The following is a 72,089-nucleotide window of genomic DNA, read 5'->3' as shown; positions in this document are numbered from 1 at the left end:
TTGGGTGGAAGTGGGGGTGAAGGTGTCTCATGAATACCACATATCTGGAGTAAGAGAAGCAGAACTGGTTGAATGAGGAAGTTGCAACAGATGCCTTAGGAATTCCCATGGGGAGCTCCGGAGCTAGTCTAGCCTTTAAGAATAGACCAAAATTGAGGAAAGAGACCTGAGCTTTTTAACATCTCATCAACGAGTCATTAGATTCAATGACACACATACACACGCACATACACACACACACAGGGAACATAACCTTGACTTAGGTACCTCGTGCTACAAAGTATGCAAGGTTAACACTGGGGAGTTGGATTTAAATGTATGTGTGTGTTTGTGCATGTGCGTGAGTGTATACACATACGTACACACACATACACATGTACATATGCATATATTTCTTTCTACTTCTAAGTGTTTTCTACAATAAAGATGTATATTAATAATTCGATAACTATGTGAAGTAAACTGTCCTAATGAGAGCACATTCCTAGTTTTTGACAACTACCTGATTTTCAACGTTAGTGTTTTTATAAAAATAGCTTTTCTTTCAAGCATTTGTAATATTACATCTGTTTTAGAAACAAATTTACCTGTGTTTACTAAATATAGATTTAATTTAATGTTAAACTTATATCTTTCTTTTTACTGACCCTTGTATAGTTTAATTTCCTTTTCTTTTTGATTTTTATTTCAACTATTATGGAAAATACCTTTGTTATTGTTTCAAAAAATAACATTTTCTGAGTATATTTAACTATCTGATATAGGTTAGTATATCTTTGCTCTATATTTATTGGCCTTTGAAACATCTTATATACACAGACTCAAAATTCTTTAAATTTTGATCCATTATTTTGGGGCATTTATTGTCACAGGGGATGGTTGAATCAGAGTAATTCCATATATTTTTGGATACTATTTTAATGTTTGTGTCTTTTTAAATCTTTATCATTGAAATTCAAACTTTTTTAGTTTTCAAAATTAATCTTGGTGTGGGACATCTCTCTTCAGTTTTGTCTGAAAAGTTTAAAGACAATCATATTTTTACTTCCTGAGAAACTTCTTCAACTTTGTCACTATTTATTATATCATACAATTTTATTTATCCTGAAATCCTAAGATCTCAACATCTGATATTATTCTTTTGCTTTCTGTATGTCTTATCTTTCTCATTATTTTAATCTTCATCACACTTTTTTTTCCTGCATTCTCAAGAGACTTCTCAGTCTGTTCTTTGCGTTATTGACTAGACTTCTTGTAGCTTTACATTGGCTTTCTTGACACAGGTAATATAATTTTATATTTTATGTACTCTTATTCAAATAAGTTTGATGCTCTGGCCTATTTTTCTAGGAGATTTTTAAAAGAAGAAAAATATTGTCCTCTCTTTTTAACCTCATTTTAATTTTTGGTTTTCTTATCCTGTTTCAACAAGGCAATGTAATTTTGCCTTCTATTGAAAATTCTAATTTTTCTTAAAGTCTATGTTGATTTTCTAAGAACACATATCCTTTTACTTTTTAGAATTTATTCTAAAAGTTTTTCTTTTTTTCACCCACATAAAGCCAATGATAGAAGTATACAGACTTGAAGCTTTCCAGAAGACAGGGTCTGAGGATTTACTGTTAAATCTTATATCTAAATATTTTAATTCTTATGGAACCCTGTCTCATTTTAACATCTGGAAGGCAATCTATATGTGTAGCTATCATATAAATTCATCTGGTGTGGCTTTACTAGACCAAGGTGGAAGTCTTACTTCCTACTGCTTTTTCTTCCTGTCATTCAGGAATACCACCACAACCACCAACAGTTTTCTGATTTTAATGTACCTTGATGGAATACTAAAATGAAGTATATTTCCTCCTTCTTTTTTGCAAGATGTGTTAATCTCTTTCATGAGACAAAGCACAAGTTGACCACCACACTCTCAAATTGATATCACAGCTTTCTTCATTTTGCCAATAATTGTCCATCTTTTCTCCATTTCTTTTTTTTAATGTATCATCATAAAAATTGGTGAAAAGTTGAAATTTAAGGATGTGTCAAAGGCTGCTAATTAGTTGCCATTTTAAATTAGGTTTAAATCAATTGCTTTTATGTCCATTGGCCTGAATCCCTTAGTTACAAGTATCTACCAGTTCTGGGAAGAAATTTACTCACAGGATAGGTAAAGGGAATGAGAAAGGTGATTTAGTGGGCAGAATACTAAAGTGGGAAGTAAGATAACGGATTTTTATTGTGGTGTTCACAGGTTGACTTTTCACAAGTCATCTCATTTTCATTCCTCAATTTCTTTATTTGCTTCACAGGTACGTTGAGCTCAATTTTTAAGTTGCATTCATTATAGCTGTATGAATGTAAGATTGTTTTCTTTTCTATTTGCAGTTAAGGAAAGTTCAGAAAGAAAGAAAGATATACTCATTTTAAGTGTTTGATCTTTTGCAAAGGCATGTTGTAAAGAAAACTCATGCATTGTTAATAGCTGCTATCGGTTGAAGGAGAGAATTGTAAGTGTTCTGTAATTCTAATCAAGTCTTCTAGATAGAATCATTTTATTAGCTATGATCATAATAAGTATAAATTTTGTTGAGAGGAACCATAAAAAACTTCATTTATTTCTTTAAATCTTTGTTCTATAGGATTAGATGTTTAGTTTATTAAAATAGCTGGATTAGTTCTTTTAAGAGGGAAATATTTATATGTGACTTTTTCTTTTAACCATATCTATAGCTTAGAGTCTCCTGTGACCATGATACCTACTGGTCCAGCATTCATACACTTTTATTATAGATGTGAATTGCAATAACACACAGTTATTGATTCACTTAATCATTCAAATATTCATTAAATTCACACTATATCCCAGCCCAGTATTAGCCAGCAAAGATTCAAAGATGAAAGGACCCAAACTCTGCTTTCAATAAGTCCAAATGGAGAAATAGAAGACAAATGAGATATATATTATTTCGCCTGGCAAATTCAATGTAGGTAGATAGAAAGGGTGGCAAATCTAGCTCTTTCTGTTTTTAATGATGTTACCTGCATCTTGAAGTGTGAGGAGGAACTGTAAAGATAAAGTGAATTGGTAGGGTGGGAGAAAGTCATTCAAAGTAAAGGGAGTAACACAGATGGGATATAGTATTGCATATTCTGAAACCCAGATAGTTTAGGACAGAACACAGGAAGAGTGGAAGGATAAGTCAGGACCTTGTGTACCATTTTAAGGAGTTAGAACTTAAGGAGTTAGAACTTCCTTTTAACAGAAATGGAGAATAACTGGATGCTTTCGATTGGAACAGTAGATTTTCCTGAAAACTAAGTCTGGTCATTCAAAACACTTTAATCTCATAGATCTAATTCTTGTATGCATCAAAAACTGTTACTAATCTGGGAGCCATGGATTTCTTAGCCTAGACTTATGCTTACTTTAACAGCAGTCTGTCTACCCAGCAGATATGTGGTTAGATGAACCTGTGTGGATACATCCATGTAATGCCAAGTTTTACCTAAAAAGATTATTTTCAGGCTTGATGAAGGTTGTGTGCAAAAAAAGGACATGTGTTGATTCCATAATCATCTCACTATATTGTGAGCTTCTCGAAGGCAAGAATTGTTTGACACATATTTTTCATCTCCAAAAACTACCACATTGCTTTGAACATGGTTATTTATAAATATTTGAATGTATGAATGACTAAGAAAACATAAAATAAAATAAGAATCATTTAGAAATCTATAGGAAATTCATTTCAGCAATTTGCTTTTAACCTATATTCTATTTCATATTCATTGGAAAGCCCTGTTCCTTCTGTTCGCACAGGATTTGTTTTTGTCACGTGGTTTGTCAATGCTGCTAATGAGCTGCTAATTAGCTGTCAATTCTTGTGCAGTTTAGAAGGACTGTTCAAAGGAATATGCCTCAATGATCTCGTCTATTTGTTTCACAAGTCCACAGTCCTATAGTACAGAAATTTTATACATAAAGTTATCACAGGCTCACTGAGTATGGCTGTGAACAGATTATGACTTCATTAAAAATTACTAATGTAGTGTCCTAGAAGTACAGACAGTCCCTGAGTTATGCTGGTGGGACTTCTTTGAATTTACAGTGATGCAAAAGCATTATGCATTTTGTAGAAATCATACTTCAAATTTTGAATTTTGATCCTTTGCTTGGCTAAGCGATATGCAGCACAATGCTCTTTCATGATGCTGGGCAGCGGCAGCGAGCTCTCAGCTGCCCGTTAGCAAGGTGATCACAACCAATACACTTATAACTGTTCTGTCTCCGTACAATCATTCTGTTTTTCATGTTCAGTACAATAGTCAATACATTACACGAGATATTCAACACCATCATAAAATAGGCTTTGTGTAGATGATTTTGCCCAACTAACTGTAGGCTGATGTAAGTGTTCTGAGCAAGTTGAAGGTAGGAGATACTAAGCTGTGATGTAGGTCAAAAAATTCATTTTTGACTTAGGATATTTTCAACAGGCAATGGGTTTATTGGTATGTAACGCCGTCGTAAAGCAAGGGAGATGTGTATTCTTTCTTTTTTATAAAGGCAGGATATTAGTGAAGAAGGTTATAGGTTAGCATAGCGTCACTTAATATAATGGGAAAAGTATACACATCTCCATATACAACCTTGGACCCACCACAGTCATGGGTTTGAATCTTATTTCTGCTATTTCTGCTACTTATTTCTGCTTACTCTGGTATTAGTTTAGTTGCTTCATATTTGTGATTTAATCTGTAAAATGGAAATAATTCTTGCTTCTGAGGTTTTTTGGTGATGATAAAATAGAAATAACATAGGCAAAGCATTAGCAGTGTCCTTGTATATGGAAGGTTCTTAAAAATATTGTTCTTTTTTTCTTCCCTTCCTATAACAGTCATACTATAGTTGCTTGAGTCATGTACTCAATTCCATGATTTATTCCATGTGTTGTTACATAAGCACGCCTTGTGTTTTTCTAATGATGATTCCCTCAAAGTTTAGGATATACCTATATAATCCCAGATTTTTTCTAAATCTATGGCTCTAATTTACCCACTTTCATGAAGCTCTGCTTTACAAAGGTGTCCACTTTTTGCGATCAAAGCGTGTGTCACACAAGTTATTTCTTTAATGCATGCTCCTTGTAATTAAATGATTTACTCTCCTACAGGCTTAAGTAAGTTTAAAATTTTGGGGGTGAGAGACCAAATTACTTAGAGTTTCTCTTCTTCCCACATGGCTTGGTAACTTTAAATTGCTTAAAGTTAGGTGATTATTTATTTAGAGTACTCATTATACTTAAAGTAGACTGAGGTAGAAATAGTAAAGATTGCAAAATACTCCATTTGCCACTCTGCATTTCCAAGCCCCCTTTCGTTTAGGCTAGACCGCTTGACTGTTTAGGGTAATGAACTTAAGGACTGAGTGTTGTGTCAGTTCTGGCTTGAGGCACTGACACCCAAGTTTGGTTTCGCAGTGTCTCCCTTCCCCTCTCTTTTTTTTTTAAGAAGATGTTGGGGGTAGGAGTTTATTAATTAATTAATTAATTTTTGGCTGTGTTGGGTCTTCGTTTCTGTGCGAGGGCTTTCTCTAGTTGCGGCGAGTGGGGGCCACTCTTCATCGCGGTGCGCGAGCCTCTCACTGTCGCGGCCTCTCTTGCTGCGGAGCACAAGCTCCAGACGCGCAGGCTCAGTAGTTGTGGCTCATGAGCCTAGTTGCTCTGCGGCCTGTGGGATCTTCCCAGACCAGGGCTCGAGCCCGTGCCCCCTGCATTAGCAGGCAGATTCTCAACCACTGCGCCACCAGGGAAGCCCCCTTCCCCTCTCTTGACAACCCAGATGGTATAACTACAGGGTGGCCGCAACTCAGTATGGTTCCCTTAGTGGCCACATGGAGCAAGTCTTCCATTCTCCTTGTTCTAAACCCTGCTAACCCTCAATGGACATGTACTATGAGTGATCCGGATTTAGTTATTATAATATACCACAGGATTTGTAGTGAGGATTAATTAGGGTCTAATTTACTGCTGTCATAATTTGGTCTATCCAAATGAATGCCTTCCTAAAACATACCTTTTCAGGAAAAAAAAAAGTACTCTCTACCCTTTCTGACAGATGTATTGGGGTAAAACACTAATAACCTAGTATTTGTTGAAAAATAAATATTTTGATAACTACATGAACAAATGAACAGACCTATGCCCCCAAATAATCTTTATGCTATTAATAGATAGAAAGTGAGAGGACTTTCTTTGGTCTGTGTTTTTAAATCTCCAGAAGAATTTTAGAATTTACTGTAGTATTTCCCACACTCAGCTCATCATAATCACTTGGGATATTTCTTAAAATGTATAGTATACTGGATCCTATGCCAGACCTAAATAAATACAATTTCCAGGGGAGATGCTAGAGAATATAGCTTAATGAAAAGCATCTCAGGTTAGTTATAGTAAGGAAAGTTTGAAAAATTGTGCTACTATGGGGTGGGAGGGTGAAGGTTGAGATTTGATGAATGAGTTGCTAAAACAAAAGCACTTTGTGCAACCTGTCTATAAAGATGATGCTGATGGTGGTATAAAAGGTCAAAGGAAACACTCCCCAATCAATAAATGCCTAAAGTCCTCGGTATAAAAAATATTGTGACACCACATTACAAGCAAATAGTTAATGTTTAAAGTTTCAAATGAACTTTCACACATATCCCCTCCTTTCATTATTTCTCCATGGTTAAATAATATTATCTTCAGTCTTTTGATGAGGAAACCTAGTCTCTGACACTGTTTTGCTTCAAGTTCACACAGCTGAAAGGTCTTTCTAATAAAGTCATGTTTTAATAGGAACCTAAAGATAAGGAGGCTTTGAGGTGATTTATGAATGGAGGCATATTGGGAACGAAGTTACCCCAACTGTCCAAATATCTACAGTGGTGATCTTGGAAATATTCAAGGCTATTTAGTCCTACTCCTTTTTCAAGTTTGGGCATTGTCTTTTTCCTGACCAGGGTTAAGAATTCTTCAGGTTGTGTTTGGGAGTTGCTAACATTTCCTGAAAGTGGTGTGTAGAGTAGTGAAGGATGTGAGCTGGAGGGACAGGCTATGTTCAATTTCTGATTCTATCCCTTGACAGCTGTGTGGCCTTGGGGTTGTTGCTTCAGCGCTCTGTACCTCAGTATCACACTGTAAAACAGTGATAATAAACTTATACCCTTAGGTTGTAGTGAGGATTAACTGGGTAATAAATGTAAACCACTCAGAAGAGTAACTGACATGTAGTAAATATTCAGTAAGTGTTGGTTCTTTCATGGTTGGGCACATTAGCAGGGTCTGGCAATCTCTGTTCCATCTGAAAGGGAAAAAAAGAGACCCAGTTAGGTTTCCTACCTTAAAAGTCTCAACTCTAATGCCTTGTTCATGGCAGTTGACTAAAGTCTGGTGAATCATGGTGAATCATGAAGGATGCACAGTAATCTTCAAACTTATGTGCATCAGAATCACCTGGAGGTCTTGCTAAAACACAGGTTGCTGGGCTCCACCCCCAGAATGTCTGATTCTCTAAGTCTGGGTGAGTTGATGTTGCTGTGATGTTCCACACTTTGAAGTGGAATGGACAATCAGATCAGATCATGGAAGGTCTTGAAAAGAAGCTTAAGGAATCTGGGCTTTCTATTGAGAATTTAGGTAATGACAGAAAGTAAAGAAATCAAATGAACACCACCGATATATCAGAATGTTCTTAAATGGTACAGATTTGATTTTGGTGTCCAGATTCTTAATAATATTTTCCAAGCTTCTCTGTTATCTTTTACCTTCTGAGACAACCATTGTCCTAATTTGTCATCTTTCTAGGACCCTGTATCACTATTGTATGATTTGGTATTTCTCTGTCCTTAGGACAATTATCTTAAGTTGTAGTGAGAATAAAAATCAGCTGAGAACGATGAACTTATGGTTATCAGGGGAAGGGTGGGGGGAAGGGATAGTTAGGGAGTTAGGGATTGACATGCACACACTGCTGTATTTAAAATGGAGGGACTTCCCTGGCGGTCCAGTGGTTAGGACTTTGCCTGCCAGTGCAGGGAGTGTGGGTTCCATCCCTGGTCGGGGAGCTACGATCCCACGTGCCTCACGGCCAGAAAGCCAAAACATAAAACAGAAGCAATATTGTAACAAATTCAATAAAGACTTTAAAAATGGTCCACATCAAAAAAAAATTTTTTTAATAAAATAAAATGGATAACAACAAGGACCTACTGCACAGGGAACTCTGCTCAATGTTATGTGGCGGCCTGGATGGGAGGGGAGTTTGGGAGAGAATGGATACATGTATATGTATGGCTGAGTCACTTTGCTGTGCACCTGAAACTGTCACAACATTGTTAATTGGCTATACTCCAATATAAAAAAGAAATTAGCTGAGCAGTTGTTAAATGCAGATCCCTCCTCCTCACAGGCATATCTGATGCACTAAGGTTTGACAGAGAGCCCAGGATTCTGCCTTTTCTCATGCACTCATTCTGCTTTGATTCAGGTGATTTGTGAATAACATGTGGGAAATGCTTTAGATTTTTGTTCAAGTTCCATCTGCTATTGAAGCAAAACAAACTGTTGCATTTTTTTCATTTTTAAAATGTAATTTTTATTTTTAGGTAACCTTTCAGTCTGATTTGTTGCATTTCATTAAAATATGCTTGGTCTACTTCTTTTTCCAATTTCAGCATTTGGTATAAGGAATTTATAGAAAAGTGGCTTGAAAGCAATTGAACCACAAGCTCAGCCAAATTAATTTAGGGAGAGTTTGGTAAACAGCCCTTGCTTTCCGTACTTAAGCGATCAATTTCCACACCTGCTTTTCCTTCCAGATGGAGTTAATTAACATTAAAATTATTGCCTATAGCAATAGGCAATAATTTGAGGCTTTTTAAAAATAATTCACAGCCCTCCAGCTGCAACCATATTCCTACATTTCTGAAAATTAAAACAACGACAAGGATCATCTCTATGAGAAGCAAATTTATCATTAAACTATTTGAAGATATGCATGTAAGATCTTGGAGGAAAGAAAACTAACATGTGTGAATGGACACTCTATACTAGACATGTTCTCCTGTAAGATCTCGCACAATCCTCACAGCTATCCCGTAAGTGGTCTGATGGGTCTGATTCTGCCACCCATTTTACATATAAAGAAGCTGAAGATCAGAAAAGTTGTGTAGCTTTTTGGATGTTCCACAATCATTAAGTGATAGAGCCAGAATGTAAACCCCTTTTTAACCAAATATCAAGTGCTTTCCGCTATACCGGTGTTGGTTTGCAAACTGACCCCTACCTACGGAGGGCATCGAGAGGCCAAAGAGGCAGAACATTCCAGATTGTCAGGTGGCGGTTTTAATAAGCAAGGGAACTTACATACAAGGCTTATCCTAGGCAGCCCCAAGAGGACTAGATCTCTGCACCTGCCAGACTCTTACAAGTTTATATGGAGGCCTTAACAGGGTTCACTTATGTATTCAGTCCAGATGGTTTCAACAGCACCTTACTCTCTCAATGCTGTGTCCTTGAAATGCCTCCCTGGCTATGTGAACAATGGGCGGAACACATATTCCAAGAATACAGGAGGGAGTGAGGAGCCTCTGACTGCCTGGGTCCAGCTCATGGGTCAACGTCCTCCCTGTGACCTCCTCCTACAACTAGTCTTGGCTTAGACTGAGGTGATGGTTGGCAATTTTAAAGAAATTCCTAGGGAGTGTGAGGTAAAATATGTGACTTTGGGATAGTTTATGCAGAGGTAAATATTACACTTTAAATATTACAAATTATGCATATACATGCATATAAAAGGTGTAGGAGGCCCCTGTGTAGTGTGATGACAATTGAATATTCCATAATCATAGTTTACTACCTGCATTGAGAACCTGCTGTGTGGCAGACACTGGGCTACAGGCTGAGGAGAGGTCACAGGCAAGAGAAAGGTAGAATGATCACTGCGATGGAGTTTAGGTACAATAATGAGATAGATAGAGGATACTGTAAAAGAAAGGGGGATTCAGTGAGAAATGGTTATTTTGGGGCTAAACAGTTGCCCCTAGTACTTTTCATGAAATCTTCATTTTAATGAGATGTTTTACTGTTAGAAATATTCTTTCCAAAATGCTGCTTTCCGACTAAGTTTGGGGCAGTTATTCAGGTTTTTCTTCTCCTACTGAATCTCATGGTAACAATCTTACTCATTTAAATGTAATAACCCAAGAAGTATAAAATGATGAAGATCTGAATGACTAATACAGTTGGGAATATTATTCATCATCATCTTTTCATGAAAGGTCCTTGGCATTCCTTAGAGAAATTCTGTACAGAATTGTTTGGTGACTGGAGCTATTGGGGGATATAGTTAAAATGCTGTTCTAAGGGAGACATATCATATATACAGAGAAATATATAGATACATGTATAGAAGTACAAAATACATGTATACATATAGCCCATTCTCACTATCAGCAGTTTTTATATTCTATAAAGTTACCACAAATATTAAACTAGCAAAAACTAAACTGTTACTCCTAGGAGAAACATAGGGTTAGGCTCCTGTGAACCTCTGGTCATATTTTTTTGTTTTTTTTTTTGTTTGTTTTTTTGCGGTACGCGGGCCTCTCACTGTTGTGGCCTCTCCCGTTGCGGAGCACAGGCTCCGGACACGCAGCTCAGTGGCCACGGCTCATGGGCCCAGCCGCTCCGCGGCATGTGGGATCCTCCCGGACTGGGGCACAAACCCGTGTCCCCTGCATCGGCAGGCGGACTCTCAACCTCTGCGCCACCAGGGAAGCCCACATTTTTTTTTTTTTTTTTGAATGATCAGTATATAACCGTCTTTGCTGTGTGAAGATATCTTATTGATTATATATTGTTGATTCCTTAACCTTGAACTCACAGTCAACAGCACTATAACTCAGTGCTGAACAAAACTTGTCTAACTCCTGTATTTTCTCCATAAGGCACATCACAGCCTTCTGGAGCTTAGAACGCTTGACAGCACAGTAGCACTGGGGGCCATTTTAAACAGTGACATCACCAATACAAAGCACAAACATGAGAAGAATGTGGCAGTAAATAGACCACGGAGAGAACACACTTGTTTTCAGTATGAGCTCAAACAAGAAAGCAGAGCATTGCCTTATTTGATCTCACCTGGAAATAGGCACGCCAGGTGACCCCAATTTTCTGCCACTCCACGCATATCAAATGACTGCAAAAGTGCCATAAGTATAGATTTTTGGGGTTACTGATATATTTTAGCTAGTACATAAATTTTTAAATACAGAATCCACAAATAATGAAGATAGACACACTCTATTCATATCACTTAAAATTTATTTAAAATATAGTAATATCCTCAGTGACAGCAATATACCCTCCCCAACATAGAATGTTTTATTTTTAAGGCATACTTTATTTGGAAAGAATTAGCTTAAAGCAGCTCATTTCCCCATTGGATTTACAATGAATAAGAAAGAGTGTTCTGACATAGTCAAGGATATTGCTCAAACCCATTGTCTTTGGCTTCTGATCCCATTTAAAGCTTTCTAGCACTTATCAATCTCTCCAAGGTACTCTGTAACTTAAAGAGGGGGGAGTTAAGTGACTCTCCAGAGGCTTAATGTAAAATTTGATATTTTGTGTTGAAGAATTTGACCTGTGTCTTAACTTCCAGTCTGCTCTCAGCACTAAATTATTCAAAAACTATAAAGCAAAAAGACGTGATTCAGTAGACAGATAGGTTTTTTTTGGGGGGGAGGTTGGGAAGTGTTATTTGTTTTACATTTTGTTCTAACCAAAATCCCAAGGAAATAGGCTAGGATTATTTAATGCCTGCCACATCACTGAGCTATTGCTATGCAAGGGAACATCCTCAAATTCAGTGACTGAAAACATGAACTATTCTCACTTACGTGTCTTTGGGTTGGTTGCGGTTCCTCTGAGCTTGGCTGGGCAATTCTGCTTCCAGCCGCAGGTAAAGGGTCAACGGAAGTGGCTCTGCCTACATAGCTCATCCTCTGGGCAATCCAGGGCTAGGATGGAGACAAGGCAAAAGCAGAAATACGGGGCTTCCCTGGTGGCGCAGTGGTTGAGAGTCTGCCTACCGATGCAGGGGACACGGGGTCGTGCCCCGGTCCAGGAAGATCCCACATGCCGCAGAGCGGCTGGGCCCGTGAACCATGGCCGCTGAGCCTGTGCGTGCGGAGCCTGTGCTCCGCAACGGGAGAGGCCACAACAGTGAGAAGCCTGCGTACCCCCCTCCAAAAAAATAAATAAAAGCAGAAATACCTGAAGCCTCTTACGGACTAGGCTTGGAATCATCATGCTGTCATCTCTACCTTTTTCTACAGCCAAAGTAAGTTACAGGGTTCAACCTGAACTCAGGAGTGGGAAAGTATAATCTTCCTCTTTAGAAGAAGTATCTGCAAAGTTAACAGAGCAAGGAATGTGGCTATAGGGTTGGGGGAGGAATGGAGTAATTGATTCAATTTACCACACCTGCTGTATGTTTGGCGCTGAGCTGATAACTGCTTCACACGCCTTAGCAGATGTAATACATTCTCTCTTTTCCCTCCTCCGCCTCTTTCTCTGTCCTTCTCTGATAAATATGTTTATTATCCCAATTATACAGTGGGGGTTAGAGGGTCGAAGTCAGTTGCTTAAAGTTAGTAAATGGAAGAGCTAGAATTCACAGGAAAGGTCACAAGACTTCAGACCTGAGCTCTTAACTACAGCACTGTTTTGTGGAAAAGGGGGATGCCTAGTATATAATAGAACCAGAAATCATCCCCAGACTTTTCTTCCTTCAGAACTGATGCTCTACCACACCATACAGCATCTTTTATATACAAAAGAAACCTTAACGGAACGAGCTCTTATACTAAAATAACTGATTTCTCTCCCCTCTTTCTCTCAAAACCCATATCTGATGTGTCATTTATTCTCAAATTTATAATATCTTTCAAATTAATAATCATTTCTCACTATTTCCATCACTGTTACCATGGTCCAAGCCAGCACCATCTTTCATCAGGATGACTGCAGTAACTTTACTCATTTCCCTGCTTACACCTTGCCTAAAACCTGGATCTAATATTCAAGAGAGCAGCCAAGGTGAACCTTTTAATAAGGATTAATTTTTAGACAAACCCCTGCTACAGCTCCCCATCATACTTATAGAAAAATTCAGGGCTTCCCTGGTGGCACAGTGGTTGAGAGTCCGCCTGCCGATGCAGGGGACACGGGTTCGTGCCCCGGTCCGGGAAGATCCCACATGCTGCGGAGTTGCTGGGCCCGTGAGCCATGGCCGCTGAGCCTGCGCCTCCGGAGTCTATGCTCCGCAATGGGAGAGGCCACAGCAGTGAGAGGCCCATGTACCGCAAAAAAAAAAAAAAAAATCAATCTCTTTCCAATGGACTGCAAGGCTCTCCCTAACAAGATCTCTCCACCCCTTTCCTGATTTGGCTCCATCTCCTACCATTTCCCCCTTCATTGATTCTACTCCAGTCACACTGATCACTTTGCCATTTCTCAAAAAAGTCAGGTAGGTTCCAGTCCTAAAGCCTAAGGCCTGGCTTTTGTACTGGATTTCTCTCCCGGAGTCAATCTTTATGGAAATAGCCATCTATTTACCTCCCTCATCTCTTTCAGTTGTTTGCTGAAATGTCAATGAGCCTTCCTTGACCCCCAATTTAAGACTGAAAACTCCCTCCTCCCTTACTTCATGTCAATTTCTACCCTACAACCCCCCAATCCCTTTATTCTACTATACTTTTTCCTTTCTGCTAACACTTTTAATCTTATAACAAATCATGTAATGTAAAGACATATTATCTACTACCCATCACCCATTGTTAGAATATAAACTCAAGGAGGTAAGTTCTTAGACTGTGCTGTTTACTATTGTATCCTAAATAGTAAGAAGTGTGTCTGTAACATAACTTGGTAAACGTTTGTTGAACCAATGAATGAACTGCTCACAGAGGCAGGGTTTCCATAATATATAAAGTTTGGAAAAAGACCAATGTGATTTTTGTAATGAATGTGGGATCTACAAATCACTACCTTTGTGACTTTGAGCAAATTAATTAAGAGCCCCAATTTTCTCTGAAATGATAAGCAGACTGTCAAGGTCTCATGAAACAACTTTCATTTTGACAGTTTCATGGTAATTGGAATTCCAGCATCTGGCCTCTGGAGTTTATCCAAGAACTGGGAGTTTACCAAAGGAGGGACAGTGTTATTTCTGACCATGTGGATTCCAACTACATATTCAAGATTCATTTATAGCTTCTCTTAAAATGGAGAACTGCCGTTTACAATGAGCCTTCTTCCTTGCCCCTTCCACCTGCAGCCAGTTATTCTTCCTTCAGGCCAAGCATGTAACACCATCACTTCTCTAATTGCAAGCAGTCACTGTAGCTGCTGGAGGAAGCGGGTGGGGTAAGTTGGCTTTTAGCTAGGTTTAAGGTAGCAGGGAAAGTCTGTTTTGCTGCTGCCATTGCTTGATTGGCATTACAGTTGGGCATGGGAGAGAGGAAGTGTATTAGTTTAGCTTAGCTACGGCTGCCATAACAAAGTACCACAGACCTGTTGCCTTAAACAACAGACATTTATTTTCTCTCAGTCCTGGGGCGAGCAGTCTGAGATCAAGGTGTTGACAGAGTTGATCTCTTCTGAGGCCTTGCACCTTGGCTTGTAGGTAGCTGTCTTTTCCCTGTGTCTTCACATAGTCTTTCTTCTGTGTGTGCTCATGTCTGTCTCTGAGTTCCTTTTTCTTATAAGGACACCAGTCATAATGGATGAGGGACAACTCTAATGGCTTCATTTAAACTTAATTACTTCTGTAAAGTCCCTATCTCCAAACACAGTCACATGCTGGGGAACTAGGTTAGGACTCCAATATAAGAATCCTGAGGGGACACATTTAGCCCATACCTGGGAGCCATATGAATGAAGACAACAAGAAATCCATTATTTATGTTTGTTCAAGATGCCGTCTCAATACTTCTTTGCTCTCATAAGTAGAGCCATTCTTTGAGTATAAAGGTAAAGTTACTAGGACAAGCGAGCCATGCAGAATGGAAAATACTCATTTGGAGTGTAAGTGGGTGGGTGGGTGTTCACTAAATATTGAAATATACTTTGAGGTATACAGAACCACTTTCAAAAATTCAAAAATGAATAAAGAATAGTTGTAACTGTGAAATAATGGCAAGATTTCTTTTTACTAACCCCTTTTCTGTCACAAATAGAATTGTTTCTCTCATATAATCTGTTTGCCAGTTTTGAGTTCATCCCATATTGCCAAAAAGAGTAAAATTAATATTTCACTGAATAGCTGAGTGTGTTGACAATTCAGTCTGTCCTCTTGCTTTTAACAGTATCACATACTGGATAACTAAGGATCAAGTAATTATACTGTCACAGGGAGCCTATCACTGCAGCCTTCCAGACTGACATCAGACCCTTCTCTAGAACACTTTCCAGACTCATCTTTTCAATGCATCTCCCAAGGATTGTAAAGCCAGCCTGATGAATCTCTCTGGCTAATTTCAATCTGTTATTCTTTCTCATTTAGTATTTGACCTCCTTGATCTCTAGGTCCCAGGAATCTTGTTATTACTTAGCATAATTTTTAAAGCATAAATAAAAATCAATTGTCTTCCTTCTTTTAAAAATATAATATTTTCTATTTACTATCACATTCTTAGGTATCTACCTTGTATGAACAATATGTTTTTGATATTTACTGTAAACATTCAAAACAATTACTCTGAGTCTCATATATCATCATTCTGGGGCTGAGAACTCCACAGGTTTTTATAGGGTCATTTTAAATCACATAGTTTATTCTGAAGCTAAGGGCTCTAATTATTCAGTCCCCATGATTCTCCATATTTCATTGTCTGCCACATGTGAGGATTGATATTTCTGAGTGGGAACTCTCAGTGGGTTGTTTTTCTTTCTTTTTTTTTTTTTTTGCCAGGAGTTAGTAAACCATGTCCTGGAACCAAATTTTTGTCAGCTGCCTGATTTTGTCAATAAAGTTTAATTGGAACACAGCCATACCTATTAATTTGCATACATAGAGTTGAGTAGTTGAAGAGAGACTGTAGGCTTACAAAGCCTAAAATATTTATTGTCTCTTTACAGAAGAAGTCTGTCAATCCCCATGTTATGAAAAAGGCTACAATAAATATGACAATCTCTATTTTTATTATACATGGTTAGACAACATCTAAGTGGGCATAGACTCTCACTGGAACTATTTTTATCCTTAATGCATTGTAATCCTAGTTGATGCCTTTAAAAAATTTCCTGAATTTACTTCTTTGCTGTAAACTTTTGAGATCAGTTTGTACAGATTTGTCTATCAATGGTCATTACTGTCATTGAAATGTATTTTGTCTAAAAAAATGCGTTTAACATGTAGTTGTGTTACTGTAGCTCTAACAGTATGACTTCTAAGTTTACTATGGAATACTCAGTTTTTATATGTTTACTTTCATATTTTAATTATGTTTTTATTCTTTCAGTGTCGATTTTGTTTGGAGTTGGGTGCTAAGATGTAAACTGACTGGTAAGTGACATCACGTTTCTTAATATGATGCATTTTTTTTTAATAGAAATAGATATTCTGGTACCCTGGCCCTCAAAGCTTTAAACCAAGAGCCATGATTTATGGGGATTGGAATATTCTGTTCTCTTCCTGTAGATGTGCAGATAAGGTATCTACAGAAATACTTTTTTTATTGTTTGTTTTTTCATCCCTCACTGAATAATATGAAATGCAAAACAGTTCAGTCTGAAAAGTGGCAAAAATAATTGAATTAATGATTTATAGAACATTTAATGTTTGTGTCATCATGACACAAATTATATTTTAAAGGGAAATGAGGGTTCATATGAATAACGGGAAAGAAGAAAAATAGGGAAACTAACTTGAGAGGAACTGTGGATTGTTAATTTCTATAAACAATGTAATTTGCATGGATTTTATATTTTTTAAACTTTTTAGCATTGCATGAAAAATATGGAATGTCTCTGAAATTCTTCTCATATGACTTAGAAATATGGAAATGGATGATCCATTTTTGCTCTAGAATATGAATGGGATGAAGTATTGTTTCTTTTATGCATCAAAGTAATAAACTCTTGTCAGAAAATGTTAGATTTTCAGATATTGTAGCGTGCACATTTAATAATCAAGTTTACAAGAACTTGCTAATTTTATCTGGGGTTCAATTTCAAACTGAGTATTTTTTGAGAGTTAATTTAATAATTTTAATGACAGATGGTATTTTCTGTTGTTACTCATGTAGCGTTCAAGTTGAAGTAACAATAATTGTGAAGCCACAGGTTTTATGATGAACTGGGGTAAATCTAGTTTCTTTCTTGGTAAATAATTCAGATGGTCTGTGGATCTACACTCCTTATGGATCTATGTAAGTTAGCTGAGAAGCAGTACAACAGGAAGAATTTTATTCTTGACTTAAGTGTATAATAAATCAGGTGGGTTTTTCAATGGGGAATTGTTGGTGTTTGCATCTCTGTATTACTTCATTGAATAATGTAAGATATCTTGTGAGAGTCATTGGAAATACAATTACATATAATTTTATTTATGATTTAGAAATTGGAATTTATATAACATCTATATATGGTATTTTTCTTTTGGACAGACAGCTTAACAATACATTTTTAATCATCTCTTTTGAGGATATAAGAGGAAATATTATTATAGGAGTCAAAATATAATACTGCTTATTCTATACCACCTAACCTGCTCGTTATCATTTTATAATAGTTGATTTGCTCCCATAGCATTTCTCTTTTACATATTTATTTTGTAAGTGAGACAGTGCTGTCTGATATGACCACAGGCAAATATGAAAATGTGGAATTACAACCCACATTATATGTATCAGTTGAGAACATGCTGAAATAAAAGCATTATGCATTTTTAAAAGTGGCCCATGAAAACCTAGAAAAATTAGAATGAATAAAAGGAGAATGCAAATAAATTAAATCAATAAATATAAAATATAGGAGTTGCAAAGTGAGAGACCACATTATTATGTACAAAGTGGAGTATTTTGATGTGAAAATGCTATCCATAAAGTAGGAGTTTAGGGTATCTGATGATATGTTTGGTTGTTTAGTATATTTTAATATTAATGTATTTAAATAAAATATATGATACGTGTTGATGCATCTTTCTTGAAAATGTGCCACATGAATTCGTCATCTTAACTAGGAACTATCTAATTGGCAGTTATATTAGAGGGAATCATAGTATAGGAGACTGCAGAAAAATGCTATAAAGGGTCTCTTGAAATTTAGTCTGGGAAGAACTAGTCATTAACTAGCCGTGTTGGTGAAGTTGAACAGCCATTTAATGGGTCCAAAGAAGCAGCCTTGGGTTTTGATTCCTTCACTTCTTACCTCTCAAAAGGACAACCATATTTAGTACTGGTATTTTCATATTTTATTTAACACCACAATAAAGCATTCATAAGGAATATATAAATCTATGTGTTAAATCAGGACAAAAATAATGGTTTATTTGTGGTACTGAACTCGAAACATGAGAAACTGACACATATAATTCAAATACTTCATATGGATGAAGGAGTATGTCTAACTTTTATAAGTAAGCATCTATTTCCCAAACAATTGTAACATGATGAATTCAGATGTGAAGAACGGTTGTATCAAAGTCTTACTTTCAAGTCTGAAATGACTCCCTCTTGCAATGTAAGAATTTCTAACTGGCTTGGATATTCTTTCTGATATATAAACCCTGATGAACAAGAAAATCATTTGTCTAAAGTAGTTTGTTAGCATTTCCCAAGCACACAACTCTTACTAAAATTTGTTTTCTTGATAATGTCACATATCAATTAAAAGTCCAAAAAGATATATGGATTCACTAAAATAATCAGCACTGTTTCAGGTTGACATTTGTCATTAAAAATTATGACTGAAAGCATAATTTAGATGTTGATACCTACTGTAAATGAGTAAAAGTTTACTTGTAAGTAAAATGTTGTAGCTATATAATGTCTCATGGCTGTAAGGTCTATGAGGGTAGAGACTCTGGTTTACTATTGAACAGAAAGTACTTGAACAGAAAGTACTTGGAATATAATGGACCTTAATAAATATCTTGATTTAATAAATTAATCAGTAATATTTTTGAGGGTAAGACTCTGGGTAAATAGAGAATTTTATTATTATTATTGTTTTAATTATAGTATGTGCAAAACAGCATCCTTGGATTTGGTAAGGGAACAGTATTGCCTATGATTAAAAGCAAGGACCCTGGATCTAGAATTTCCGGTTGATAATTCTGGCTTATACAAAGTATATAACCTGTGCATCTCTATGTTACATTTTCATCATCTCCAAGTACTGAATGAATGAATCCTTGTACTGTGCTTAAAGATGTTCCTATCACACAGTAAGCATTGTGTACTTATTAGTGATTATTATTACTGTTTTTATTGTGGCTGTTGTTAGAAGTCAGATGTCTTCTATGCTTCATGGGTTCATATTGTAGTAGGAAAAATACATAAACAAAACTAACTCTAATGCTATAAAGTATGATACATTTCAGAAACTTGAAATGGAAAGAATACGTAATGTATGAGAATTTGGAATTGTTTCATGCCTGGCCCTGAATGATGTCACATTATTGTGAAATTTCTTATGCATATGTCAGCATCAGAAAATAGCAAGGGCGGCATTCTGGGGAAGATGAACAGTGGAGAGTAGTTAAACTAAAGAGGTTTGAACAATCAACAAAACGGCCTTAACCCTAAATGGCTTTTAAATATTAATTAATTTACTAACTAAATATCCTGTTGTCAAAAAATAATCATTTTATGTCATTTCTTACTATCATTTACTCTTTAACTTGGCTTTCAAGGGCATTCAATGTCAAGGCCCAATACACCTCTCCAACCTTATCTTCCAGCATTCTTTACCTACCAGTCCAGTTTTATGTCCCAGCCATCATTTTTTCTCTTTTTTCCTGAACACCACTGTAGTTTTGTACATTTTACCTCTACCTCAAAGGCTCTTATAACTACTCCTGCACAGGACAAAATTCTAGCCTTCTATAAAATTCCTTTTTCCAAATGTTGTTTCCTTTATAAAGCTTTTCCTGACTTTCTGTGTAATTTCAAGTTTAGCAGACAGACCAAATACACACACATACACACCCCACAATGCAGAGTGGTAGATTAAATTCTCAATTTATTTAATCAAGGATAGAGAATCGTATGAGAAATGAGTTTGGCCACCCAGAACTGGAACAGATGCAGTCTATTTCAGTAGTATTCCCTTGGCTCCCAAATCCCTAAGGAGTGGGGGCTGGCATGCCTCTGCCAGTGATACTGTCCACATACAGTAGAGTCTTGTCTTGCTGATTGGAGAGGCTTAATTTCTTACTGGGCTATGGTCCTTACTTAATTGATGTTTTCATTACAATCCATGAAGAATTATACATACAATCGATATGCTTCCATTTAAGGGAAAAATTGATTCCTGCCCTTTGAACTAATCTCAGTGACAGTGAAGGGGTTTCATCAACTAGGGAAAGTGGGAATATGGTTCTGAGTAGCTGCATTGAGGATGCCAACACTGCAGAAAACTTTTTAAAAATGTCTCTACACAATACTAGATTTTTCATCTTCTAGCTCCCATAACATTTTCTTTCTACTATGAGCCAGGCTGTAGGCTGGGGACTGCAAACCAATAGATGAGATACAGTCTGGTCTTCATGGAGTCATGGTACAGTAGGCAACACAGAGCAATAGCCAGCTAATTTGATAAACTTGGCAGTAACCTAGGTGTCCTTTGTTAGGTGAAAGAATAACAAAACTGTGGTATACCTGGGCAATGGAATATTATTTACTGCTAAGATGAAATGAGCTGTCAAGCCATGAAAAGACATGGAGAGACCTTAAATGCACATTACTAAGTGAAAAAAGTCAATGTTGAAAGAATACATACTATATGATTTCAATATATAACATTGTGGAAAAGGCAAAACTATGGAGACAGTAAAAAGATCAGTGGTTGCCAGGGGTGGGGCAGGGGCAGGGTGCATAGGAAGAGCACAGAGGATTTTTAGGGGAATGAAAATACTCTGTCTGATACCATATGATGAATACATTTTTCCAAACCATAGAATGTTCAAGCAAGAGTGATCCCTAATGTAAACTGTGGACTTTGAGTGATTATGATGTGTCAGTGTAGGTTCATCAGTGGTAAAGTAAATATTCCACTCTGGTGGGGGATGTAGGTAATGTGAGAGTCTGTGCAGTGTGTGGGTAGAGGGTATAACGGCTATCTTTGCTTTTTCTCAATTTTGCTGTGAACCTAAAACCGCTCTAAAAAAAACCTAAGTCTTAAATAAAATAAAAAATAAAAGTATTTTTAAAAACAAAAACAAAGAAACCAGCTAATTTGAATGATAATCTGTGTCACCACAGGGGCAAGTACTGAGTACTATGAGAGTATGTAAATAGGACATCTAATTCATTGTAGAGAAATGAGAGGTACCTTGGAGAAGGTGACACTTGAGATGTTGATATGAGTTAACTAGGTAAAGAGGTTGGAAAGAACATTCCAATCAGATAGAATACCATTTTAAAGAGCCCTTAAATATGAGTACTATATATCCAGGGAACGGCATATAATTCAGCATTCTGGTCTCTGTCTAACTAAGGGGACGTCAATGGTACAGTGCATTTTTGCGCTTTAGGGTCCAACTCATAGTATCCCCTAGTTCTGCAATTTTTTTTTTGATGAATTACTTATTGTGGTCATATCACTGCATTGGGTGTTACATCTAAAAAATGAACGTCTTGATTCACTTACAATATTTTACTTAGACACATATGTGCCCTGAGTGTGTGTGTATGTGTGTATTAGAGGGATAGGTAGGTAGCTAAGGGAGAGAGAGAGAGAGAGAGAGAGAGAGAGAAAGAGAGATAGAGACAAAGATGTAGAGGCATTTAGGCATCTTCTAAGGCTTCAGATCACTAAAAATAATTTGGCCATGTGGTCATGTTTTTTTGTGTGTGTTTTCACAATCTGCACATGTTTCTGGAAAACTTTCCTTTGAGGAATGCCACTTTTATTAGTGACGTTTGAGTGATTATCTTAATTGACTTATAGCACATTGATTTATGTGAAATGCTTTTTTAGGCACTCGATAAATGCTTGTTGACTGACTGACTTTCACAAACATTTAAGATAAGAATGATGTATGTAGTGAAGTCATTTTGCCAACAGAAAACTAACTGGGTGCCAGGATTTGTATGCATTGTAAATCATAAGGACATGAAGGTCTAGCAACTGACCGGAAGAAGCACACAGATGCACTTTTCCAAGCAACAGATTCACTTTTCTACAGCTTATGGCTGAGAAAAAGGCTTCAGGCAGGACCAAACAGTTCTTGAGATTGACAATAGTGTAAATCCACACTATTTGATACATTGTTGTAGCATCATAAATGGTGCCATGAAATGGTATCTCCGTATCATAGACATAATAGATGAGAGCACACACTTTGGAATTAGACAGTCCTGGCTGGAGTTGACATTCACCTTCATAGTAACCATCTGTGTAACTTTGAGCATGTCTTTTAATTTTTATAAGAATTGGTTTGTATAGTAGGTTGAATAATGCCCAACGCTCCCTGACAAGATGTCCATATACTAATCCCTGAAACCTGTAAATACATTGCCTGAGATGCTAAAATGGACTTTGTAGTTGTGATTATGTTAAGGGTCTTCGGGAGGTTATTCTGCTTTATCTGGATGGGCCCAATGTAATTACAGGAGTCCTTATAAGAGGTCCAAGTCAGATATGGAGATGACATTACAGAAGCAGAGGTAGGAGTGATGCAGGACTGGGAGCCCAAGGGATGCAGGCAACCTCTAGAAGATGGAAAATGCAAGGAAACTCCTGTAGTTTAGTCATCTAAAAATAGGCATAATAGAGACCTCCCTAATAGGGTTATACTGTGATAGTTAACATAAAAGAGCATTAAGTAATATAGACTATAGGATTCAAAGAATGTAGAGACCAAGCATGCCTCCAGTGCTTGAGACTTTTCCTTGTTCACATAATTAAGCTTTTCAGTCTACACTTTAACTAAGCATTTTGCCTTGTAAATTGAACTTACTTATTTCATAATGTACAGAGTAATTTTACTTACCATTGGAAGAATAGTAGAACAACCAGGAATGGGGGGCGGGGAGAGAGAGAGAGAGAGAGAGAGAGAAGGTAGAAGGGAAGAGAGGAAAGAAGGTGGCATTTATCTGTCTCCCATCATACCCTGCTCTTGCCCCTATCATAGCATTTACCAGGGTTTAATTTTACTTCCTGTTTACTTGTCTGTATACCTCTTTAACTAGACTTTCAAGGGCCTTTAATGTCAAGGTCCAACCCACCTCTCCAATTTTATCTTCCAACATTCTCCATCTACCAGTACAATTTTATTTTATGTTCTAGCAAGTCAACATATTATGCTATTAAATTTCTCATACATTATTTTAAAAACAACCTTAAAAGAGGTGCCATTTTCCCCATTGTTAAACACAGATGTTGTGATTTACCTGAAAACCTAAATTTAATATGACTGTTGAAATGATAGTAAACCGACTCACAACAACCGAAAACCACAAGGCAGCACTAGCACTTGGCTGGACTCAAGGACTCAAACTGGGCATCAGGAACAGGTCTTACCCTCATCCCACCTCTGCCTTGCTCTCCTTTATATAATCTTTCTTTACAGGTTGGCTCTAACCACATGTTCACAGCTGCACTTTGAGGCTGATATCCTACCAGCCTGGCAACACCCATGGCAAGAAAACCACTCTTTTTTAATTGTTCTGGCCCAAGCCTTAAGCTGATGGGTCCATCATGCACAAATCTGAGGAGGAGGTGAATTACTTGATTGATTTGGACATGGGTCCATGCTCGAGCTGGAACATCAAGGAATGGTTGAAATGTATAAACCATTGATGATATGATTTTTCTTCATTTCAGAAATAAAATTTTTTGGTTGTGTAGAGGATGTATCAAGAGAGAATATGGCACACCAATAAGGAGATTTTTGCAATAGTAGGTAACAGAGGACAAGGGCTGTCTTCTAGACTCATTAAACAGAAATCAGTCATCAGGGATCCTGGAGAAAAATCCAGAATTTATTTCCTTACTTTATGGTTGAAACAGGACAGAAGAGGAGAAATGAATTGTTCAAGGTCACATACCCAATTCAGACATACAATCTTTGTTTCCTGCCTTGCAAATATGTCTTCTCTCCTTTATATATTATTAAGGAAACCAACACGTACCTGCTCAGTTTTTCTGGGGGGAAGCAGGTTTTCAGTTTTAAATGATTAGGACTTACCAAACCAGATTGGTTCCTTAAAGTCTAATTCACCATGGGTATCCATTTTTCTATGGGTAAAACCCCTTTGTCCCAGCCAAAGGCTCAGAATCACCTTTGGCTTGAGAGTGTTACTCACTTAGAAACTTTGAAACCAGCTTGAGATGATTTTATTTATTTTTGTCTAATATCCCACATTGCTTTTTTTTTTAACATCTTTATTGGAGTATAATTGATTTACAATGGTGTGTTAGTTTCTGCTTTATAACAAAGTGAATCAGTTATACATATACATATGTTCCCATATCTCTTCCCTCTTGCGTCTCCCTCCCTCCCACCCTCCCTATCCCACCCCTCTAGGTGGTCACAAAGCACCGAGCTGATCTCCCTGTGCTGTGTGGCTGCTTCCCACTAGCTATCTATTTTACATTTGGTAGTGTATATGTCCATACCACTCTCTCACTTTGTCACAGCTTACCCTTCCCCCTCCCCATATCCTCAAGTCCATTCTCTAGTAGGTCTGTGTCTTTATTCCCGTCTTACCCCTAGGTTTTTGATGACCTTTTTTTCCCCTTAGATTCCATATATATAATGTTAGCCTACGGTATTTGTTTTTCTCTTTCTGACTTACTTCACTCTGTATGACAGACTCTACGTCCATCCACCTCACTACAAATAACACAATTTCGTTTCTTTTTATGGCTGAGTAATATTCCATTATATATATATGCCACATCTTGTTTATGCATTCATCCGATGATGGACAGTTAGGTTGCTTCCATGTCCTGGCTATTGTAAATAGAGCTGCAATAAACATTTTGGTACATGACTCTTTTTGAATTATGGTTTTCTCAGCCCACATTGCTTTTGAAATTTTGGCTGAGTCCAAAGTCTAAACAATAATTCAAATTCATCCATGCAACAAATATTTCCTTAATATCTACTATGGCCGGAGACTGGGCAAGGTTAGGGAGACACTGTGACGGATAAGCTAGTTCAAGGACTCAAAGATTCTGAAGAGCTATACAGACAAGTAAACAGGAAGTAAAATTAAACCCTGGTAAATGCTATGATAGAGGCAAGAGCAGGGTACGATGGGAGACAGAGCAAGGACAGCTACTGGGTGTTGCTGGAAGGAAAGGTATAGAGTTGGTCAGCAAAGACAATGGGATAGTTTTTTGGTTATTTTTTTAAGTCAAGAAATAGGCCTAAAAGACATCAAGGAATTGGACAGATGATAGGAGGAGGAGCCATAAACAGAGACCTAGAATAGCAATATTCACAAAGGCATGTGATAAAAGGGAAGCTAAAGCAAGTTTGACATGTCTGAAGCATAAAGTGGCATTTGAAGGGTTTAGGGTAGATATAGTGGAGAGTGGAAAGACTGAAGAGATAAATAGGGGCCAGGAAGGAAGGATCTGGAAAAGCGTGGAAAGGAGTTTGTACTTTATTTGGGACATGCAAGGATTTGCATTGCAAAGGGGAACACAATCAAACTTCTGATTTTGAAAATAGGTCTCCGTCTATAAAGTAGTCACTGAATTTGGAGAAAGGTGAGCCTAAGAAAGGGAGTTCAAATAGTAGGCTCTCCAACCTAATTAAGTATGGTTATGAATCAAGACTAATAAATACAGGTATATTTTCTTTCAAAATTTGTAAGCAAGAATTAAAAATAAGATGATACTTGAAGGCACCCAGTTTGCATATTTTATCAGTTTGAAATTAAGTAATGGATAAAGATATTACTTAAATACCAAATATAGACATGCATACCATGAACCAGAATACATGCTAGGGTCTGGTGATACTTAAGATTTTTAAAGTTCCTGCTCTTACGTCATCCTAACAAGGGAATAACATTATGATAAAATTACTACTTCATAAGACTATAGAAGCATTTCTGATAGAATGATTAACTTATCCTGCATAGAAGGAATGGGAAAACTCCACAGAAAAGGCAATTGAGCTTCATCTTGAAATATTTTGTCTAGACGATAAAGAATACAAAAAGATGTTAGAACCAAAACATGAATAAGACATGAACTAAAACATGAAGTCATGAATAGTTTTTAATATCTAATGAACAGCAAATAAACAGGTATAGTAGTGAAGGTGCAAGGGTGCAAGAATGAGAGAGTGGTGCAGAAGAGATCCCAAACCACAGACTAAGGAGTTAAGATATTTTCTCTTAGACAATAGGAAGTTATCTATGTTTTAGCATGATAGTGACATGCTCAGATCTATATACTTGAGAGAAACAGTGCCAGGAATGAAGAAAGTGTATAATGTATGAAAGCGTAGCCAAAACAAGAGCCAAAGGCCATTGGTCAAGAGGTCTAAGTCAGTGGTTCCTAACTCTTTAAGGTGGAAGTCCATTCTAAATGTATTTTTTCCCCCCATATTCCCACTTGGTGGCAGCTGTACTTGCCCTCATGGAAACTACGTTAAGTTTCATGTGCACATATGCCTCCAGAGACCTCTTACAATAACTCTGGGGCTCCTCAGTGATTTGAAGAGTGATGACTTAGCACTGATAGAGTTTGATAGGTGTGCAACTGAATCAGGACAATAATAATGAAGATGCAGATTGAGAATTGTTCCAAGGGAAGAATTAGAGGACGTTGGAGCAGTAGCCTGGGTAAGAGATGGTGTGGCTTGCCTTAGGATGGTATTAGAGATGCACTGATAGAAGTCAAATTGGAAGTATATTTTGAAGGTAAAGCTGACAGAATGTTGATTGGAGTTGAGTCATAAACTTGAGAAATGAACAACTTGGTGAGTCGTGGGGTCTTATGTTATGTTAGGGATCACTGGGGTGTAGAATAGGAATCCAGAGTTGAGTATCACCATTACTCTCTATTTGCTTTCTCCTGTGTATGGTTAGTTTTATTGTCTGTCTTCCCACTATAAAACGAGTTTAATACAAACAAGGACATTGCCCTACTTCATATAAACAAGGACATTGCCCTACTTCTAACGATTTCCATACAGCGAGGCTCACAGCAGGTACTAAATATTTGTTGAATAAGTGGATTTACCAGAGCCTCTCTGCTTTTATGTTTTGTTATATGTTGGGTAATGTTAGGAGTGAAGTTTCTAGAAACAGACTGGGTTCAAAACTTAGTTTCAGTACTCACTAGCTATTTAACTCTGGGTTACTTCATCTTAGCCTCAGTTTCTTCATCAATAACAACAGCAACAGCAATAATGATAACAATAGACTAATGATAGTCCAACCTCATAAAATTCTGGTGGTTAAATAAATTAGTAAATAGAAAGCAATTAGAGTAGTGTCTGGTAAGTGGTTAAGTGTTCAGGGAATGCTACCTATTAAAAATCATTATTTGAAGAAAACCTCCAGGTAAAAATATGTTTGAAAGACTATCTCTGTGAAAGGATATTTTCTTGGTTAAATAATAATTACAAAGCACGCTGCACTTGAGACACTTTTATATACACTAATTATCCTTTTTAGATATTTGGGTACTGGCCTGGTTTAATAGCAAAAAGAAATAAACTGTAGCAGCAGTGGCAGGGTGCTAAATCTGGCTTCTGGGTTTTATGAGTGTGTAGAAGTGCAGGTACCAGTGGTGGGTTGGAGGCATAGAGGACAGATAGAGAAGTATGACTCAGAGGCCATCATTGGTGAGTTTTTAACAGTGTGATTGATTTAAAGGTAGTCCAAATTGAGTTTATGTCCATTTTTAATACCGTCTCCTATAGGAGTTTTCTATTTTGTTTTGTTCACAGCAATTTAATTGTTTCTGAGACTTTAAATCTTGTGAGAAGACTTGTGAGTCTTGTAGTGCTTGGACCCAGTGTCTCCAAGTGGAGAATTTATCCCTGGCTATCCATCCCACGCTACATACACTGTGCCATCCATCTCCATGAGTACCAGGAGAGGCTTCGGGGTCTTTGCCCCTCTGAGAAATTGTGTGACACACCTGCTATTCCTTAGAAAATGAAACTCTTGAGACAAATGTTTGATGTGCTTTCATCTTCTTTACAGTTCTCATTTCTCTAAATATGCATTGGTAGAGAAATCTCTGAAGCAGAAAGGTGAGTCACCTTACAAAGCCAGTGACTGCAAGGACGATTACTCTTCTTTGCCCTGCAGGTCATTTATTATGGGTGAGAGAAACATCACCCCATAACCAGACTATGTGCTATTAATGCAAAGGGCTTTGAAGTTGGTTTTTGTGCAGCTGCTGACAATTCTTATGGCCAATATGAAATTTTGTGACTCTGAGCAACTGAAATTCTTCATGCAAATATTTAAGTAAGTCTGATGACCTAGGATGAGTTCCTAGAACATTGGATCTTAGAAACACAATGACATTTCAAACAAATCATTTTTAACTGACTGAAAAAAAATAATAACCATGACATTTAATGCCTGCCGTGTACCAATTCTGCCATGTAATTTTTATAATTCTAGTTTTAAAGGTAAAAATAGCTGGAGCCCAGAGTGGTGAAATATCTTGCTCAAAACCATAAAGCCAAATTTAGATCTTGATCTCAAACCCAGGAACATCTTCGTGCCACTCAGGCTTTTTCTGTTATATCTAGTCTCCTCTCAAATTATTTTAGATGGGGCACATGAGGGACTTTTGTCAGTCACAGAAGCTGTGTGGATTCTGCAAAGGCTCTCTGGGCTGTCTACTGGAATCCTTGATTAAAACGCCATTGCAGAGGTAGAAAAATATTAGACTTGTATCCTACAAATTCAAGTTATCTGTCTTCTGTATGCTGTACATTCCTCACTGGGTGCTTGATAAATATTAATTATGATAATGCTTCACAGAATTTATTAAGATTAATGTATCTCCAGAAAGTGGTTGGACTCCTTGAGAAGAAGCTCTATCAATTCAGTATGAGATTTCACTTTATTATAACGTAATTTAAACTGAGATAAAAAGAAGAGATACAGCAAACACTCTCCAACTGTTCTGATTATGACTGAGAACAATGTCTTTGTATACTGGCGGTACCATCAAGGCAGCCAACATTTACCGAACACTTTCTACATGCCAGATGCTCAGCATTTAACATATGCTAATGTTTAATATTTCCAACAGCCCTTTAGGTAGACATTATTACAATATTTGTTTACCAGATATGAAAGCTGAAGTACTAAGTTATTAAATAAATGGCCAAACTGGCATAAGCCCCCAGACACTTGGACTCTGGAGTCTAACATCTAAACCACTATAGTATACTTTCTTGAATATGAATTTAAAATTGAAAGCAAAAATCACTCATTAACTTAGTCATCCTTTATTTCTTTCGAGTAACATTAATTGAGCACTTCGTGTGCACAAAGTTCTATGCAAAGGGCCTGCTGGGCTGTAGACCTAAATAAGCTTTTTACCTAAAGAGAGAACACAAGCTTAAGTATTGTGAGGCTAAGCAAAATGATGATTGTAATCAAACTGAAAGAGTCATGGGAACTTGAAGGAAGGTGGGGATTCATTCTGACTAAAGAACATAGGAAAACTTTACATGGAAGGATGCTTTAAAGCCCTGGTAATAGGAAAACAGAATGGCTACTGAGACTGATGAAACATCAAGGAAAACATATGGAAAAATGAAAACCCATAATGTTGGGTTTGAATGTTGGAACCCATAATGTTGCTTGGAATGTACTGAATAAACAGCAGGGTAATAATCCCTTCCCCCGACTCTTTGCTTCTAGTCTATATTTCTGAGTTCTTATAAACAAGGATGCTCAGAAAAATCACTGGGGAGCTTCTTCAAAGCAGATACATCTTGGCTCCACATCCTAGAGAGTCTATTTCAAGTGACAAAGGTTAGAGTGTGGACATGTATTTTTGTTGTGCCCACTTAATTAAAAGCCACAGCTATTTGTTAATTGTCAAGTCAATGTGTATGCTTCCTCTCTCCTCTGGTATATCTTTGGAGCTTCCCAGTTTTTTCTCCATTTCTGCTTTCATAATACACTTTTGAGACATACCAGAAATAATTCCTCAGAAATGAAGGATGAGAAGAAGTATACAGGCTTAAATAGATTTATTACAAACAATTGTGGTTGTTACAGTCAGCACTTTAAAAAGATATATCCTAGGTCTTACCCTTTCATATCTTTGCTATGTATTTCTAAATACCCAATTATGTGTTTCATTAAACTATGTTCTTTATCACACAATGCAGAGGACAAGGAAAATCTCAAAGTAAAACTAGAAATATAAATCATGCATAATGTACTACTTTTGTCTACATATATCTATACACAAACAAGGAATCATTAGAAAACAGGTAGGGGTTTCCCTGACCCAGGTCTCTAACCTTGTCATTCAAAGCTAAGAGTGTAACTTGCTCCCTTATCACCCACCTCTGTCTTGGGAAACTCTCTGACCTCTTTCTTAGTGTGCCTCTCCAGGGTATACTTCTTAGTAGTCCTAAAGCCCTTCAGCCTTACAAGGGCACCATCTGTACTTCCTTAGCAAATCCTCTATCCATAGTTGATGTCTCTTAAAGCTTTTATGGTTGTTAAAAGTGAACACACACACACACAGAAGCACACACACGTGTCTGTGTGCGTGTATATGTGTAAAATCATAATTCCCCTGCTTACTGCACTTCCTTCTTCCTACACTCTTACTTCTCAGTAGAATTGCTGGTCACCACTTGGTTCCTCCACCACCTGTCTTCCATCCTTTCATCCCCTAAGATAAATTTGCTGTGTGATGCAGAGTATTCCAGAGGAGCTCAGCTTGGGTCCTGCTTACACACTTTCCTACAAAATGGAAGTAAGGTATCAATGTAGAGAACTAGAAAGCAACAGCACCAGATTTTGAGCTGAAGGGTTTTGCGGTCCAATACCATTCTGTATGAATGGTCCAATACCATTCATACATATACCATATATATGTGTGTGTGTATGTGTGCGTGTGAGTGTGTGTATACATAAAAAATATGGACAGAGAGAGAGAGATCCTTTTAGTTGATATTTAATGAACAAGTGCAATGAGTATGCCAGATCTTGGTCTAGGTTCTAAGGATACAATGCTTAACAAAAGTAAACACATTTCCATTTCTTAAGGAACTTGCAGTCTAGGAATAGAGGCAAATATTAATCCACTTATCAAAGAAGTGTTAAATTACCATTGTGATAAGTGTGAAAAGAAAGGTAAATGCTTGTATATAATTTGTGTGTGTGTTGGGGGCGGGAGGTAATACGGACAGGAAGTCCAGCTTAGGTTTTTGTGAAGAAGTAACTTGTAAGTATATACATGAAAAATGAATAGGAGTTTCCTAGGTAAGGTGGGATAAGAAGAGTATTCTAAGAGAAATCAGGGTTCACAAAGGTTGTGGGACTTGAAAGAGTATGAATTGTTTAAGGTGTTCAAAGAAGACCCCTTTGTGGGTTGAGGCTGAAGGTGTAAGACTCAGTAAGACCGTGCGTGGTTAAATATTTGTATCATTTTGCCAGTGCAGTGGAAAGTCAGTGAAGGATTCTAAGCAGGGAGATGACAAAAAGATTCTGTTTAGAAAAGATGCCTCTGGCTGCAGAGTAGAGGAGATTGGGAGGAGGATAAAAGTAAATGTGAAGAGATTAGTTAGTCCTGTTTGTGGTCCTGTTGAGAGATCGTGAGAATTCACACTAAGGTTATGATATATGGAGAGATTTCAATAGGCATAAAATCTGTTCAAGAAGTAAATCAACAGCAATTGGTGACGGATCGGATTTAAGCTTGTAGAAAGAAGAGAGATCAAGGATGTCTCCTAGGTTCTTTATTTGTGTGAGTGGATGAAAAGTGTACCAATTTATTGAGAACAGGAGAATAGAATAAGAATGTGTTGCTTCATTATTCTATTAATGATGGACGAATATATGAGAAATGCACAGTATACCAGTAATCAAAGGCATTCAATTATCAAGCATATCTTGGATAATTGCTATTGCGCCAAAACACACAATATTCTGAGGATTGAGAAAAAGTAAAAAACATACTAAAAAAATCATATGTTGATCACATGTTGAAAATCACATGTTGATTTTTCCACTGATAAAGTTGGGATGATTAAATCTATTTACGAGTAAACTTTTATAATAATGTGGTCCATAGTAGATGCTCAATATAATATTTGTTGAATGAACCAGTGATAGTTCAAAGAGGCAAAGTATCCATAGTATTTGATGATTAGTAAGAATTCAGTATTTTATTTATTAATTTAGTTCAAAATAATATACAAAAACAAATAATTTGTAAATGAGAAAGAATCATAAACAAAGTGAGATTTCACTTTAATCCCAGAATAAGTCATGATTATAGTCTTTATAAATTTAGTTTTGCTATCCCTCCATTCTCTCACACATCACACATGCACACTTGGCTTTAGAATCCAAGAAAGGGTTAACTCATTCTTAGTGGTGACCATGTAAAGAGGCATATACACTAAGGAGTCTTAAAAGATGTATGATGAAGATGTGAGAGTTTTCTCCAACCACTTGAGTAATTTGGGCCACCAGATGTCACTACAGATTAAGCGACGGTGAAAGTGTTCCCACAGTGTAAATTCTACAGAGGCTTTTGACAAGGTAGGCAAATACAAGAGGATGTTAATATTTAAAGAAAAATAATCGGGCAGTTGCTTTGACTTTTTTTTCTTTCTTTTTGCCTTTTCTCCAATGTATCTTGAAGAATTAAATTAAGAAAAATTGTTCCTGTTGCATATACGATCTAATTTTGCATAACTTTTGCCTTCTATCCTAATAAAAAAGAATAGATGTTACAGTCCAGCAGAGCATATTTTTTGTTTCAGCAATTTGTTTGATTGTGAGCAATATTTTTCAAGCTCCAGTTTTCTCTCACTTCATAAAAGAAGACTGTCCCAGCTCACTCATATTAATGACCCTTTACACAACTATCTTGCTTGTAAGGGGTGCAGCTCAGGCTGAATATGTTTCCATTATAGTGGCCACCTATAATGGGTAGTTAATCATGAAGAAAATTCATTAGCTGAATGTCACCAGAAACCTGTGTCGTGTGGCAAATGAACAGGGGACAGCCAGTTTGAGTTTTAATTTCTGCAATGAGCTCTTGTTGTAAAACTCCTTTCCTCCATATGAAATTGGACAGAGAATTAACAACATGACAAATGGCTGGTGGAACTTGACAAGAGGCCTTGATTACAAGAGAGTTTATTTCTGTACGTATTTCCACAAATTCCTCATTGGAAGAAGTTATATTCTTGCATGCCCTGAATTTTACTTTTTAAGCAATGAAAACTAAGGAAATGAAAGCAGATACTGTCTTTGAGCAAGACTCAAAACTTTGGTCTTTGTTAACCAAAATTCTTTTGTGAATCAACTTCAGTTCCAACTTCTTGACAGAATACTGGATATGTCACATGTTAATGCAATATTTATTCAAAAAATACTTCTTGAGAACCTACTGTACACCAGGTACTTTTCCAGGTGTTAGGGATGCATTAACAAATAAGACTGAAACTATGGGCCCTCATGAAGATTATCTACTACTACAGAAGGATGAGGGGATATGGAGAAAGAAAATAAACAATTGAGCCATAAATCATTTTATACATGTTCTATAAAAAATACAGGTAGTACTATAGAAAGTAACTAGAAAGTGATGGAGCATAATGGGAGGAGGTAACCATATTAAGTTTCAAGCATCGGGGAGTGAAATGAAAAGGCTTCAACTTTACAACCTTTACCTCCTAGCCTAAGAAAGAGATTGACTCCCTATTTCATTACCAACTTGAAAATTCTCAGTGAGGAATATTGGCCCAGTTACTTATTATTAGAGCAATTAATTCTGTCTAATAAGACAGGGTTTAAGTTAGCAAATAACTTCCAATAGAAGGACATGGTTGGTGTATGGTAGGAGTTCCCATAGGAAGGGGGGAAGTGAAGGGCAGATGAAATAGTAGGTGTCTGCTGAAAGATTAAATGTAGATCTCACTAGATTTTGGTGCAGTTGACATACACATGCCTGACTGGCGATAGAGTGAACAACTGGCACAAATCTTTTTGAAAGTAATTTAGCAAATCATTTCAAGAGCCAAAGGAATATTCACTCCTTCTTTGACCTATCACTGCATTCTGATAATGCACACTATGAATTATATTTTGAAGGAAAAACATGTATCCATTAAGATGCTTATTAAAATGTCAGTTTAATAGTAAAAAATAAGAGACTGGGTACTTAACAACATTTGGGAGGCTATGAATTTATGGTATATCACTCAGCATGAAAATAATAAGTACTCTTCTTATAATAATTAAGAGCATTATGGAACAAAATGGACAATTACAATAGTAAGATAAAATGAAAGCATGGTTTGAAGATATCTGTGGTTTCATTATTTTATATTAAGTATATGCATTCATATGGGAAAAAAACCAAAACATAGTAAAAGGGAGCTATTTATTTGATACACTTAATAAGGATCCTTGAAGATCTACACTGTTTTGCCGGGTTTGAGGGTGCAAAGAGGAATAGCTTTCCATCAGTTACAGCTGTTCCATCAAGCTGTTAATGACCGGGAGGTCCCGTATATATGTATATGGAAAGTAGGATAAATTACTTTGGTTTGTGAAAAGTTCACAGGGATGTAGGGAAAAGAGTGAATGAAGAGAGTATTTCTTGACCATCTACTGTGTGTTAGGCCTCTTCTAGGGACTTTAATTTGTATATTTCCTTAAGTCTTAATGAAAAACCTGTAATTTTGATTTTATCATGCCTGATTTATTTGTGGATAGACTGAAACTTTAAATAAATAATTTGAGTATGGTCACTGTTGCAATAAGTAGTAAATCCATATTTAAATATTTGGTTTTAGATCCCTAAACACATACTCTACTTTCTCCTTGGGAATATTGAGTCAAAATGGGGAGAGAAAATTTAGGGAAATGAGGAGGATTTTCTTATAAAGGATTCACAGAGGAAATGACTTTTACTTTGGGTCTTAAATGCAGAGGGAGAGCCTGTTAGGTCATTGTTCCAAGTTTGGGAAGCTGTATGTGCAAAGGCACTGAGACCTGAAGTAGCTCCACGTGATCAGCGCATGACACATGTATAGTGGCTGCACACAGGAACCATATGAGGAAAGAGGTGGGACATGAGACCAAGAAGTTTGATTGAGGTCAAAGGGGATACAATGTAAATGCTCTGCTGGCCATAGTAAGGAGGTTGACCTTGATATCTGAGGTGGTGAAACGCTAAAGGATCTTCAAATTTGTAAAGAGTGTATTTGTTCCTTTGCCTAGCTGTACCTGGTCCAATTGCAGAAGCTGGAGACAGTTCTAAAAAGGAAGGCCATCCATTACACCTCAAGCAAAAAATATTGTTACCATTGTTGACAGAATCATAGAAATTAACATCAGAACAGTTTGAAATTAGTTCTCTTGTACTCTGCAGTGCAGTATTTCTCTCTGTTCAATCCTGACTCTGGGCTGAATGGATTTGCTTATCAGTGTTGCTGCTTCTTGTTATTGTAGGTAGTTTTCCTGCTCTTTTTAGTTCTCTATCATCAAACGTGTTGGTGTGAAAGTAGAACCTTTGTTTAAAATTTCATTAGCTATTTTGATAAAATATTCTTTCATTTCTAAGATTTTAAATGTACTCCTATGAGCTTTTATATTTCTAAATGGAGTAATTTTCTGAGGAGTCTTTTTATATAGTATATAATTTTAGCACTATTTTATCCATGCTGTGGCGCTCAACCAAGGGTTATATATGTGTGTGTGTGTGTGTATGCATATGTATGTATACACACATGCATACACATATACATATATGTATATACACATATATATGAACATATAGAAATATTCAATTATATATATCATATAGCAAAAATTATATATATATACACATTTGTTATGTATATATGTATTATGTTTTTGTAAGAATGTAGACCATGTTTAAAGATATATCTGGAATTCCAGATCCTTGGAGTTACAGAACAACAAAGTCTAGATCTGTATAGCTTAATTCTAGATTCAGTAATAATTAAAATTAAGATGTAGCCCAAGATGGGTTTTTCAATCTCTAACTTTCTATATTCTTTTTTTTTATCTCTCTATATTCTTATTCTAATATTTGTACCTGCAGAGTTTTTCATCTTTTGAAAGTATATTGATATCATTGTTTGACTTCTCATGAAAGATAGGCTGCATTCTCAACAAGACGTGTATTTTATGCAAATGCCCTGGGTTATAAGGAAAGAATCCAAGAAAGACAAACAAAAAGAACCTTTGCAACATGAACAGAACTGTGCTTTAAGGCAACATTTTTCTAGGTTTTCCATGTGCTATCACTTTCCTGAGGGGCTTATCTTGGGATTCATCACAGTAACAAATAACAGTGTTCAGCATTACCACAATTTCAAATGGAAGTAAAATAGAACAAAGGCTGATGTCTTTAAAAACAAAAAATCAAAAAATAAAACAAAACTTAAAGACTGAAAATGACTGAATTGTCTTATGGGAAAACTTATAACTAAAAAAGTAAGAACCATGATACATTGATGTCTCTCCTCATTTTTTAAAGTAATCTGAAAACATGGAATATTTCAATAAGAGAAATTAAAGATTGATAGAGGGGTCAAGGATAGTACATAGTTATTGCATATAACACTAACATTTGTTAAATGGATTTTTCTGTAAATTTAGATTTAAAAAGTGAATTCAATTAAGGCAATAATAAGTTTCATTCTTCTGCTATTAAATGTATGTACCTCCATGAGTAGGATGAGAAAATAAGTATATGGAAGAGACTTTTCATACTAAAATGAATTACACGTTTTTAAGGTTATGATTGTTTTATTTAAGAAAATGAAGTTTCTATAACTTGATAGAGTGTTTTTATACCTAGGAATTTCTCCTGTGTCAGCATCTCAGTGTTGGGGAACACACTGAATTTTTAGAGTTAAAGGCATGAACTAAGAAAGTGAGGAAAACTAGGTAGCTTAGCTATGCATTTGTATAAAAAAGATTAGATTTTTGGACTTACTATTTTGTAACTTTAATAATAGTATTGCTCACTTAATAATAATATTATCATTTAATAATAATATATAAAATAATATTGATAATTGTGCTCACTAGACTACAGTAACTTAAGACATTATTTGCAGTCAGACAGATCTGAGTTCAAATTCAGTGTCTTCCATTTATGAGCTATGTAACCTTGGGTATGTTGTTTAATATCTCTGAATCTCAGAACACTCATCTACAAAATTTAAATACTAATAGTAGTATGTGTATTGAGTGACTCATTGGATTTCTCTACCAATTTCAGTTTCTTTTTTGAAACACTAAAATTAAAGCAAAGTTCGAATTTCATGTTTTTGGAACTTTGGCAGATCCAATCTAGAATCTAACAGCTTAACTATCCTGGCAATATAATTTTGTTTCTTTGAGCCATTTGAGGCTCTTGTTCATTTCAGTTTCTCTAATCTCCACAAAATGCTAAAAACCTAATAGATACTAACAAAGAGAATTGTTTTAAACTGGATTTCTTTAGTGTATTAGGATAGGATAGTCTCTGCTGCAGTAACAAACTCTTAAGTCTCAATGACTTAAATATGTAAAGATTTATTTCTTGCTCATGCAAAAGTTAGTGCAGATTGAGTGTCTCAGTTGAGGCTTTCCCCCCAAACAGTGACTCAGAGTTTTTAGCTCCTTGAACTTTGTGACACTACCATTTGTCACTGTTGTAGAGAAGTAAGACAGAGAAACATGATATTTTTAACAACCAAGTTTGAAAGTAGATTGAAACCCCACTCCTCACATTGTATTGGCCACACTCAGTCACATGTTTTACAAAATAACTATAAAAGATGTTGAGAAATGTAGCCTTTCTGTTTACTCTCGAAGAAGAACATAGTGATAAGGTAACAAATATGGTCTGATTTGCCCTAGACTGTTCTAGGCCAAGTAAGATAATTGCTCACCACACGTGGTGCATTCTTAAGAGTTGAAGAGTTGGAGCTGACAGTCTGGGAGACCAAAATGACTAGAGTTCACAGAACAGATACCATAGAGAAGAATGCTGCACAGAGAGAGAACTTCAGAGATTAGCAAAGGATCCACTTTGAGTGCTTAACTGAGTACTGGTCAGTGCATACATATGAGAAAACTACCTGAGGCTACAGAAAGAAACACACACACACGCACACACACACACACACACACACACACACACACACACAGTACCCGGCATTTCTACAGGGCCAGGAATAATGTATGTTTCCATCAGCCATATGAGAATAACTCATGATTCATGGGATACTGGGTAGAATATACTTAAGGGTTTTACTTCATTAGTGGGGGATAAATAACCCTAGACTGAGCACTTCCCTGATCCTGGATAATGTATATAAAACCCACACCTAAAAAGATCAAACTGTTTCTAAGTAATTTCAATGCAGTCCAGAATGAAGCTCAAGACTATATATTATAATATAAATATATCCACCACCAAACAAGGTAATAATCATTTTATTTAGCATACAATCAAAAATCATCAAGCATGAAAAAATTAGGAGCACACAACCAATAATGAAGAGAAAAATCAATAATTTGAAACCAAGCCAGAACTGAAAAAGATGTAATTAGCAGCCATGAACACGTTTAAACATTTAGAAGATATGGAAGAAGTAAGAAAATGATCAAATTGAATTTCTAGAGATCAAAACTGGAATGTTTTAGGTAAAAATTGCATTAGATAGAATTCCCAACAAATTAGTCTTGCAGAAGAAAAGATTAGAAAATTTGAAAATAAAAAGTATCAATAAAAACTATCCAAAGTGTAAAAGAATAGGGGAGGAGGAGGTAGAAAAGGTTCCAGTGAGCTGTGAGGCATTTTCAGTTGGCCTAATATATGTGTAACTGGAGTCCCATAAATAGAGCGTGTCAAAAAAAAATTTGAAGAAACGATGGTTGAAAAATTTTAAATTTGAGGGAAACTATAAAGTGATATATATGAGAAGCTCAACAAATACTCAAGTACAAGGAAGATGAAAAATAAACCAAGGCACATCATTATAAAATGTTTAAAGCAATGATCAAAAAAATAATAATAAAAACATCCAGGAAGGAGACTTTCAAGATGGCAGAGGAGTAAGACATGGAGATCAACTTCTTCCTCACAAATACATCAGAAATACCTCTACATGTGGAACAACTCCTACAGAACACCTACTGAATACTGGCAGAAGATCTCAGATTTCCCCCAAAAAATATATATATATATACATATATGTTTTTTTCCTTTTTTCTTTTTGTGAGTGTGTATATGTATGACTCTTTGTGTGATTTTGTCTGTATAGCTTTGCTTTTACCATTTGTCCTAGGGTTCTGTCTGTCCATATTCTTTTACTATTTAATTTTTTTTAATAATTTTTTTTTTTTTCTTGGTACACGGGCCTCTCACTGCTGTGGCCTCTCCTGCTGCGGAGCACAGGCTCTGGACATGCAGGCTCAGCGGCCATGGCTCACAGGCCCAGCCACTCCGTGGCATGCAGGATCCTCCTGGACTGGGGCACAAACCCGCATCCCCTGCATCGGCAGGTGGACTCCCAACCACTGCGCCACCAAGGAGGCCCTAAATAATTTTTTATTTTAATAACTTTATTTTATTTTATTTATTTTCTTTCTTTCTTTCTTTTTCTTCCTTTTCCTCTGAGCCATGTGGCTGACAGGCTCTTGGTGCTCTGCCCAGGTGTCAGGCCTGTGCCGCTGAGGTGGGAGAGCCGAGCTCAGGACATTGGTCCACCAGAGACCTCCTGGCTCCATGTAATATCAAATGGTAAAAGCTCTCCCAGAGATCTACATCTCAGCATGAAGACCCAGCTCCACTCAATGACCAGCAAGCTACATTGCTAGACACCCTAAGCCAAACAGCTAGCAAGACAGGAACACAACCCCACACATTAGCAAAGAGGCTGCCTAAAATCATAATAAGGTCACAGACACCCCAAAACACACCACCGGACATGGACCTGCCCACCAGAAAGACAAGATCCAGACACATCCACCAGAACACAGTCACCAGTGTGCTCCACCAGGAAGCCTATAGAACCCACTGAACCAACCTTAGCCACTGGGAGCAGACACCAAAAATAACGGGAACTGTGAACCTGCAGCCTGCAAAAAGGAGACCCCAAACACAGTAAGTTTAAGCAAAATGAGAAGATGGAGAAACACAGAGAAGATGAAGGAGCAAGGTAAAACCCCAAAAGACCAAACAAATGAAGAGGAATTAGGCAGTCTACTTGAAAAAGAATTCAGAGTAATGATAGTGAAGATGATCCAAAATCTTGGAAATAGAATGGAGAAAATACAAGAAATGTTTAACAAGGACCTAGAAGAACTAAAGAGCAAACAAACAATGATGGACAACACAATAAATGAAATTAAAAATTCTCTAGATAGAATCAATAGCAGAATAACTGAGACAGAAGAACGGATAAGTGACCTGGAAGATAAAATAGTGGAAATAACTACCACAGAGCAGAATAAAGAAAAAAGAATGAAAGAACTGATGACAGTCTCAGAGACCTCTGGGACAACATTAAACGTACCAACATTCGAATTATAGGGGTCCCAGAAGAAGAAGAGAAAAAGAAAGGGTCTCAGAAAATATTTGAAGAGATTATAGTTGAAAACTTCCCTAATATGGGAAAGGAAATAGTCAATCAAGTCCAGGAAGCACAGAGTCCCACACAGGATAAATCCAAGGAGAATCACCAGGACACATATTAATCAAACTATCAAAATTAAATACAAAGAAAAAATATTAAAAGCAGCAAGGGAAAAACACAAATAACATACAAGGGAATCCCCATAAGGTTAACAGCTCATTTTTCAGCAGAAACTCTGCAAGGCAGAAGGTAGTGCCAGGACATATTTAAAGTGATGAAAGGGAAAAACCTACAACCAAGATTACTCTACCCAGCAAGGATCTCAGTCAGATTTGACAGAGAAATTAAAACCTTTACAGACAAGAAAAAGCTAAGAGAATTCAGCACCAACAAACCAGCTTTACAACAAATGCTAAAGGAACTTCTCTAGGAAGGAACCACAAGGGAAAGAAAAGACCTACAAATACAAATGGAAATCAATTAAGAAAATGGTACCATACATATTGATAACTACCTTAAATGGAAATGGACTAAATGCTCCAACCAAAAGACAGAGACTGGATGAATGGATCCAAAAACAAGACCCATATATACACTGTCTACAAGAGACCCACTTCAGACCTAGGGGCACATGCAGATGGAAAGTGAGGGGATGGAAAAAGATATTCCATGCAAATAGAAATCAAAGAAAGCTGGAGTAGCAATTCTCATATCAGACAAAATAGACTTTAAAATAAAGACTACTACAAGAGACAAAGAAGGACACTATATAATGATCAAGGGATCAATCCAAGAAGAAGATATAACAATTGTAAATATTTATGCACCCAAGATAGGAGCACCTCAATAAATAAGGCAAATGCTAACAGCCATAAAAAGGGAAATCAACACTAACTCAATAATAGTAGGGGACTTTAACACCCCACTTTCACCCATGGACAGATCATCCAAAATGAAAATAAATAAGGAAACACAAGCTTTAAATGATACATTAAACAAGATGGACTTAATTGATATTTATAGGACACTCCATCCAAAAACAACAGAATACACATTTTTCTCAAGTGCTCATGGAACATTCTCCAGGATAGATCATATCTTGGGTCACAAATCAAGCCTTGTTAAATTTAAGAAAACTGAAATTGTATCAAGTGTCTTTTCCGACCACAACACTATGAGACTAGATATCAATTACAGGAAAAAATCTGTAAAAAATACAAATACATGGAGGCTAAACAATACACTACTAAATAACCAAGAGATCACTGGAGAAATCAAAGAGGAAATTAAAAAAATCCTAGAAACAAATGACAATGAAAACATGATGACCAAAACCAATGGGATGCAGCAAAAGCAATTCTAAGAGGGAAGTTTATAGCAATACAATCCTACCTCAAGAAACAAGAAACATCTCAAATAAACAACCTAACCTTACAACAAAAGCAATTAGAGAGAGACAAAACAAAACAAACAAACAAACAAAAAACGTTAGCAGAAGTAAAGAAATCATAAAGATCAGATCAGAAATAAATGAAAATGAAATGAAGGAAACAATAGCAAAGATCAATAAAACTGAAAGCTGATTCTTTTAGAAGATAAACAAAATTGATAAAACATTAGACTCATCAAGAAAAAAAGGGAGAAGACTCACATCAATAGAATGAGAAATGAAAAAGGAGCAGTAACAACCAACACAGCAGAAATACAAAGCATCATGAGAGATTACTACAAGTTACTATATGCCAATAAAATGGGCAACCTGGAAGAAATGGACACATTCTTAGAAAAGCAAAACATTCTGAGACTGAACCAGGAAGAAATAGAAAATATAAACAGACCAATCACAAGCACTGAAATTGAGATTGTGATTAAAAATCTTCCAACAAACAAAAGCCCGGGACCAGATGGCTTCACAGGCGAATATTATCAAACATTTAGAGAAGAGCTAACACCTATCCTTCTCAAACTTTTCCAAAATATAGAGAGGGAGGAACACTCCCAAACTCATTCTGCGAGACCACCATTACCCTGATACCAAAACCAGACAAGATGTCACAAAGAAAGAAAACTACAGGCCAATATCACTGATGAACATAGATGCAGAAATCCTCAACAAAATACTAGCAAATAGAATCCAACAGCACATTAAAAGGATCATACACCATGATCAAGTGGGGTTTATCCCAGGAATGCAAGGATTCTTCAGTATACGCAAATTAGTCAATGTGATATGCCATATTAACAAACTGAAGGATAAAAACCATATGATCATCTCAATAGATGCAGAAAAAGCTTTTGACAAAATTCAACACCCGTTTATGATAAAAAAACCCTCCAGAAAGTAAACATAGAAGGAACTTACCTCAACATAATAAAGGACATATATGACAAACCCACAGCCAACATCATTCTCAATGGTGAAAAACTGAAACCATTTCCTTTAAGATCAGGAACAAGACAAGGTTGCCCACTCTCACCACTATTATTCAACATAGTTTTGGAAGTTTTAGCCACAGCAATCAGAGAAGAAAAAGAAATAAAATGAATCTGAATCAGAAAAGAAGAAGTAAAGCTGTCACTGTTTGCAGATGACATGGTACTATACATAGAGAATCCTAAAGATGCTACCAGAAAACTACTAAAGCTAATCAATGAATTTGGTAAAGTAGCAGGATACAAAATTAGTGCACAGAAATCTCTGGCATGCCTATACACTAATGATAAAATATCTGAAAGAGAAATTAAGGAAACACTCCCATTTACCATTGCAACAAAAAGAATAAAATACCTAGGAATAAACCTACATAAGGAGACAGAAGACTTGTATGCAGAAAGCTATAAGACACTGATAAAAGAAATTATAGATGATACAAACAGATGGAGAGATATACCATGTTCTTGGATTGGAAGAATCAACATTGTGTAAATGACTGTACTCCCCAAAGTAATCTACAGATTCAATGCAATCCTTACCAAACCACCGATGACATTTTTCACAGAACTAGAACAAAAAATTTCACAATTTGTATGGAAACACAGAAGACCCCGAATAGCCAAAGCAATCTTGAGAAAGAAAAACAGAGCTGGGGGCATCAGGCTTCTGGACTGCAGACTATACTACAAAGCTACAGTAATCAAGGCAATTTGATACTGGCACAAAAACAGAAATATAGATCAATGGAACAGGATAGAAAGCCCAGAGATCAACCCACTCACATATGGTCACCTTATCTTTGATAAAGGAGGCAAGAATATACAATGGAGAAAAGACAGCCTCTTCAATAAGTGGTGCTGGGAGAACTGGACCGGTACATGTAAAAGTATGAGATTAGAACACTCCCTAACACCATACACAAAAATAAACTCAAACTGGTTTAAAGACCTAAATGTAAGGCCAGACACTATAAAACATGGATGAATCTCAAAAAAATTGTGCTGATTGAGAGAAACAAGCCCCAAAAGATTATTCCATTTGTATAGAATTTTAGAAAATACAAAACAGTCTGATGACAGAAAGCAGACCAGTGGTTGACTGGGGTTGGAATTACAAATTGGCATGAGGAAACTTTGAATGCAATCTTCATTAACTTGACTATGGTGGTGTTTTCATGTTTGCGTATATGTGTCAAAACTTATCAAATTGTACAGTTTAAATATGTGCAGTTTATTATATGCCAATTATACCTCAATAAAGCTGTTAGAAATTTGAGAAAAAAAAAAGAGAAAAGTTGCCTAATAAGGAGCAATTCAGTTAATGTCCATAAAGAATCTTTTAAAAAATTATAAGCTGGGTTTGGCAAGTGGCTTAGAGAATTAGCACCTAGTTCAGCAGGAGGCTTAAAAGATGGACGAGGAAGATAAAGGAAAGCTTTGCTGAAATGAATCTTAAAGGACAAGAAGCAGGTGAATTCAGGAGGGATGTGTTACAGTAAGAGAGGTCTGGGAGATGAGAGAGTGTGGTTTGCAAAACTACAAGTTATGTCTGTCGTCAGTTGCTGAATGTTGTCTTTGATCCCCAGAAAAGTTTTCTTGTTTTCTGTTAACACTGCATTGGTTTTAAAGCTGTGGATTTTAAAACCCTAGATTTCCTTAGGGGCGGGTATCTGGGATTATGGGCTAAGGAGTCTTCTCACACCTGCTTCAATAAGAGCAGGCCCTCTAACTGTTTTATGTATTAAGTGCCTGCAAAAGATTCACTGTGGAAGGAGTTCTGTAACAAAAATAAAACAAACAAATAAAACATCACTATTTTCGCTAACATGAATTCTCTCTCTCTCTCTCTCTATTTTTTTTCTTGTTTCCATTGTGTTGCTTACTTTTCTCCTGATACCAGAGTGGTCTTTTCCTTCCATATGTGCTATGCATCTGTCAATTTTAAAGCCACCCCAAAGAAGTCTCTGCTGATTCCTGCAACTTGAAATATTTCTCTTTCTTATGAAAATCCACAACACTTTATCTAGAAATGCTGTGATATCAGTTATGTGTCAGAGAATGCTATTGGCACTTTCGCATATGTCATTCATTTGATCCTCACAACATTGCTGTGAGGCAGGCATCATCATCTCTACTACAGGATTGAAAAGCTGGAGGTTCCAGTTGCTTATATGACTTTCCAAAATTCACATGGCTGATGAGAGGCAGAACTAGAAATACAATCTAGGGATTTTGACCCCAAGCTATATTTTAATTCCATTATAACATTATAGCTACACTCCAAAATTATACCTGTATGATCTTATCCAGGAATGTTTTTTGTTTTGTTTTGTTTTTTGTTTGTTTACAATATAGCATACTTACTTTTGTAGTACCTTTCCACCTAGATCATAAATTTCATTGGGGACAGCAAAGTCTTGTGTCAATTTATATGAGGATTGTGTATAGGAGGTGATCAATGCATGTCTGAAAAAGAAAAGAATGGTTGGCTAGAAAGAGAAAGAAGGAAGGAGGGAATGAAGGATAGAAAGAACAGAGGTAGGAAAAGGGAAAAGGAACAAGTGAATGGTTAGTGTTATAGTAAGAAATGCTTACTATTGTTTGTCTTTTCTGGGATTGTAATGCTCGCTAGTCTTGCTAAATGCTGCAGATGGGTTTCTGACAGGATTACTGAGTATTCAACAAAACAGAAGTATGATTCATTATGGATCTGAATCTCATAATACATTTCCACAGTCCCTACTTCATCTGCATTAGATTGCTTTGGGTCATTTGGGTAGAAATCTATTCTTTTCCCACAAAAATATTTAAGTTTCCTGCTCCTGAGAGTAGCAGTCAGATTTGACAGATATAAGGAAGCATGGTACCTTTGTGGTATATTTGTGGTATCATCCTTTTTTGTCGCTCAGTTCAAATTACAATTGAGACATGTGGGTTGAGATGGGCCAGTCAGAGTTGACCATGTCACAGGCCACAGTGACCACTTCAGGAATGGGTATATGATTCCAGTTCAAGCCAATCAGAAAACAAAACAACAAATCTGATCTTAAATTGCTGAGTTTTGGGGAAGGAGGGCAAAGACATTTTCTCTCTGAATGCCAGATTTTGATCCTCTAATTAAGTGATGTTTAGAGAAAGAACTGCCTCTGAAATTTAACTAGTTGAATTAATAAAATACTTTGTTTTTAGTTTTAAACTTGTTTGGTTTGGACATTTTTTCCTCATTGTTATTTTTAACAACAGTGTTACTAATACAAAAAATTTAGTGCCTTGAAAATATACAGCTTCCCAAAGAAATGTTGGTGTGATGACTTGGCTTCTCTTGATAACCCCAGGATAAAGTGAACCACATGGGATGAATGTGTCCCCCCTCACCTCAGACTCCAGCATCCGATATCATTAAGGGACTGCCAGTTACAGAATGCTTATTATGTGCCGGTAGCCTTGTAGGCACCTAATGTGTACTTTCTATTTAATCCTCACAATTAGCTCATGAGGAAAGTGATATTATTTTTAATTTTAGGAATAAGGTATCTGGGGCCTGGAAAAATAAGTAACTTGCTTTGATTACCAAGCTAGAGTTTGAACATCTGACTTCAAGCCTCACTCTTTCTACACCACCAAATTATTCTACTGTGTAAACAGTAACTTAAAACAATTTTTCTTTAACTTCTAAAACTACTTCCCTAGCAAACAGAGAATATTGACATTGGGGGGATATTTTTGTTTGTTCATAATGTTAGAGAGACTAGATTTCTAAGAGCTCATATGTTATCTTTCCTCCTGATTTTTTGTGGGTGATTTTACTGGCATCTTTGCCTTGTGCCCTGAACAAAAAAAGATATTTTGGTTGAAATAGCATGACACTGTCAACCTTGAAATAGGCATTTAAAAGCCTTTTCATTTCATAAAGCTTTTAGTGTAGCATGCGGATTTATGGTTATACTTTTCTACAACAGTTAAAATCTCTATAAATGACATTCTCCATGTTTAGCATTTTAACCTTCCTTTGTTGGTAACATGATGCATTCTGCATATCTTCCTGAATACAGCATAAATAAACCATAAATTCAATAAGATGTATATAATGTTATTTATACCTTATATAAGAGCAGTCTTCAAAATGTTTCTTTGTGAATATATCCAACACATGAAGAGAAATATGCTTAGAAATTCAATTTGTGTATATAGTATAAGCTAATTAACTCATAATTTCATGTAAATTTGCATGAACAGAAAAAACGGAAATAAAGTTGATGAAAACCTCAGTATTTATTTTGCATAATGGGAATTTGGAGCATTTTTCCTTGTCTCTCTGTTTTTCTAGGTATTATGTCATTTTATGAGAGGTTTAGAGATAATATAATAAATATTACTTTAAAATTTCTTACAGATTTCAGTTTATAAAAAATTTCTAAATACCAATGCCAAATATTGCTTTGAAATGTGAAGAAATAACTATTGTTTGTCCAAAACTTTTGATTTATTTATTCATTCAATTATTACTTTATTAATTTCTTCCACACTTACGAATATATAACATGTATCTGGCAATGTTACAGTGGTTGAGGATATAATAGTGAAAATGTAGGGAAAGTCCTCAATAAACAAGCATTATAGTCAGGGGAGAAAGCTAGCACACATGCATAAAGGTGCTCACACACACACACACACACACACACACACACACACACTTCACATGGGATAAATGCTATGAATTAAAACAAGATAATGTAATAGATAAAAATGTATAGAGGTGTCTTGAAAAGAATGATTCCAAAAGAAGGGAGAAGTGTGTCAGCATAAAGATGATCCTTGAATTGGTCTTTGCTCTCAATACAAATAAATAGAAAAAAAGACTCTCTAATAAGTGAATGATTAAATTATTAACTATATCAATTGAAAATAAAATTATGTAACATTAGATACAGAATTAATTCTGATATTATAAGTAAATCATGAAATGAAGAAGACACAAAACAACTAGAGGACTAAAGCACTTTCAGTTTATATATGCAAAGTATAAATTGTCAATATTCAAAAATGTATGCATAGCAATAGCTATATTAGAATTAAAACATTGCATTATAAATTATTCTTTAATGTTCCTTACATTACTTGTGCAAAAATTAAAAATTGAATTTAATTCTTAGAAATTATTTAAAAATCCAGAAGAACTTTCCATCTCTATGATTTTGACTACTCTACATACCTCATATAAGTGGAATCATATAATATTTTTCCTTTTGTGACTGGCTTATATCACTTAGAATAATGACTTCCAGGTTCATTCATGTTGTAGCATATGTCAGAATTTTCTTTCTTTTTCTTAGTAGACTTAATTTTTTGGAGTAGTTTTAAGTTCACAGCAAAAATGAACAGAAGATACAGAGATTTCTCATATACCTGCTGCCCCCCCACATTCATAGTCTCCGCTATTTTAAACATCCCCCACCAGAGTGCTACATTTGTTATAAATGATGAACCTACCTTGACACACCACCACCTAGAATCCATAGCTTACATTAGGGTTCACACTTGGTATTTGTACATTCTATGGGTTTGAACAACTGTACAATGACACATTTCTGCCATAATAGTATCATATACAACAGTTCCACTGTCCTAAAAATCCTTTGTGTTCTGCCTATTTAACATCTCTCCCCTCTAACTCCTTGGAATCACTCATCTTTTTTACTGCCTCTCTATTTTTGCTTTTTCTAGTCATTAAATTCATAGAGACAGATAACAGAGTAGAGGTTAACAAGGGCTACACAGAAGAGTAAATGGGGAATTGCTGTCTAATGGGTACAGAGTTTCATTTTGGGAATATGAATAAAGTTCTGGAGATGACTGGCGGTGATAGCTGCACAACAATGTGGATAAATTTAATGCCACTGAACTGAACACTCAGAAATGGTTAAAATGGTATATTTTATGTTATGTATATTTTATTACAATAAAAACATGATGTGGGGCTTCCTGGTGGTGCAGTGGTTGAGAGTCCACCTGCTGATGCAGGGGACGCGGGTTCGTGCCCCAGTCTGGGAAGATCCCACATGCCGTGGAGCGGCTGGGCCCGTGAGCCATGGCCACTGAGCCTGCTCGTCCAGAGCCTGTGCTCCACAACGGAAGAGGCCACAACAGTGAGAGGCCCATGTACAGCAAAAAAAAAAAACAAAAAAAAAAACATGATGTGAAAAGGTCAAAAAGAACTAAGTACGTCTAAATACAAAATATTTTATTATAATTGTAAAACATGGCGGTAGGATTATAGGAATTTGATTGAAATGAAGACTATTTTTTAAATAACATTTATTTTCTATTAATAAGGTTTTAAGCCTTAAACTATGTAATTCAACACAATATTTATTTTGTACCTAGTAGTTTGAACCCCTTAATCCCCTAGCCCTCTCTTCTCCCTCCCCCTTCCCTCTCCCCACTGGTAACCACTAATTTGTTCTCTTTATCTATGTCTGCTTCTTTTTTGTTATATTTGCTAGTTGGTTTTATTTATTTATTTTTAGATTTCACATATAAGTTGTATTATATAGTATTTGTCTTTCTCTAACTTATTTCACTTAGAATAATACCCTCCAATTCCATCCATGTTGTTGCAAATGGCAAAATTTCATATTTTTTGTATGGCTGAGTGGTGTTCCTTTGTGTATGTGTATATATATATATATATATATATATATATATATATGTATATATATATATAACCACTTCTTCTTTATCCATTCATCTGTTGATGGACAATTAGGTTGCTTCCATAACTTGACAATTATAAATAATTGCTTCTATGAACATTGGGGTGCATGTATCTTTTCAAATTAGTGTTTTCATTTTTTTCAGATAAATAACCAGGAGTGGAATTGTTGGGTCCTATGGTAGTTCTATTTTCAGTTTTTTGAGAAACCTCCATACTGTTTTCCACAGTGGCTGCCTTAATTTACATTCCAACCAACAATGTACGATGATTCCTCTTTCTCCACATCCTCTCCAACATTTGTTATTTGTGTTATTTTTGATGATATGCATTCTGACAAGTGTGAGGTGATATTTCATTGTGGTTTTAATTTGCCTTTCTGATGAGCAGTGTTGAGCAACTTTTCATGTGCCTGTTTGTCATCTTTAGTTCTTCTTTGGATAATACCTATTCAGGTCTTCTGTTCATTTTTTAATTGGGTTGTTTGATTTTTTGATGTTGAGTTGTGTGAACTGTTTATGTATTTTGGATATTAACCCCTTATGGGTCATATCATTTGCAAATATTTTCTCCCATTCAGTGGTCGTCTTTTTGTTTTGTTGATGGTTTCCTTTTTCTGTGCAAAAGCTTTTAAGTTTAGTTAGGTCCCATTTGTTTATTTTTGCTTTCATTTCCTCTACTTTAGGGAGAGAGATACAAAAAAAATTTGCTGTAATTTATGTCAAAAAGTGTTCTGCTAATGTTTTCTTCTAAGAATTTTATGGTTTCAAATCTCACATTTAGGTCTTTAATCCATTGTGAGTTTATTTTTGTATATGGTGTTAGAGAATGTTCTAATTGCATTCTTTTACATGTAGCTGTCAAGTTTTCCTAGCACCACTTATTGAAGAGACTGTCTTTTCTCCATTGTGTATTCTAGCCTCCTTTTTTGTAGATTAATTGATCATAAGTGCATGTTTTTATTTTGGGGCTCTCTGTTCTGGTCCATTGATCTGTGTGTCTGTTTTTGTCCCAGTACCATACTGTTTTGCTTACTGGAGCTTTGTAGTATGGTCTGAAATCAGGGAGTATGATCCCTCCAGTTATGTTCTTCTTTCTCAATATTGTTTTGGCTATTTGGGGTCTTTTGTGTTTCTAGACAAATTTTAAAATTATTTTTTCTAGTTCTGTGGAAAATACCCTTGGTATTTTGATAGGGATTGCATTGAATCTGTAGATTGCCTTGGGTAGCATGGTCATTTTAACAATATTACTGTTTCTAATCAATGAATACAGTATATCTTTTCATCTGTTTGTCATCTTGAATTTTTTTCATCAGTGTCATCAGAAATCAAGACTACTTTATATTTGAACAGAATGCTAGTTTCATTAAAGGGAAGTTTTTAAAAAGGACATTTTCTTATGTATAGTTGTGCAATGAGTTTGCTTATTGTTTACAGTGTCTTGAAGGAGTTTTCATTTATTTCACTTCTGATGCTATGGCTCTCCTTCACAAAGACATTTGTTTACCCTAAGCCTAGATGTACTGTGGTCGAGTAGCTCACCAGCCCCCTTGCTAGTTCAAGGCATGCCTACCTGCAAGGATTATTTACTATGGTAGAGTGCAGATCTAGAAAAGGGAACTTCAAGTTGATCTTATCTACCTATTAGTTCATGAGGCAGAAAAGATGAGATAATAGTGGAAGCTACTGTGCTTTTAGGCATCATTTCTGCTACTGCTTTGCTGCTGGGGGTAAGATTATGGGTAGCTGTGATGTGACTGGTTGGCCATTTATTCATGCATTCACTTTGCAAGCACAATGAGTACATCCTTCATATCAGACCTGAGCTCAAAAATGTCCACCTAGAGATGACAGGCAAGATCTGCACCCTCAGTGAACTTGAGTCAAAAAGATTATTATTCTTTAAAGCTTTTTATGAAGTGATCCCTTAGAAGGAAATGTCCTTACATGCTCCTAGAAGAGACAAGAGGCTTCACTTGAAAGTTCTGATATTACTTGAGACTTTGTCAGGACAGAAAAGGGCGTGCAATTCCATACTACTGAGGAATCAAGTATCGGGAGAGAACAATCAAAATTAGTCAATTTTGTGTATCAAATCTGTTAACCTGTTCTCTATCATTTATTCATCTTTGGGTACAGGTGTTATTTAAGCATGTCTACATATGCATCTTTAGAGGTTACAATATGCCCTTAAGAAGACAGGATGAGTGTCTATGTGGAAATTTTGTTAAAATGATTTGTTTGGGAATTTGTATTAGAAGTAGTATTTAAAGGGTTTTAGGCCAATTTAAGTTTTGAAAAAGTAAGACAATATGAAAAAATAATATGTAGAAGACTTATAACACCACCAATAATTTCAGTTATGGGCAACTCCTTGGGTGACATGATTTAAGAGATAATAGAAAACCAATTCCAGACTGTAATGAAATTCCACCATACCAGTAGTACCCTTTAGTTTTAGGTAAGGAATCTTATTAATACACAGCTTAGGTATTTTCATACCTTATTTTCATACCTTTCCATTTACATAATCCTAGAACAGTTTTATGAAATCAGGTATCATAAATTACCCCCCTTTAAAGGTGGAGGGACATAGAATTCAGAAAATATAAGAGCTGATGATTCGTTCAGGTTTTGAACCCACATCTATGGCTTTGAGGTGTACCAGTTCCTCATAGTTGCTAGTTTCAAATAATTCATGGTCCTGTAGAGTAGAAGGCCATATAATTCAATGTTGACATGCTTAGCTACAGTTATAAACAAATTGGATTAGAATCATAGATGACAAAGACATTGAGGCTAACTGAAAGTGTCAGGAAAGGCCCCTTAGAGAGGTGACATTTCAACTAGTTCTTGAATAAGTGTAGAGAATTTCCTGCAGTATTTTCTGTGCAAGTGAGTCTTGGAGTTAAAATCCCTTTGTTATAACAACTGAGGACGATATATCAGTGCTGTTTTGCTTCAAGATCATTTGCAAGTGTCTTCCTTTTGTCCAGGGCCACAGTGTTGCACAAACCTAAGGCCCCATTCTCAAGGTATGGCTCCAGTAAATGCTCTTCACTGAGTGTGGTACAAGAGAGGCTCCCTGGGGCTGTCCTGCATGGAGATAATTTTCTCAGCTCTGTTTACTCTGCTTCCCTTGTTACCCAGTGAGTATTGCCCATCATGTGGCAGGCCCCAGCTGGGGACTTTTGTTCCCCTTCGCATATACTCTCGCCTGTTGTCAAGACAGAAAAACAGAAGAAAGTTACATATTCATGTGTGATGAGCATGGTTCTTGTTCTGAATTAGAAAATTTATATAACAATAAAATTAAAGGCATATAGTAAAATTACTTATAATCCTACCATTATTTAATTTTTTACATATTACCATAATCAGTGGTAAATGATTTATTTCCATAATCTTATTCCACAGTTCACAGGTAAGTTTAAAACTATAGATATATAATATATATATATTACAAGTATTATATATATTATATATATATTATATATTACATATACATATATGTATATACACATATATAATATATACATATATATAAATGTAGTCTATATAATACTATATATAGTATTATATATGTATTATATAATACTATATATAATATATATAGTATATATAGTATATATATATACTATTATATATAGTATTATATACTATAATACTAGTATATATAATACATAAGGAATTGGAGGGAGAAAAATGATATAGCAAGCTATAATTATTTAAAATATATTAAATAACTGTCTTAACATTAGAGAGGTACTTTGAAACCTGGTTCTGTATGGTATCGAAAGATATCTGAGTGAATTCCCTGGTGGTCCAGTGGTTAGGACTCAGTGCTTTCACTGCCAAGGGGGCAGGTCCAGTCCCTGGTGGGAGAACTAAGATATGGCAAGCTACAAGGTGAGGCAAAAAAGACATCTGAAATCTCTTGGAGCCATAGCTTTTATGTCTTTAAAATGAGCATAATCATAACATACTTTATGGATTGCATGGATTATGAAAAATACATTTAAAGTAAATAGTACAATAGTAGGCACTCAATAAATGATGAAAAAAATATTTTGTTACAAGTAACAATAACCCAAAATAGAGTGTCTCTGTCCTTTCTACTTAGAAAGTCATTTGCTTGCCAGACAGTCTTTAGGCAGAGTATTCATTTCTTACTTTGTGCTCTTCCCTACCTCCCCCATCCTGATTTGCTAATCTGTAACAACTGCTTCACAGGCAGAAGCGTAATAAGCTTATAGGCCCTTTCCATATTTGCCTTTCTTGGATGCTGTGTTTGTACCCACTCACCTGTTAATCTCCTACATCATGCTTTCTGACTGCCGACCCACCCCTGCTATCTCCTTGAGGCCAAGCTTCAAACGTACCTCATAGTAGGTAGAGAAGAGAAAGCGACTGCCCTGGATAGAGACCTCTATAACTGCTCACTACTGCTGTTGATTTATTCTGACTTTTTCATTTTGAAATGTGAGTTATCCCGGGGAAATTGAGATAAGCCACCATGAACTTTCTTTGATCCTTTAAAAAACCATGGTGTTTGGAAAAGAAAGCCACCACAGAGATTCAAACCCATTTGGCAGGCGAGGAGAAAATGAAAGTGATTTGTAAATGCTAAAACATCCGCTGCGGGGGCGGGGGCAGGTATCAAGGGATTCAACAAAGGTCATTGGAGGGACCATCTCTGTCTTCATGAACATTTCAGAGAAGGACACAAATTGCGTATTAGTCACTTACCCTGTACAAACTAAATTGGAGTGGACAAGAAAAGGGGCTGGGAGTGGGGAAGGGGAACTGTGAGAGATGTGAGCTGGGAGAAGAAAAAACATATTAAGCTTAATTTAACTGAAATCTCAGGGATGCTGTGTATCATTACTCAGAAACATAAGGTACAAAACATCATTTTTCCTACTTAGTTATTTAATCTTCATTTCCTTTTAGTTGTGTTCATTGAGGCGTTGTCCAGGTTAGGTCAAAGGCTCCTGATGATGGATTATTTCCCTTGGTGCCTTTGTTATGATTTTATCCACTCAGCTTCTCAGCTTCCTTGGGCTGGGTCTGGGCATAAAAGGGTAGTAATTGGCACGCAGGTATATTCCCTGTGCAAAATAGCTTTCCTTATACTGCACTCTCCTCTCAAGATGACATTCCTTTCCCCTATATAGACCCAATTCAAATAAACCCATCAGAATAAATTGCATCAAAATAAATAAAATATCATTTCTCAAGGACCTCACAGCCTTATGTTGGAGATGAAAATAAATACATATCTTTCATAGTTAAAGTCAAAATACAGCCATTCATGTTAATCATGGGTTGGTGGAAGAAAGGTACAAAAAGAGACAATGATTAAAGGTTTTGCCAATGTCTCTGGGCTCAGCTCTTCTCTGTCTGTTGCATAAAGCCATTTTTGAGATCACTTATGGTCAATTGCCGTCTTCTTCTAAACTATTTTTTTTCTTTTTGAATTATTTTTATTTCCCTTCATCTCATAAATTCTCCCCTTTTCCCCCATGATATATAATGACCCCGTTAGAATTGATTGAAATATCTTTTTACATAAATATTAACTACTACCAGGTACCCAAGCAGTTAGAATTTTGATGCAATATATAAAGCATCAAAGTTGGTGCTCCCCATTTTCTCTGACAGTTGGGTAGGGAAAAGTGGTAATAATCCCCATATGTCTATCAGGAAATTGCTTTTCTGATGGTCTCTTTCACATTGCCCAGACCCTTATGCTGGGTCATGGCATTGACGCATTCATGAGCCTTGCTCCTGATATAAACATTTAAAGGGCTAATGTTTCATTGGCTGACTAGGCTTTATCAAAGTCTTTGATTGGCCTCTGTCTGTTTTTCTTAGTCTTACCATAGCTTCTAAGGCCAATGAAAGTGATGTTTATTTGAAGGTAGTTTGTCAGCTCCCAGCCCATGGTTTCTATAAAACTTTTAACCTTTAAAGAACATAATATTTGTCTACGGTGTTTACAAATACAGTTTCCAGAGCCCATGCCCAGAGCTTCTGATTCAGTAGATTGAAGTAGACCAGAAATGTGCAATTCTCATTAGCTCCAAGATGATGTCAGTGATTCTGGTCTGAGGACCACACAGTGAGTCCCACAAGAGTTTTTGAGGAGTAATATGTAGCTCTTCCAGTTGTCCCTACTCAGAGTCATATACAGCGAAGGAGCAACAACAGGGCACACAATCCAATCTAGAATTTGCTGCTCAAATTTTGGTAGTGGGCCAGTTTAGCATCATGTGGGAGCATTTTAGAAATACACACTCTCAGGCCCTGACCTAGACCTGAACATAAATCTGCATTTCAGGAAAATCTCTAGGTAGTTCATATACACATTAGAGGTTGAGACATACTACTTTAGCATGAAATAGCCTAATTGGTGAATTGCAGTTATTTCTCCTCTCCTTTCTGTTCTATAGCAGGTGGACCCTGTCTTCACCTATTTTAGAAACTACATCCTAAAATGTGTAGTGGTGCTTTATGGCTCAAGTTTACTCATGTAATGAGGGAGGGAAAGAACAGTGTGAATGGTTTTGACAAATCCAATATAATTCTATTTGCTAAAATACAATGCTACTCAATCTCTGTATTATACATGAATTCTTATTTTTTAAGTAACAGAATTCTTGGTTTTAAGTAACAGAAATCTAAACATGTTAGGCAAAGAGAGAACTTACTAGAAAAATAATGGGGAATCTCTGAAAATTGTAGAAAAGTAAGGTTTTTAGCTGGACCTCTGGAATGCATGAAGCCAGTAATTCAAATGCTTCCAGAATGCTCATCTTTGCATTCCTCTGTCTTTCTGCTTCAGTCTCTCAGAGAGACTACATACCTGCATATATTCCAACCTCACCGTTGTGGAGGGTCTGAAACTCTTCCTTAGATTCCAGATCAAAAAATCCTAAAGTAGGGGCTTCCCTGGTGGCGCAGTGGTTGAGAGTCCGCCTGGCGTTGCAGGGGACAGGGGTTCGTGCCCCGGTCTGGGAAGATCCCAGATGCCGCGGAGCAGCTGGGCCCGTGAGCCATGGCCGCTGAGCCTGCGCGTCCGGAGCCTGTGGTCTGCAACGGGAGAGGCCACAACAGTGAGAGGCCCGCGTACCGCAAAAAAAAAAAAAAAAAAAATCCTAGAGTAGGATTTCAGTTGCCTGACCTGAGCCTTATTTCCACAGTTGGACAAATCAACCCTGAGACAGAGCACCTTGATCACTAGTCTCCATAGAATGATGAAGACGAAAGTTCAGAGAGGAAGAGAGGAGAAGCAAGTCGGGGAAAAAAAATCAGTACATGTCAGCATGTACTGTAGCAACATTTCAGTGGCTTAATGACAGAGTTTATTTCTCCTTTACTTCCCAGTCCCACGGGCTGTTTGGTAGGTAGCCTTCTATACAGTGGCACCTCAGAACCTCCACTGAGTTTGCTTCAGGAGAGAAAGTATCAGATCACTTGAGAATTTTTTAAGGAACAAGCCTGGAAGTGGTAAACATTTCCATCCACATCCCGCTCTCCAGACCACAGGACTATGCCTAGTGTAGACTGTGGGCACAACGAGAAAAGGAATCAGGATTGGTGGACTGATACTGTTTTCTCTGCCGTATAGATAAAAACAAATCCATATGAGTACTATACTTCTGAGCAAATTTAAATTGACCTTGTTAAAAGATAAACTGAACATATTAACATTTTAAGAGTTTATTTGAGCAGAAATTGATTCATATAGGGCAGGGGCAACCACAAGTGTTTAGAAGTGTTCCACTGACAGAAGCTAGAAGAAAGATTTTTATAGAGAAAAGGTAGAGACAAAGCAAGGAGAGGGGTGGGATAGAGAGGATGGGAGGAGGCTCAAGAGGGAGGGGTACAGGGATATAGGTATATGTATAGCTGATTCACTTTGTTATACAGCAGACATTAACACAACATTGTAAAGCAATTATACTCCAAAAAAGATGAAAAAAAAAAAAAAAGCGAGGAAAGTATTTGAGTATAGCTTAATTAGTTGCATTATTTGGGAAAATCTACCAGGCTGTTTTGATGGGTTGTTCTTATGTTTTGATTTCTTAACCTTGAGGCATTTTAGACTCAGGTTTCGGTTTGCTTAGTAGGGTAGTAAGACATTAAAGCCACCTCAATCTAATGGCTTCCCTGTTTGATTAATAACAACCTTGATGTTCATCTAATTTGGCCAAAATAGTCTCCTCACATATGTATAATTGTGTTCAGTCAGCTCTCAAGGGAGACATTTACATTATCCTTATTTCCTCATAGGTTTTCCCTGATTGTCCCTCAAAGCATTGCAATTCTCTACCCTGAAGGTGCTTTTGAATTCCATTACTTTTGTCCCTCCTTTCTCACTCAGGTGGATGACTCTCTGAGACCAACAAATTCTATTTTCCTTGACTTCCTAATTCTTCTATTTTTACCTGAGAGTCTTGAAACATACTCTTAGGGAGCATTTGAATGTTAGGTATATAAAAGCAATTTGCTATTAGCAAAAAAATACCAACTTTTGCAAGCAATTTAATTTTTAAATCAGTCATTCAATAACTATTTACTAAGCTCTGACTCTGAGCCAAGAGGTGTTTTAGACATAAGAACGGTGAACAGCAGCTTTGTTTTATGTATCCTACATTATGGTGGGAGAGTAGACAGGCAGTAAATAAATATATACATAAAAATAATAAGTGAAAGAAATAACCAGACCATGATTAATATAGTACAGGGAATTAAAATAAGGTGACATAATAAAGTGATTAGTTTATATATTGGGTACTTAAGGGAGAGACCTCTCTTAAGAGATAAATGAGATCTAAATGACACAATATATCCAGATATGTCAAGATCACATAAAAAACCTTGTAGACAGAAGGACTCTCTAGCCCAAAGTTCCTAAGGGGAATTTCCTCCTTTAATTCTTTCTCTTTATAGATGTTCTTCTCACAGTTCCCTTGCCTTTTCAATTACACTAGACTTATAGACTTAGCCTAGAAAAATGATTAACCTTATTCCTTTTGTTTACTCAGCTGAAGAATTAGAATTCACATGAGCGGCTGTGTGACAGAAAATTTTTAATAACAAATATTTATTGAGGCTTTGATAATAATAGCAATTAATTATTAAGAATTTACTAAATGACAAGGATCGTGCTTGTTGCTGGTGATACAAGGACATATAAGATAGATTTCCTTTCTTCAAAATTCACAGTCTATTGAGGTGACATGTGCCACAAATACATTACATTCTTTTTTTTTTTTTAACATCCTTATTGGGATATAATTGCTTTACAATGGTGTGTTAGTTTCTGCTTTATAACAAAGTGAATCAGCTATACATATACATATGTTCCCATATCTCTTCCCTCTTGCATCTCCCTCCCTCCCACCCTCCCTATCCCACCCCTCCAGGCGGTCACAAAGCACCGAGCCGATATCCCAGTGCTATGTGGCTGCTTCCCACTAGCTATCTACCTTACGTTTGTTAGTGTATATATGTCCATTCCTCTCTCACGCCTTGTCACAACTCACCCTTCCCCCTCCCCATATCCTCAAGTCCATTCTCCAGTAGGTCTGTGTCTTTATTCCTGTCTTACCCCTAGGTTCTTCATGACATGTTTTTTTCTTAAATTCCATATATATGTGTTAGCATACGGTATTTGTCTCTCTTTTTCTGATTTACTTCACTCTGTATGACAGACTCTAGGTCTATCCACCTCATTACAAATAGCTCAATTTCGTTTCTTTTTATGGCTGAGTAATATTGCATTGTATATATGTGCCACATGTTCTTTATCCATTCATCTGATGATGGGCACTTAGGTTGTTTCCATCTCCGGGCTATTGTAAATAGAGCTGCAATGAACATTTTGGTACATGACTCTTTTTGAATTTTGGTTTTCTCAGGGTATATGCCCAGTAGTGGGATTGCTGGGTCATATGGTAGTTCTATTAGTAGTTTTTTTAAGGAACCTCCATACTGTTCTCCATAGTGGCTGAACCAATTCACATACCCACCAGCAGTGCAAGAGTGTTCCCTTTTCTCCACACCCTCTCCAGCATTTATTGTTTCTAGATTTTTTGATGATGGCCATTCTGACGGGTGTGAGATGATGTCTCATTGTAGTTTTGATTTGCATTTCTCTAATGATTAATGATGTTGAGCATTCTTTCATGTGTTTGTTGGCAGTCTGTATATCTTCTTTGGAGAAATGTCTATTTAGGTCTTCTGCCCATTTGTGGATTGGGTTGTTTGTTTTTTTGTTATTGAGCTGCATGTAAATTTTGGAAAGTAATCCTTTCTCACTTGCTTCATTTGCAAATATTTTCTCCCATTCTGAGGGTTGTCTTTTGGTCTTGTTTATGGTTTCCTTTGCTGTGCAAAAGCTTTGAAGTTTCATTAGGTCCCATTTGTTTATTTTTGTTTTTTATTTCCATTTCGCTAGGAGGTGGGTCAAAAAGGAACTTGCTGTGATTTATGTCATAGAGTGTTCTGCCTATGTTTTCCTCTAAGAGTTTGATAGTTTGTGGCCTTACATTTAGGTCTTTAATCCATTTTGAGTTTATTTTTGTGTATGGTGTTAGGGAGTGTTCTAATCTCATACTTTTACATGTACCTGTCCAGTTTTCCCAGCACCACTTATTGAAGAGGCTGTCCTTTCTCCACTGTACATTCCTGCCTCCTTTATCAAAGATAAGGTGATCATATGTGCGTGGGTTTATCTCTGGGCTTCCTATCCTGTTCCATTGATCTGTTTTTCTGCCAGTACCATACTGTCTTGATTACTGTAGCTTTGTAGTATAGTCTGACATCAGGGAGCCTGATTCCTCCAGCTCCGTTTTTCACTCTCAAAATTGCTTTGGCTATTTGGGGTCTTTTGTGTTTCCATACAAATTGTGAAATTTTTTGTTCTAGTTCTGTGAAAAATGCCAGTGGTAGTTTGATAGGAATTGCATTGAATCTATAGATTGCTTTGGGTAGTAGGGTCATTTTCACAATGTTGATTCTTCCAATCCAAGAACATGGTATATCTCTCCATCTATTTGTATCATCTTTAATTTCTTTCATCAGTGTCTTATAATTTTCTGCATACAGGTCTTTTGTTTCCTTAGGTAGGTTTATTCCTAGATATTTTATTCTTTTTGTTGCAATGGTAAATGGGAGTGTTTTCTTGATTTCACTTTCAGATTTTTCATCATTAGTGTATAGGAATGCCAGAGATTTCTGTGCATTAATTTTGTATCCTGCAACTTTACCAAATTCATTGATTAGCTCTAGTAGTTTTCTGGTAGCATCTTTAGGATTCTCTATGTATAGTATCATGTCATCTGCAAACAGTGACAGCTTTACTTCTTCTTTTCCGATTTGGATTCCTTTTATTTCCTTTTCATCTCTGATTGCTGTGGCTAAAACTTCCGAAACTATGTTGAATAAGAGTGGTGAGAGTGGGCAACCTTGTCTTGTTCCTGATCTTAGTGGAAATGCTTTCAGTTTTTCACCATTGAGGATGATGTTGGCTGTGGGTTTGTCATATATGGCCTTTATTATGTTGAGGAAAGTTCCCTCTATGCCTACTTTCTGCAGGGTTTTTTTTTTTTTCATAAATGGGTGTTGAATTTTGTCAAAAGCTTTCCCTGCATCTATTGAGATGATCATATGGTTTTTCTCCTTCAATTTGTTAATATGGTTTATCACATTGATAGATTTGCGTATATTGAAGAATCCTTGCATTCCTGGAATAAACCCCACTTGATCATGGTGTATGATCCTTTTAATGTGCTGTTGGATTCTGTTTGCTAGTATTTTGTTGAGGATTTTTAAATCTATGTTCATCAGTGATATTGGCCTGTAGTTTTCTTTCTTTGTGACATCCTTGTCTGGTTTTGGTATCAAGGTGATGGTGGCCTTGTAAAAGGAATTTGGGAGTGTTCCTCCCTCTGCTATATTTTGGAAGAGTTTGAGAAGGATACGTGTTAGTTAGCTCTTCCCTAAATGTTTGATAGAATTTGCCTGTGAAGCCATCTAGTCCTGGGCTTTTGTTTGTTGGAAGATTTTTAATCACAATTTCAATTTCACTGCTTGTGATTGGTCTGTTCATATTTTCTATTTCTTCCTGATTCAGTCTTGGCAGGTTGTGCATTTCTAAGAATTTGTCCATTTCTTCCAGGTTGTCCATTTTATTGGCATAGAGTTGCTTGTAGTAATCTCTCATGATCTTTTTTATTTCTGCAGTGTCAGTTGTTACTTCTCCTTTTTCATTTCTAATTCTATTGATTTGAGTCTTCTCCCTTTTTTTCTTGATGAGTCTGGCTAAAGGTTTATCTATTTTGTTTATCTTCTCAAAGAACCAGCTTTTAGTTTTACTGATCTTTGCTATTGTTTCCTTCATTTCTTTTTCATTTATTTCTGATCTGATTTTTATGATTTCTTTCCTTCTGCTAGCTTTGGGGTTTTTTTGTTCTTCTTTCTCTAATTGCTTGAGGTGCAAGGTTAGGTTGTTTATTCGAGATGTTTACTGCTTCTTAAGGTGGGCTTGTATTGCTATAAACTTCCCTCTTAGAACTGCTTTTGCTGCATCCCATAGGTTTTGGGTCGTTGTGTCTCCATTGTCATTTGTTTCTAGGTATTTTTTTATTTCCTCTTTGATTTCTTCAGTGATCACTTCCTTATTAAGAAGTGTATTGTTTAGCCTCCATGTGTTTGTATTTTTTACAGATCTATTCCTGTAATTGATATCTAGTCTCATGGTGTTGTGGTTGGAAAAGGTACTTGATACAATTTTAATTTTCTTAAATTTACCAAGGCTTGATTTGTGACCCAAGATATGATCTATCCTGGAGAATGTTCCATGAGCACTTGAGAAAAATGTGTATTCTGTTGTTTTTGGATGGAGTGTCCTATAAATATCAATTAAGTCCATCTTGTTTAATGTATCATGTAAAGCTTGTGTTTCCTTATTTATTTTCATTTTGGATGATCTGTCCATGGGTGAAAGTGGGGTGTTAAAGTCCCCTACTATGAATGTGTTACTGTCGATTTCCCCTTTTATGGCTGTTAGTATTTGCCTTATGTATTGAGGTGCTGCTATGTTGGGTGCATAAATATTTACAATTGTTCTATCTTCTTCTTGGATCGATCCCTTGATCATTATGTAGTGTCCTTCTTTGTCTCTTCTAATAGTCTTTATTTTAAAGTCTATTTTGTCTGATATGAGAATTGCTACTCCAGCTTTCTTTTGGTTTCTATTTGCATGGAATATCTTTTTCCATCCCCTTACTTTCAGTCTGTATGTGTCTCTAGGTCTGAAGTGGGTCTCTTGTAGACAGTGTATATATGGGTCTTGTTTTTGTTTCCATTCAGCCAATCTGTGTCTTTTGGTGGGAGCATTTAGTCCATTTCCATTTAGGGTATTTATCGATATGTATGTTCCTATTCCCATTTTCTAAATTGTTTTGGGTTCGTTATTGTAGGTCTTTTCCTTCTCTTGTGTTTTCCTGCCTAGAGTAGTTCCTTTAGCATTTGTTGTAAAGCTGGTTTGGTGGTGCTGAACTCTCTCAGCTTTTGCTTGTCTGTAAAGGTTTTAATTTCTCCATCAAATCTGAATGAGATCCTTGCTGGGTAGAGTAATCTTGGTTGCAGGTTTTTCTCCTTCATCACTTTCAGTATGTCCTGCCACTCCCTCTGGCTTGCAGAGTTTCTGCTGAGAGATCAGCAGTTAACGTTATGGGGATTCCCTTGTGTGTTATTTGTTGTTTTTCCCTTGCTGCTTTTAATATGCTTTCTTTGTATTTAATTTTTGTCAGTTTGATTTATATGTGTCTTGGCGTATTTCTCCTTTGATTTATCCTGTATGGGACTCTCTGTGCTTCTTGGACTTGATTAACTATTTCCTTTCCCATATTAGGGAAGTTTTCAACTATAATCTCTTCAAATATTTTCTGAGTCCCTTTCTTTTTCTCTTCTTCTTCTGGGACCCCTATAATTTGAATGTTGGTGTGTTTAATGTTGTCCCAGAGGTCTCTGATACTGTCCTCAGTTCTTTTCATTCTTTTTTCTTTATTCTTCTCTGCAGTAGTTATTTCCACTATTTTATCTTCCAGGTCACTTATCCGTTCTTCTGCCTCAGTTATTCTGGTATTGATCCCATCTAGAGTCTTTTTCGTTTCATTTATTGTGTTGTTCATCATTGTTTGTTTCATATTTAGTTCTTCTAGGTCCTTGTTAAATGTTTCTTGCATTTTGTCTATTGTATTTCCAAGATTTTGGATCTTCTTTACTATCATTATTCTGAATTCTTTTTCAGGTATATTGCCTATTTCCTCTTCATTTGTTAGGTCTGGTGAGTTTTTATCTTGCTCCTTCATCTGCTGTGTGTTTTTCTGTCTTCTCATTTTGCTTATCTTACTGTGTTTGGGGTCTCCTTTTTGCAGGCTGCAGGTTCATAGTTCCCGTTGTTTTTGATGTCTGTCCCCAGTTGCTAAGGTTGGTTCAGTGGATTGTGCTGTGTTCTGGTGGATGAGCCTGGATCTGGTCTCTCTAGTGGGCAGGTCCATGTCTGGTGGTGTGTTTTGGGGTGTCTGTGGATTTATTATTATTTTAGGCAGCTACTGGGTGGGGTTGTGTTCCTGTTTTGCTAGTTTTTGGCATAGGTTGTCCAGCACTGTAGCTTGCTGGTCATTGAGTGAAGCTGGGTGCTGGTGTTGAGATGGAGATCTCTGGGAGATTTTCGCCATTTGATACTATGTGGAGCTGGGAGGTCTCTTGTTGACCAGTGTCCTGAAGTTGGCTCTCCCACCTCAGAGGCACAGCAGTGACTCCTGGCTGGAGCACCAAGAGCCTTTCATCCACACGGCTCAGAATAAAAGGGAGAAAAAGTAGAGAGAAAAAATTAGTAGAAGTAGGAAGAAAGAACGAAAGAGAGAGAGAAAGAAAGAAAGAAGGAAAGAAAGAAAGGAGGGAAGGAAAGAAGGAAGGAAGAAAGAAAGAAGATACAGTAAAATAAAATAAAGTATAAGAAAGTTATTAAATTAAAAAAATAATCATTTAGGGAAAAAAAAAAGGGACGAATAGAACCTTAGGACAAATGGTGGAAGCAAAGCTACACAGACAAAATCTCACACAGAAGCACAGAAGCATACACATACACACTCACAAAAAGAGGAAAAGGGCAAGAGGTAAAGGGGAAAAAGTCATAAATCTTGCTCTTAAAGTCCACCTCCTCAATTTGGGATGATTCGTTGTCTAAAGGAGGGAGGGAGGAAGGAAGGGAGGAAGGAAGGAAAGAAAGAAGGAAAGAAAGAAAGAAAGAAAAAGGTAAAGTATAATAAATTTATTAAAATTAATTATTAAGAAAAAAATTTAAAAAAAAACAACGGACAGATAGAACCCTAGGACAAATGGTGGGAGCAAAGCTATACAGACAAAATCTCACACAGAAGCATACACATACACACTCACAAAAAGAGGAAAAGGGGAAAAAAATCCTAGATCTTGCTCTGGAAGTCCACCTCCTCAATTTGGGATGATTCGTTGTCTATTCATGTAATCCACAGATGCAGGGTACATCAAGTTGATTGTGGAGCTTTAATCCGCTGCTTCTGAGGCTACTGGGAGAGATTTCCCTTTCTCTTGTTTGTTCTCACAGCTCCCAGGGGCTCAGCTTTGGATTTGGCCCCGCCTCTGCGTGTGGGTCGCTGGAAGGCGTCTGTTTTTTGCTCAGACAGGACGGGGTTAAAGGAGCCGCTGATTTGGGGGCTCTGGCTCACTCAGGCCGGGGGGAGATGTAAGGTCGGGTCTTAACAAACGGCACCGCGAAAGAGAGGAAAGCTTCAAGTGAGCTTTATTAGGGAGCGCTCCCGGGCGAGGTTCACTGGTCCGAGAGTAAGGGGCCAGAGAAGTTGCACCCGGGCGAGGGTTGGGCAAGATTTTATAGGGGAAGAAGGAAAAGGGGTGTGGTGAATCTGGGAGGGTGCAGGGTATTCCTTATTTGGTGGTCTTTTCGGGTATCCTGGGGAACCGTTAGTCCCGCCCCTCGAAAGGCGGGAAGGCTGGGCTGGGTTCAAAGTCCCCAGGTCAGTTCCTGGAACTGGGTGGTCCGGAATGTCTCCAGGGCAGTTTCTGGAACTGGGTGGTCCGGAGAATTTCGGTGTGATGCAACCTATGAATCTGACTGTGTTCCCCTGCCTCGGGCCAGTTGGCCTTACAGGAGGGAGGGGCGTGGAGTGCGGGCTGAGCACCAGCCTGAGGCCCGCCGTGCGTTCTCCCGGGAAAGTTGTCCCTGGATCCCGGGAACCTGGCAGTGGCGGGCTGCACAGGCTCCCCGGAAGAGGGGTGTGGATAGTGACCTGTGCTCGCACACAGGCCCCTTGGTGGCGGCAGCAGCAGCCTTAGCGTCTCCCGCCCGTCTCTGGGGTCCGCGCTTTTAGCCGCGGCTCGCCCCCGTCTCTGGGGTCCACGTTTTTAGCCGCGTCTCGTGCCCGTCTCTGGAGTTCTTTAAGCAGCGCTCTTAAACCCCTCCAGGTACGTGGGGAGTTTCTTGCCTTTTGGGAGGTCTGAGGTCTTCTGCCAGCATTCAGTAGGTGTTCTGTAGGAGTTGCTCCACATGTAGATGTATTTCTGGTGTATCTGTGGGGAGGAAGGTGATCTCTGCGTCTTACTCTTCCGCCATCTTCCCCTCCGCCTGTACGTTACATTCTTGTGTTATAAGTACAAAAGTGGAAGCATGGATCAGATACAGAGGTAGCACAGATAAAGAAGTGATTTATTCTCTGGGGATAATGGTGATGGTCGAGGTATCTAAATAAACTGGGTTTTGATTGCGCGTGGCAGTGGAATGAAGCGGGTACAAGACAGATTAGGGGAATAGGACTTTCATAACTTACAAACAGTGTCTCAGTCTCCTACTTTATGATTAATTAGGTTTAATCCCCCAGATTAAAAGTCAGAATGCATTCCATACGTAGCATAGATGTTTAAACTATGCAAAACTGTGCATTAGCCATCACGCTCAAGAGATGCTATTTACATTGCCTCGAAGATCTCAAGACTATGAAGGAAGTCAGAGGTTTATTCCACCAGACTGCATACCACATACTCAGAGCAATACAGAATTTTCAGTCTACCCTAGCAGCCATGATCGAAGACCCCTTTTTACATAGGCAGAGGCTTAATGGATGGTGAAATGATTTAAGCAATTATATTTTTTGTTATTTTCCCTTAACTAATCCACACTTGTTCCCACTTTATTTGTACCTCAACTCTGCTATTTTAAAGAACCATTCAATGGAATGCAGAACACATATTTTAAAGGAAAAAACATTTTTTTTCTGACTCTTCCCCTTTATAGACTAATTTATGCAGTAATATGTGGCCAAACTGTGCTTCCTTTAAGAAAAAGAAAAAAGTAAAGGTAAAGAAGAAGAGCAAGTCCTAAAAATTCTATGAAAGTTTGAGGCATTCACTTCGAAATGTCAGAAATGCCAAACACTCGCCTGTACATCTAAGAACACAGAAGGCTCTTATTTACTCAAAGTAATTATCTGAAAACTTGGTAGAGTTCAACATTTTTAGCTGAATTCTACCAATACTCAGAACCTCATTATACGACAAGTTATCCAAAGAAAGATATTTGGTCAAAAAGACCTTGTTTGGGCTTCCCTGGTGGTGCAGTGGTTGAGAGTCCGCCTGCCGTTTCAGGGGACACGTGTTCGTGCCCTGGTCCGGGAAGATCCCAGATGCCGCGGAGCGGCTGGGCCCGTGAGCCATGGCCACTGAGCCTGCGTGTCCGGAGCCTATGCTCCGCAGCGGGAGAGGCCTGCGTACGAAAAAAAAAAAAAAAAAGACCTTGTTTGAGGATATTCACTGCTACTCTTTGTGGAAATATTTATCATATTTAAATATGATGTAAAGGTTGAATTTAACTTGATATTTAGGCTACTATTAAGCTGACAGTAGTATCTTCTTTGACTTCATTGCCAACTGGTAATTTGAATGCTTTAAGTAGCTTTCTGTACATACTACTATTTCTCTGGATTTAGTGCATTTTCAGAATCTCCAAGGCGTTCACAAATAACTTGAGACAGGCTCTGTTCTCAAGGTGCTAAATAGCTAGGAAGAAAGAAGAAATATGCAAAAGCAAATAATATACGCACTTTAGAAATGAAGAACTTGAGTCTTCTGTAGTTTAAATACAACAAACATGTATTTATCAAATACTGTATATACAACACAATCCTTGGGATCATTAGTATTTAAGTGTGTCTCTGGGCTGTCTGCATGTCTCAGATATATAGTAAATGTAGCAAATTTTCCAGCAAAAACAAAGCCAGTCCTTGCAGATAGATAATTGGGGCCAAAATGTCCATGAGCTATTAACAGTTTCTGTTGTTTAACCACATCTCTGCATTACAGAGAATTAACAGAAAATGGATGTTGGAAGTTAAAATGACAAATGTTACATAATTAGCATTGTTTCTGTATTTATTTAAACTTGTTTAAACTAGTGTGGAACACCTTTTTTTGGTTCTTCCTTGACCTTGTGACTCTGAAGGGACCTAATGGATTTTAATGAAACATAGGGTTATAAAATTACTGAATTTATAGCCTAGGCTGCTGTGCATTTCTTCCTTTGGTAGGGCATATTAACCTGTGAGTGTATATTCTGCCTATTTGTTATGAGAGATGCTAAATGAGTCAATATTGCATCAATAATTCAAGGAGTAATTTAGTTGCATAATTGTATTTTATTGCATTAAAGCTTTCAGTTACTTTGATCTAAAGCATATCTGTTCTGATGTAACAGTGCGATAGGACTCCTCTTTATACAAAGCTTTGTAATTATTAAGTATTTTGAAATCACCAGAAATATACCAAATATAGAGAAAAGGAGCCCTGCAAAAAGAATGTCCAGATCACATGGTAGATTAAAGTATATGAGAGCTTTTTTCTCCTTTTCTATATAGATACCATTCTGCTTGAAATATTAGATTTCCCTTTGCCAGGCTTATATTTAATTCTGAGCCCTTGCCATCAAGTTGTGATCTCACCAGCCCAGAGTAAATTTGAAATACCAGCCATAACAATAATTATAAATGTAGGTTGGAGATACACAATTTTCAAAGTGCTTTTGAATCCATTATCCCCTTGGCTCTTTGCAATAATCTTCTGCCTTTGATGGTGTGGTTCATTACATTTCAGAAATGAGGAAGTTGAGGCAGAGATGCTGTTCTTCCTGCCCCAAATTACAAGCCAGCCAACGTGGGGTCAGCTTTTAAATTAAGATCTTCTGGCTTCATATCTTTGGATTCATATGTTTGTACCTTGTCCAAATTGGTACCCTGTGTTTAATCTGGCTCTATTTATAGAGCACATTTTGGTTTTTGGCTTTCTATGACTATTTGATGCAGGCAGTGTGAAAATCTGAATATTCTGGGAATATTCACATTTTGTAAAGAATAAGTGTGTTCCTAGAGTTTCTCCCTAAACTATTTAGATGTGGTATTGTGCTTTAACGTTTTATCAAAAGCCTGGTTACCTTTTTTTTCTTGTTGATAAAAATATAACCACATTTAGGGCAGAATATCTTGCCCAAAGCCTCTTCCTTAGACTGGGGTGTCTATTTGATGAGGGTGGGTCTCAGTATGATACTTATGGAGCTTGATATGGATTTCTTCTCCATTAGCTTTTGCCTTTTTATTCTATGCAATTGTCTTAATTTTCCTTGCCTCTTTATCTAGAGGAATCATTCAAACTATCAAAGTATTAATTTAACATAAGACTAAAGGCTTAGCATTTTGGTCAGTCTGACAAGTGGTATGCTTCAATTAACTTATTATTCTAATGTATTTTAGAAAAATTAATAAATAGTCAAGAATCCTTTACCAGAGCCTAAGACATAAATATCCTATTTTATCTTATTATGGGTTTACAATAATTTTAATATTTACTCTAGAAAGTAACACTTGGCATGCCATATATGAGACAGATTTGTGGGGACATAAAAGGTTAACAAAAATAGGGTCTATATTAGAACATAAGGTTCATAGTTTCCTTTGATTTTGATATACTGTAAATCCTTTATTCATTAAGTGCATAGTGGATGCCTATTATGTGAGAGGTACTATGTTGGAGACAGTAGTGAACAAGAGAACGTGATCGCTGCCTTAATGAGCTTAAAATCTATCAGGGAATGATTGAATGAGCGTTTCACTTATGAAATAGGGACCTTGCACGTAAAATATAGTCTACTACTTATTCTAATACCTTGAAACTGTGATTGTCAGTGAGAGTTTATACATATCATTACCAGCACATGGTGTGAGCGTTGCTGTTGTCTGCTTCTCTGGGGCTCTTCTCTGCCTTATCCTTCTTTTTTAAAATAAATTTATTTATTTATGGCTGCGTTGGGTCTTCGTTGCTGCACGCAGGCTTTCTTTAGTTGCAGCGAGTGGGGGCTACTCTTCATTGTGGTGCGTAGGCTTCTCGTTGTGGTGGCTTCTCTTGTTGCGGAGTACCGGCTCTAGGCGTGTGGGCTTCAATAGTTGTGGCTCACGGGCTCTAGAGCACAGGTTCAGTAGTTGTGGCGCACGGGCTTAGTTGTTCCACGGCATGTGGGATCTTCCCGGACCAGGGCTTGAACCCGTGTCCCCTGTATTGGCAGGTGGATTCTTAACCACTGCGCTACCAGGGAAGCCCCCTCTGCCTTATCTTTCTAATCTTTGCAATAAACCTAGGGCACAGAAGACATGACTTATTTATTTCTTGTCCTGTTATTTTGTTTTAATATTTCAGAGTTTTAAAAGTTCCTGATTTTCCAATGCCTACATGTATTTTGTTATTTCTTGAAAATAAATAGTAGGGCTATTTTATTTCTGTCTTGTGAAAGAAGATATTTATGTTGGAATATATTTACAGTAACGTAAGTCTTTAAGGTTCAGGAAGAGGGATGTGTGTTTTGATCTACAGCATTTACATAATGAGGTTCATCATGTGAAAATATGATATGAAACTACGAATTCTCTCAGAACAAAGTTTAGGGCTTGGTCATTTTAATCTTCCTGACCTAGCAGAGAACCTAGTAGATGCTCATTACATGTTTGATAAATAAATTTAGAAGAATGTAATAACAGTATAAAGAAATGGAATTGAAGGTATTTTTAAACATAAACTCCTTACTTTGATGATAAAGTTTAAAAGTGTTAATTTAGTGATGAAAATTGTGTTTCTACCTATGTTTGTGCAGCTACAGTCTATGATTTTTCTACCATACCGTGTAACCTACTTTGAAGTACTGAAGAGGATTTCTATCTTATTGATTCCTGTAGTAGATGCTATGGTATGCTGCCCAGATCCCCCCTTAAGAATGGAGGCATTTACTGAGGCATTATCCCACCTTCATAATTGTAGGCTGCCATGAGTATTGGGTGCTAAAATCTCACATCTGAGTCCTTCTCCAGGAATTGCCTTCAGTTGAAGTGTGTTGTATCAGCTAAGGTTATGTCTCTTTCCTGGGAGAAGCCCACATCCCTGGTCGATAAGGGAAATACAAAGGTCTGAACTCCTTGCTTTAATTCAAGATAACTTTCAAGAGCTATCCTAGCTCAAGAGTTCCCATAGAATATGCTGAAGGCTCTGTTAAGATTACATCTTAGTTCAACTTCTCCCTCTGCCCAAACCTACTTATGCAACTCCCATCCAGGTGTATTTTCCAAAACACTCTCCAATAAACCTCTTGTACACAAATATCTGCCTAAGAGTCGATTTCCTGGGAAATGTAATTGTGGATGATTGGTATTTGAAATGGTCCTGGAATCAGACTTTAAAATGGGATTTTGGAGCTG

Source organism: Orcinus orca, chromosome 8 (genome assembly GCF_937001465.1).
Source record: "Orcinus orca chromosome 8, mOrcOrc1.1, whole genome shotgun sequence".
Classification (NCBI taxonomy): domain Eukaryota; kingdom Metazoa; phylum Chordata; class Mammalia; order Artiodactyla; family Delphinidae; genus Orcinus; species Orcinus orca.
The sequence above is the reverse complement of the archived record's forward strand: the minus strand, read 5'-3'. Positions refer to the sequence as shown.